At 31.5% G+C, this 59,961-nt stretch overlaps 3 protein-coding genes and 1 long non-coding RNA gene across 8 annotated transcripts; 2 read left to right on the forward strand and 2 right to left on the reverse strand.

Annotated features, from left to right (window-relative positions):
- Positions 1-589: 589 nt before the first annotated feature.
- LOC143066423 (uncharacterized) lies at positions 590-8,474 on the forward strand. Of its 2 annotated transcripts, XM_076239352.1 has the most exons (6): positions 590-721; positions 1,371-1,586; positions 2,201-2,254; positions 6,458-6,529; positions 6,704-6,829; positions 8,166-8,474. In XM_076239352.1, exons 1-6 carry the CDS (start codon positions 673-675, stop codon positions 8,327-8,329), a joined length of 681 nt encoding a protein of 226 aa, XP_076095467.1. In that variant the 5' UTR covers positions 590-672; the 3' UTR covers positions 8,330-8,474. The 2 variants fall into 2 exon arrangements, with proteins under 2 accessions (XP_076095467.1, XP_076095468.1); XM_076239353.1 differs by lacking the exon at positions 6,458-6,529.
- A 3,758-nt stretch (positions 8,475-12,232) lies between these two features.
- LOC143067983 (protein farnesyltransferase subunit beta-like) lies at positions 12,233-13,832 on the reverse strand. Its single transcript, XM_076241684.1, has one exon. The coding sequence runs from the start codon at positions 13,783-13,785 to the stop codon at positions 12,553-12,555; it is 1,233 nt and encodes a 410-aa protein (XP_076097799.1). The 5' UTR covers positions 13,786-13,832; the 3' UTR covers positions 12,233-12,552.
- Positions 13,833-16,074: 2,242 nt separating this feature from the next.
- On the forward strand, positions 16,075-42,456 carry LOC143067986 (protein phosphatase 1 regulatory subunit 36-like). 4 transcript variants are annotated; one of them, XM_076241691.1, is made up of 19 exons: positions 16,075-16,233; positions 17,903-17,991; positions 19,976-20,041; positions 20,351-20,481; positions 24,043-24,106; positions 24,462-24,566; positions 26,930-27,070; positions 27,507-27,549; positions 29,594-29,679; positions 30,078-30,133; positions 32,020-32,049; positions 32,366-32,480; positions 32,994-33,023; positions 33,554-33,643; positions 34,132-34,224; positions 37,287-37,391; positions 38,241-38,284; positions 38,782-38,800; positions 41,658-42,456. In XM_076241691.1, the coding sequence occupies exons 1-18, from the start codon at positions 16,168-16,170 to the stop codon at positions 38,790-38,792; spliced, it is 1,365 nt and encodes a 454-aa protein (XP_076097806.1). In that variant the 5' UTR covers positions 16,075-16,167; the 3' UTR covers positions 38,793-38,800; positions 41,658-42,456. The 4 variants fall into 4 exon arrangements, with proteins under 4 accessions (XP_076097806.1, XP_076097802.1, XP_076097804.1 ...); XM_076241687.1 differs by lacking the exon at positions 38,782-38,800 and adding an exon at positions 40,478-40,537; XM_076241689.1 differs by lacking the exon at positions 38,782-38,800 and adding an exon at positions 40,478-40,552 and having other exon boundaries at positions 41,658-41,779.
- Positions 42,457-56,709: 14,253 nt separating this feature from the next.
- LOC143067988 (uncharacterized) lies at positions 56,710-57,097 on the reverse strand. Its single transcript, XR_012976077.1, has 2 exons — positions 56,972-57,097; positions 56,710-56,925 (listed from the first exon to the last, which is right to left on the reverse strand). It is a non-coding gene; the product is annotated as an uncharacterized LOC143067988 (long non-coding RNA).
- Positions 57,098-59,961: the final 2,864 nt, after the last annotated feature.

Consider the following 59,961-nt stretch of genomic DNA (forward strand, 5'->3'; position numbering starts at 1 on the left):
CTATTTCTTCATTTTCGATACAAAATGTTAAATTATTGGATATTCTTCCTCTTGTAAAAACCATCACTTTGGTTTTGCTAACATTGCCAATGAGATAACTTTCCACCAGAAACGAAATGACTTAAAAGTAAGCAACTACATATTATATAGGTCCCCGCACGGCCTCCAACAATTAGCGAAACATACCGCATACCAAACTATAAAAGGCCACGACATGACAAATCTATCCATATCACGAAAGTCGCCTCCCAAAACATCAATATAATAATGAAATCTAACACAATTGAAACTAGAAAACTGACGACCTGATTTGTGTGTAAAACAATAGTAAAAAAAAAACAAATAAGATATGCAGCAACTACCCACCAAAGTTCAAATGGTAGTACTTAAGCAATTATATTGGTTTCACTTTGAACTGAAATACCATTTACATCATATTTATTACTTAGAAAAGAATAGTTTTGACTGTAGCCCTGCAAACACTTCACATCTTTACTGTTACTAGGAAAAGTATTTGTTCTATTGTTTTTCCATTTACATAAGGTTTAATTAAATAAAGGCAATTTCAATAAAGAAAATACGAGGTTAAACCAAACGGTTGTTAAATACTGCTGGGGAAACTGTAAAGTATCTAGATAAGACAGGGTATTGACATACTGTGCAGTTAGGAGGATGTGTGGATTCTACACAATTCTGTTATTCCTGGTTTATATCAATAATGGTAAGAGTAGAAATATTCTTTTCTGGATAATTAACAGTTATAACCTTTAATAAGAAAATCAGTAAGTGTGTTTGCAATAAATATTTGTGTTATGAGGACGTACATGAGAAAATGGTCTATGGATTAAAACAAAGTTGAGGTATTTAGTATATAAACGCAAATACGACATTAACTATACATCTGTGGAACGACTGCATGATTACCAAAGAAACAAATGTTCGCCATTAGGAAGCGGACGTTTGAACCCCTATGTCAAACTCGTCCATGTATCTAAGTTGTAGGATCTAAGTACTTAGGGCAAACAAGAAAATATTTATTTAAATTTTTTGATTTTTTTTCAGCCGGTAAACGCATTCAATACCAGCACATTATCATGGAAGAAATGATACGCGGTCTCAATATTTGAAGTAGCATTCACACTTCACCATTAATATAAAAAAGAAGATGTGGTATGATTGTCAATGAGACAACTGTCCACAAGAGACCAAAATGACACAGACATTATCAACTATAGGTCACCGTACGGCCTTCAACAATGAGCAAATCCCATACCGCATAGTCAGCTATAAAAGGCCCCGATAAGACAATGTAAAACAATTCAAACGAGAAAATTAACCTCATTTAAAAAAAATTACAACTTTTGTTTCAGGGAATATGCAGAACACGCTTGTAAGTCTTAAATCAAACGCTACAACTAAGATATCATGCCCAAATGGAAAGATAAAGCTTAAAATGGAAGCACAGAACATAAGCCAAGTCTGCAACAGTTATTTTGATGCATGGAAATCATTGTGCAATAACAAAACAACATGTAAAATAGAAAGTTCATGTAAACAAAACGTTCAATTGGAATTCTGTTGTGAAGGTATGTAATTTCTTTCTATCATTTGTTTCAAAGAAATTGCAAAATATTGTACCGTTCTGTATGCAATATTCAGTTTTTATTTGTTTCCAACTCTGTGTTGCTGCATCCCTTCAATTATTTTAAAACAACTCAGGAGAAAAACATGCACAAATAAAAACACACTCATAATTTTTCTATGCCAAACAGCTGATGCCAACCATTTTTTAACATAAAACTTCAAATATATTTTATCTAGCATTCTACTATTGGTATATGACATTAAAGATTTATTGAGGACATACTAACTTGATTAAAATACAAACGTCTCCATAAAATCATTATTGCTCGATTCTCAAAATAGAATAGAGAATGGAAACGAGGAATATTTCTGTGCTTGTTTTTTTCAACATTTAATATGTTAACCATCAAAACAGGGGATGACAATTCAATATCTGACTTCATCAGGCACGAAATGGTGAAGTGGGGCCGGGTAATAAAATAGAAAGTAATGGACATGATAAATGGGCTGAATTTAACACCCACTTAGCAATATACACTCTTGTGCTATGATGTTTTATTGTATACCACTTAGTACGGGTTTTAAACAATTAAAAAGGTCAAAAACTTGTTTTCAGACGGAGTGGTATTGTACGATGTGTTGATGAATGACCCTGGAGCCTCTGGTAAAAGTAAGTATTTGAAAGCATTCAGACGAACAGACTACCGGTAAATTATTAAGTCAGGGATTTTCGTTACCACACATTTCTTAAAACTTTTACTAAATTCTTCATTACTAGCTATAAATATTTGGTTTTGGAGTTCGACTGTACCTGTAGAAAACGTATTGATTTTGTTATCAGTAAATTAAAAGCAAACTAAATATTATTGTTATATACATATGCACTTTAGCGATCTACAATCTGTCGACTCCTGTATCTTGGCATTGTACAAGGTCATGTTTTTCTCTGACTGTTTATGAAGTCTTTACACTCAATCCATTGGATTTTGGATGTGTACTGATTGATAACAGTCTATGGAAGAAGCGAATCGATATAAACGTTTCTTATACCAACGAGCGATATTGTCTCATATCAACGAGCGATATTGTCTCATATCAACGAGTTGCATTGTGGGAAATTTCAGACGAATGTTAGCATTTCTACGAAGAAAGGCAGATTTCTCGGTATAAAGTAATGACTCTTTTTTAAAAACAGGGTGACATTTAACACGACATACGTCTGTGTATAATTTCCATGAATTATTTTGTATAATAACAGGCAAGGTGTATTTATACAAGAAAATTGAATTGTTGAATAAATGAAACATAAATGCACGATTTATCATTTGTAGGTGTGCACATTCAATAAATATCATGTAGCAAATCCAGTGGAATGCAATTGTGATGAATTCAATTGTTTGTTAAGCAAAAATCACATATAAGTCAAATATAAATGCTATATTTTATTATATCAATGCGATGTTTGTCTTATATAAAAGCGATGTGTTTTTAATATAAAAAATCTATGAATGCGATACTTTTCTAATATAACTGCTATAGTTTTCTAATATAAAATGAATACGATAACACGTCGCAATGTATGTTAAGAAAACCGGAAACATAATTCACAAACTTAGTTCATGTCCGGTTTAATGTTTGAGGATCAATATCACTAAAATTTAGTACCTGTTACAAATTTAACGCTTACATGAACTTATTATTTCGAAAATGTTATATTATATAAATTAATATATAACAACAAACCAGAGTATTCTGATTTATATCACTATACAATGTAATAGTTATTACGACGAGGTTGAATTGCCTGTCATTTATTCACCATTTACACTCGAACTTGTCTCAGAAAAAAATATATCTCGGTACAGTAACCTCACTTTCAGGTAATATATGGTTATTTTCTAAGACAAGTGCTTGTGACCATCCGCGAGAACTAACGGTCATCCGGTGTTCAGTACTCTAGTACTATTTTTCCATTTTCAATTTTATTAAATTTTGAGAGGCCTTGCAAATAAACTTCTTCCTTTAGGCCCGAGAACACAGTTATTTCGTAGTGCATTTCTTTCAAACAATAAATTAAAATTAAAAAAAGTCCCACATGCTCTATCTCAAAAAGATTTTTACAGTGTAGTGTACTACTGGTGGAACAAATAATATCAAAATTATAGAAACTTCTAACAGCTCTAACTTAAAATATTGACAATTCTGTGTTAAGTCTGACAGCTTCAGACGTAATATAATTTGACCTTTTTTGACTGGACCAAATCACTAACTTAAAGATTCAGCACCCAAATGACGTTTTTGGAGGACTGGAAAGCAGTTATTTATAAGGGGAAATTTTAAAGATTTATAGATATAATGAGTTGGTGTATGAGTTCGAATGAGACAACTTTCCATCAAAGTAATAATTTTTTTAATAAAAACCATTATAGATCCAAGTACGGCCTTAAACACGGAGCATTGGCTCACAGCGAACACCACACTATATAGAACCTCAAACATTACAAGTGTTAAACTAAACCATTCAAACAGGAAAACCAACGGTCTAATTTGTATAAAAAAAAAACGAGATTCAAAAGTACACTCCGGGTCAGATTTGGTCGAATCACTCTGAAGGAGGACAGTATGATTCATCTTTGGCAAAAGTTAGTTTTATTGTTACCAAAAAAGAAAGTTTTCCATGCGTACGTTGGGAGAATATCGGATATATATTATCTCGATGCGTTCATTATAAAATTTGCTAGATGTTATATATGTAAACAATAATTTTGATACTTAGCCATTTTATTACGAAATTGTTTATAAAACCCTTATTTGATTAGTTTTGCTTCTAAAACCAATTAAGAAATTTGAAAGGGTAAAATCAAATGATAAAACACACCAAACAAATTGACAACAACTGTCATATTTTAGACTTGGTACTGGCATTTTCAAATTTTGAAAATGGTGGGTTGAACCTGGTTTTATAGCGTTAAACCTCTCACGTGTATGACAGTTTCTTCATCAAATTCTGTTATATTTACAACGATGCGTGAACAAAACAGACATAATAGGTAAAATTGTCAAAAAATGGGTACAGCAGTCTAATATTAATACTAATAAGTACTAATATTGATATAACAAAAACACTGCTATGATATTTTAAAAGTATCGCATTGATATTAGAATTAATAGCATTTGTTTATTTATGTATATATAAGAAAAATACAGCACATCAAATTTTACACGGACATAGACTTTTGCTTTTAACTAATTTCTGAATACATATTTAGACTCAATTGTTGTTTATATATGGACAATAAGTTTTAAAGTTCGTATTTTCTTAATTTTTCGTTGCTGAAAACAACATTTTCCGCATGAAATGTCTGCATATTTACAATTGATATTAGACAATATCGCTATGTGATATAAGAAACGTTTTTATCGATTCCCTTCTTCCATAGACTGGATAATCTAGTCTTAGAACCATTACTTTTTTATTAGTGTGTCAGTAAATGTCCCGGGTTCATCGGACGGTATTTTCAAATGAAGAGTTTGCTTGTTTGTGAGTTAATATCTTAGTACATTATATAGAAATAAGAAGATGTGATATGAGTGCCAATAAGACAACTCTCAGTGTGTAAAAAGTTAAACAATTTTGGGTAAAAGTACGGCCATCAACAAGGAGCCATTGGCTCACACCGAACAGCAAGTTATAAAGACTCTGAAATGACTGGTGTAAAACAATTTAAACAGGAAAACCAACGGTCTAAAAGAGTTTTTTTTCCATGAATATACTCTTTTCATATATAATTATGTTGAATGAATGAAATGACTTATCTTTGAGGGTTATTTTGTATAAAATTACCTCAGCATCAAATCATCTTTCCTTTGTATGTCACAAAATACGATGTATTGGTCATTTCTGTTTCGAACTAAAACAATCATTTTAATAATAAACGACACATGAGTTACATAACTTATATCAACAACTCAACATGCAGACATCTTATACGTTCAGGTATTTCACATCCAATCTTTTTATGTTAATATTCTTTACAAAGCACAAAAATGTCAGTATTCACCTCAAAAGCTTACAAAACCTTTAAACAGACTTATTAAGAAGGGATATAGTTACGATAATGTTGTCAGATCATTAAAGATTGCATATTTTGGCTTTAATATTGATTCACTTATAGGGTCTTTGCATCGGAACTAAACACATTTAAAAAAACAAAAACAAAAAACACCAGTTGTTGGCATGACACGGGTTATGTTCTTCTCATATATTTTATGATAGTATGATACTAAACCCCTAATGGGAGGGATTGTGCCTGATATTCATATGATGAAGACATAATCTTTCAATCAGTTTAATTGAGGTCTGGAGCTGGCATGTCAGTTAACTTCTAGTAGTCTGTTGTTATGTATGTATTATTGTCATTTTATTTATTTTCTTTTGTTATATCTTCTTACATCGGACTCGGACTTCTCTTGAACTGAATTTTAATGTGCGTATTGTTATGCATTTACTTTTCTACATTGGATAGATGTATAGGGGGAGGGTTCAGATCTTATAAACATGTTTTATAATAACTCCGCCGCAATTTTGCGCCTGTCCCAAGTCAGGAGCCTCTGGCCTTTGTTAGTCTTGTATGATTTTTAATTTTTGTTTCTTGTGTATAATTCGGAGTTTAGTATGACGTCAATTATCACTGTACTAGTATATATATTTTTAAGGGGCCAGCTGAAGACCGCCTCCGGGTGCGGGAGTTTCTCGCTACATGGAAGACCCATTGGTGGCCTTCGGCTGTTGTCTGCTCTATGGTCGGGTTGTTGTCGCTTTGACCCATTCCCCATTTCCTTTCTCAATTTTATCATACAATTGACTTTACAGATTTCAAATGTTCGTGTAACTGCACAAAAAACAACAGAAGAGAGAATATCACAAACAATAGACAACTTACAGGTTAGTACATTTTTCTATAGTTACGAGGCCTAATAATGAGATACCAAACACTTTAGGCTTTTGGATATGTGGATTTTAAATAAATATGAAATATGCTTATTTGGGATTTTTTAACGACTCGAAACTAGAAATCATATATATAACCATGATAACTGGTCAAACATGTTTTTGTAGACATGTCATGTTCATGCAAGTGTGAAGATAGAAATGTTCCATATCTCCAGATCAATTCTAGAGAGTTGACAGAAAGGCTTGAAGAACTGAGAGAAAACTTAACCATACCCAAACACCAAACAAGCCGTAAGTTTGATTCAAATAATCATATAATATGGTTATAACGCACATAATCAAGTTAGAAAAAAACCCTGAGAAAATAAAACCATTAATAAAATTGAGAATGGAAATGGGGAATGTGTCAAAGAGACAACAACCCGACCAAATAAAAAACAACAGCAGAAGGTCACCAACAGGTCTTCAATGTAGCGAGAAATTCCCGCACCCGGAGGCGTCCTTCAGCTGGCCCCTAAACAAATATATACTAGTTCAGTGATAATGAACGCCATACTAATTTCCAAATTGTACACAAGAAACTAAAATTAAAATAATACAAGACTAACAAAGGCCAGAGGCTCCTGACTTGGGACAGGCGCAAAAATGCGGCGGGGTTAAACATGTTTGTGAGATCTCAACCCTCCCCCTATACCTCTAACCAATGTAGAAAAGTAAACGCATAACAATACGTACATTAAAATTCAGTTCAAGAGAAGTCCGAGTCTGATGTCAGAAGATGTAACCAAAGAAAATAAACAAAATGAATACAATAGATATTATACAAAATATATATTTGACCAATCTAAATATAATTGAACATGGCATACTTCCATGGACTGAAAGAATAAATTAAAAAAACAACCAAAAGATGAGTTTCAGTGAGCTGCAATATAAAACAAAGTTGCAAATACAATTTCAGAAAACACCCAACATGACGATGTTCATTATCTTTAAAAGACATTGCACTGGTAATTTCAGAAATCTTAATATTTGTAAAATTTCGTTGCGGATAATGAGAACCAGACGAGAATCTCGATTTCTTTAAAGTAAAGATGCGGGATGATTTGTTCATGATGTTGAAATAATAAAAAAGAAAGTGATTCAAAACAATAAAACTTTCAACACACTCACGGATCCCCTTGTGGTGATAGGTTCACATGTCCTCGGTATCCAAACTAATTTAAATATGACAAGAATATGTGTCCATAGGACAACATACCTCGCTCGTACTTTCACATTTGCATGACTATAGAACAGTGAAATTCTGCCAAAAACACTAATTTGAAATACTCTATAGTTTATAACAAACATTTCCCTTCATTGTAAACTAAGAATCAAGTTGATGTGACAACAAACTAGACTAAACCAAAAGTTTGACATGATACGAGACGGACGGACTACGGACGCACACATCAGTAACCATAACGACCCTCTACTTTCGTAGGCGGGGCATACAACTGCATTGTATTTTAATGTTAGGCATGAGCTTTTGGGCAAATAAACTCCATCAAAAAAATAATTGCGATAGACTATAAATGCTCTCTTCTGAAGATTCTGATTTCACATCACTGTTTTATTATTTCAGGTTACAAAAGAACGAAGACTAGTATGTCTGATCATCGGATGTCGTCTGCTACTATTGGAGTGTTCGGGGTCATCATCTTGACAGTAGTTTTCGGTAGCATTCTTATTATCGATATCCCGAGATTGCAAAGATTCATACAGACAATTTTACTTCGTGTATATTAAAATTTCTGTTAAGATAGCTCTTTCGTATGGGCAATGTGTTTATCGAAAACTCTTGTTGAAGAAATCATTTTTTACAGCAGTCACAGGAGTTTTGAAATATGTATTAATTACTAAACGAAAAGTTAATAAACTAATGAAACATTGACCTATGAATAATGAAAATGAGGTCAAGGTCAGAAGATATCTGCCAGACTGTTATTTTCGCCTTCTTACAATCCTCTGACCTCCCATACACCCGATATAATTGACCCATTACTTATAGTATTTGAAAATCAAGGCCAAAACACAAACACTTAGCATCGAAAAATGAATCATGAAAATGAGGTGAAGTTCAGATTAAACTTTCGAGATTGACACTCCTTACATGCATTCCACACACCCAAAAAAATTGACCTAATGCCCTTACAGTATCCGAGAAATGTACCTAATCACAAAACTTAAACCTTAATCACTGATCTATGAAATGAGGTCGAGGTCAGGTTTACCCTGTCTGGTGGACATGTAGATGTTGCAAGGTACTCATATACCAAATATTGTTATCCTATTACTCATCATTATAAGAGAGAAATTCACACAACAAAAAATAATGTTTTTGAAGCAGTTGTTGAACTATGATAATGAGGTCAGTGACAATGGATGTAAACCATTATGGAAACTTCCTAACATAAGGTATGATATCTGCATACAATTGCAACACATTAAGCTTCCTGGTCTTCAACTTCTGAAGTATAATGCTTTAAGCAAATAGTATACACTGCTGCTAGATAGTATTCTCTGTTTTTGTGAAGATGGACAATGGACTCAATATTGGATCATTTCTGTCTCCGTCAGAAATCTCTATAACTTTTTTCAATATAATGGACAAAATTAGCATTTTTCCAATATGTTCTATATTACCTGTCAGGTGTGTTGCTTGGTAGACTTGATCATCGGAAACATATTTTTTTTAGTAAGTGCATGATGAAAGTGGCAAAGTTTGGTTCCAATTAAAATTAGAAAATAGGATCTATAAATAATACAACATGATGAAATGTTGAATTATCCATCTGTTCAAGTTCCATTCCAAACAATAAAAGAACAATGAAGCATCAATCCAAACAAAGACCTGTTAACCCAGGATAAAAAGAAATATTTTCCTATACCTTCCATTGGTGTGAGTTTCAAAGTTCAGCAATGGAAACTCTTCAATGTGACCTTGAACTTTGACCGGCTGATATGCACGATCTGTTCAATTCAAGCAAGGGTAGCTCAGGTCACCATCATTAAACCATTTTTATTTTTATTTTTTGTAACAGTGTTACTTTTAAAAATGGAGAGAAATGTTGTTGTACAGTGACCTTTGACATGTAGACCTCAAATTCAATAGAAATTTATTACAAAGCAAAAACTTAGTACATGTACACTGTATATGCTCCATTTACTTTCAGGAAGCATAATACTGATATATGGTCACATAATTGTAGTGTATGAGATATAAACCTTGATAGAGTTTAAGAACTAGAGGTCATTTACGCTCACCTAGGTCTATGTGCATACTAAGCAAAGGACACAGAAGGATTCATGACAAAATTGTGTTTTGGTGTTGGTGATGCATTTGTAGATCTTACTTTACTGATTAATCTTGCTGCTTACAATTGTCTCCACCTATAATGAACTTGGCCCAGAAGTGACAGTGGAAATTTTTTTGTAAAAATTTACAAAAATTTACAAAATTTCTGAAAATTGTTAAAAATTTGACTATAAAGGGTAATAACTCCTTAAGGGGTCAATTGACCACTTTGATCATGAGACTTATTTGTAGCTCTTACTTTCCTTTACATTATTTCTGTTTACAGTTTATCTCTAGCTATAATAATATTCAAGATAATAACCAAAAGCTGCAAAATTTTCTTAAAATTACCAATTCAGGGGCAGCAACCTAACAACAAGTTGCCCGATTGGTCTGAAAATTTCAGAGCAGTTAGATATTGACCTAATGAAAATTTTTCATCACAGCAGATTTGCTCTAAATGCTTTGGTTTCAGAGATATGAGCCAAAAACTGCATTTTACCCTATGTACTATTTTTAGCCATGTCGGCCATCTTGGTTCACTAGCACTAAGCAGGGTCATCGAACACATTTACTAAACTAGATACCCTAATGATGATTGTCGACAAGTTTGGTTAAATTTGTCCTAGTAGTTTCAGAGAAGAAGATTTTTGTAAAAGATAACAAAAATTTACAAAAAATTGTTAAAAATTGACTATAAAGGGCAATAATTCCTTAAGGGGTCAACTGACAATTTTGGTATTGTTGACTAATTTGTAGATCTTACTTTGCTGAACATTATTGCTGTTTACAGTTTATCTTTATCTATAATAATATTCAAGATAATAACCAAAAACGGCAAAATTTCCTTTCAATTACCAATTTAGGAACAGCAACCCAACAACGATTCTCCAATCCATCTGAAAATTTCAGGGCAGATAGATCTTGACCTGATAAACAATTTTACCCCCCATGTCAGATTTGCTCTAAATGCTTTGGTTTCAGAGATATAAGCCAAAATCTACATTTTACCCCTATGTTCTATTTTTAGCCATGGTGGCCATCTTGGTTGGTTGGCCGGGTCACCGGACACATTTTTTAAACTAGATACCCCAATGAGGATTGTGGCCAAGTTTGCTTTAATTTGGCCCAGTAGTTTCAGAGGAGAAGATTTTGTAAAAGTTAAAGTCATAAGAAATGAGTGACCGGTGAAAAATAATGTTCTTCCAATTCTTGAACCAATGCATATAAACATCATTAACTCAGTCTTCTGAGCACAAATTTAAATTTTTTCTCGTGTAAATTTCGTATAATCGTCAATTTTTTTTTCAATCGGTCAGTGTTGTTGTGAAAATATGGCAGGTAATTAAAGTTCGTGTTTTGAAGCCGAAGTTTAACGATTGTCACCTGTTTGTCAACAATCAACAAAAAAATCAACAAAAAAGCATGGAAATTGAGTAAGTGTTTAACATGTAAATTCAGATAATAGCTTATTTTAAGGACATCCATGCGTATTGTGATCATCGGATTTTTACAAGATGGTTCACACTGAGGTCACTTTGCATACGGAAAATATGTCAGGGGAATTGCTTCCTGGAAGCAATTAAAATAAAGTAAACTTCATTTAAATATGAATAATTTAAAGAATTTTCTTCAGAAAAAAGAATATGTACACAAGTTTTTTAATGAAAACTATCCATTGAGTTATAAAAAAACATAATTATGCATTATTTTTTTTGATTTGAGGTTTCTTATGACTTTAAAGATGACAGACGACAAGTGATGAGAAAAGCTCACTTGGCCCTTTGGGCCAGGTGAGCTAAAAAGTACTCTCTCACAAGCATTAATATGCTGGACCAGTCAAATGACTAATAAGCTTTTGTTCATCAACAAGGAAGTAAAAATATTTTTGAAAACATTAAGAAGGAACTTTTATATTGTGATAATTCCCCTGTAAGCCAATGATAGAAAAGGTAATATACAACTTTATTTCTTAGTCCACCAGTACTCTGGCATTGTCATTTGGTTGGATAACTTTTTAAATTTTGAGATAAACTTAATGTGTACATTTACATGTTATACTTACATGACTTATAAGTTAATTTGTATTAAAAAAAGACTTTTTCACTTCATGATATGACACAGTGGAGGATCCAGAAATTTTCATAAGTGGGGGCCCATTGACTGACCTAAGAGGGGGCCCGCTCCAGTCACGCTTCAATGATTCCCTATATAAGCAACCAAATGTTTTTCCCAAAAAGGGGGGCCTGGGCCCCTGCCACCCCCCCCCCCCCTAAATCCGCCTCTGTGACATATATTGTAGTACAATATAGTATTGAACATGTATGTATACTGTTAAAGAAATCTAATGCGACTTATAAAACTACATTTATTATGCATATTACAACAAAAACTTCACAATACATATAGGATCATATAGATTTTGAACATATGAAGCATTTAATCAGTGATTTGCAAAATGTTAATAATTTGGTCACTGAGCTGGTCCTATTGTCTGAGTACTTTTATTTAGTAACATTTATAAACATAGAGTAATTTGTGTAGTAAAGGCATATATATTTTAAATATACATTACATCATGTACATGTATCATGAACAGAATGAAGCTATTAAAGCACTATATGTTAGGTGTGAACATAATGAAGCTAAGTACTACTTGTTATGTCTAGTGAATTCAAACTTTCGGAAGTTTGCTAAAATACAAACTAGAATGAACTACAGCTTCTACACAAATGTTAAACACAGGATGTGTAGGTCGCAACTGGTTCTCTTCATGTCCAACAACAGTCAGATGGCCAAGCTTTCCTCCTGCGAAATGTTGTGCTACTGACAGACCACTCAGGCAATAGCATGTATGATAAAAGTCTCTGTTCTTGCCTGGTTTGTCGATCAATCCACCTCCTGGATGCTGACAACATATCAAAATATACTCTTGCAAAGCTTTTTGATGGCACAACCAATTTTCTGCACTGAGAGACTTATTTTCTGATAAGGATAGAATCATGTGCATCAAAGGAAATGCTCCTCCTTGCCAAAATGAATAACAACCATCAACAAGTTTATTGGTTCTTCCTTGGAATCCACCTTCATATCTCATTTGACGATTAGCGGTCCATCTAAGCACTCTATCAATATCACAAAGTTTTGTGTGGCCTAATAAGGTTAGAGCTGCTAGACCACAAAATGAATATCCTCCATGAGCTTCCATACCTGGACACCCACCAAATCCTCCTTCATAAGTTTGACAACGTACAATCCATTCAGGAGTTCCATCAAACATTTCTTCAGTTATAATGTTCGTTAGTTTTGCAACACTTGCTGCACAGTAAGCTCCTCGTATATCAACTTCTCCACCTTCATGCATTTTAAATGCACCTTCAGCAGTACGCATTTTCATAAGGAATGATTTGAGGGTATTTCTATTTATAACCTTATATGCCTCCTCCGTTCCTAGAATACACAGGGCATTTATGGCTGCATAAGTAGGTGCTAAGTGTGCAGACTGACCAGGACCTCCAGCAAAGCCACCTGTATCACACTGACACTTGGATAAAAACACAGCAACCTGAGCAATAACATCATCAGACAGGGGATAGTCCAACAGCTCAAGACTATGTACTATCCAATAACAAAGCCAAGGTCTGCTGGCATCCAAACATTCGTATGACTCGGAGAGACTTCGTAAACCTTTCTTTAAGTATGATAAATGGAGATCTCTGTTTAATTTTGGGAGACTGTTAGCAGCTGGTTCTATTTCTTCCTTGGAACTTATTCGTGATTTGAAATTCTTGTAAAATTGTGAAATGGATTCTTCTACGGAACTTTGTTCTTCCGAAGTGTCGGTGGTAATGCTATTGTCATTGAATTTTTCAGAATCTATCGAAACGCATCTAAAAGACTGATCCATGCTTGGACTTTGAAGAGATTACTGGTAACGAATACCCTAACCGGAAACCAGTCATTTATTAGGACGGATGTAAAACAACTCGTACCTTTCCAAACTCGTACCCTATGATAAATAAATAAATAGGTTGATGATTTCTTACATTTCAGAGGAGCAAAACGTTAAACATTAAAAACGTTTACATTATAGATTAAACCAATAAAAAAAAAGTTCAAATAATCTATAGAGCGTCGAGATTCACGTTGATTGTAAACATTCATATTTAGTCAAAATATAGTATATTAATTAGCCTATATATCGTATATGTATGGTACAAATAAGTGATTATATATTGAAAAATATAATATTTATGATAATAAGGGGGCTCATAACAGAATCCTGTCTTCAAGCACCGATGAATCAAGTACGGACTCGGGCTTCGTGACTATATCGTCGCCTTTTAATGCGGTATCATATGGTGTAAATTTCTGTGACTTTATTTCATATATTTTTCAAGAATGTTTTATGTTATTACAATCTTTCTCAAATCCATATGTCGTAATCTGCTTGAGGTATAATTAGTCAAAAAACACTTAAAGATGAGATAACGGATTAAGCTAAATTAGTACTTGTGAATAGACCAAGTTTGTCAAATTTATATGAATTAGTGTCAATTTATTCAAGCAATTCAACATATATAAAAAGAGACATTGAGAAAATATAGTGCGTGACTGAAGATTTCCGAACGATAGAATACGAACCCCGTATCGACTACATTTAAGGACTTTCCAGCGGGCTGTGTCGTTGTTATTGTTTTATGGACTTCCATATCTAACTTTGTTTTATGTATTATTTTTTTATTAAGTTTGGATTCAACAATAGAACATTGAAAGTACAACCTGTGTATTTCTTATTTATTCAAATCTAGTCTACCGCTGGTTCTCCCGTGTTGTAAAATTACAATACGTCACAATTTCATATAATGTGATTTTCCTCACAATCATGCTAACTGCAGTCATAAAGGAGGGATGTGGACTGAGAAGGGTGAGCGTTATACTTTTGTTTAAGTTAGTATAAAACCAATCTAACATTGAAATCATAAAACCAATCTAACATTGAAATCATAAAACCAATCTAACTTATGAAATCATGAATTCCTCGGTATAAAACTTAGACATTTCGGTACTATATATATATAGCAATCAAGTTAAATCACTAAATAGAATTGTAACGTGCACCTTACTCAATAACTGATGTTTGAATAATATACAAGAAACAAATCTTTTAAACCGTCATTTATCTAACAATAAGATAAGATCTGTCTATTAGATAGTTAAAAAGATATCATTATTAACATTCAAAACTGCCCCAAATTCGTATAATAAGAGTTGTATAGAATGTATTCCGAATAGAAACAACTAGCAAGACGAGTTTAGATTCAAAAAATTTCGAAAAAAAGGTGAGGTTTATGTTCGTTTATACATGTAACTTTGTTTCATTTCATGTCATTTTTAGTGTGAATTTTCATTTAATGTATGCATGAAGGGTTTTGCCTGGTATACACATTTCGAATGATTTAGTCAGTTCCACTGCTTTATAAAGAGGGAGGGCAATAGGGGGTCCGTTAACATGTTAACGATATCTCGATTTTGTCCAAAACAGTTAACAACAAATGCAAAAATGCTGATAACAGTTAACACAGTGGGTTGCAGAAAGTAAACAGCTTGAAAAAGGCAAAAACAGGTCAACATAAAAAGATATTGCCCCTCTATAAACAATATACAGTAGGGAAAAAAATGTATGATAATTGGCTTGTTTCAACTTATTTTCAGATTCAATCGAAAAAAATGTATATTTATTTTAAAGTATACAATTTCTTGATCCGATTAACTTGGCCAATTTATCTTGTAATTTTCTTAAGAAGCTCAGAAATCTCGTGTACTGTCGCTTATGCAGAAGTAATTCTTCAAAATGAAAAAAAAAAATTATATGTATAATAATGTTAATCATAACTAATCCGAGATCGCACACTGAGAGCATGACTAGCGGGTAGCGACCAACACATCATTTCCATAAAGATATTAGTATTATCATATTTGTATTCTCAATATTTTTCTAAATCACTGGAAAAAACTGTGTGGTTTTAATTTTATGCCATAAAAATGGTCTTCAGTTTAATTTAGACTGAGAAACCGTGTCCCCATTCTGGGCCATAGATATACTCTATGGGACTTACTTTTTTTCGGTAAGTCGTTAGACCGTATGTTTATGCATAATTATTTCCCTTGTTTGAAAAATCCGCTAAATTACTTCCCTTGTGTTGTTGCCATTGGATAGCTTGAAAATGGAGGACAAGCCTTGATTTTTTACACCTGCCAGAGCTGTTTTAAAAACAATTACATAAATATGGCATCTGTTTCAATCAAAGGAAAGGCAACAAAGTCGATCTTTAAAACAGAAAGAGTCGATCCAGTAAGAATAACTGGCTGTATATTCAGTGTTCACATCGAAATGACTACTTCAAAACATATTCCCGAATTATTAACGAAAACTGCTTTACATTTGATTATATATTTTTTTTTTACATTTTTTTTTTAATATGTGAACTTACCCTCATCGATACATGAATCAGTTGTTTCCTGTGAAAGGAGTCAGTCTGAGGAAGGAGGGAGGGGTCAGAATACGCACCAAAGTCATGCGAAATATTCAGTTTGTTGATTGTGGTCATTATCTGGTAGAAGTAGTCTGACAGCAAACTATAAGAATACTTAAGATATCCCATTATAACTAACAGCAGATTTTATATATTAGTATTCTGTATTATATTATTATTATTGATACGATTTCGCACGCCTTTATGACGTCATTTACCAGATAGAAGTGCGCCTGTATCCCTGCTTTATTAAAAGATTCCAGCACTTTCATAATCGTCATTCTGTAGGGTAGTATAGACATAATTAATGTTCTGTAAGTACATAATCATGATTGCAGTATGACTGAGGGAATGTGACCATTAGACCTTTTAGATTTTAATTTCCCAAATATTTTGTGCAGTATAAAATAAAACTTTTTCACACGTTTTCTCAACATGTAATAAAATTTCTAGGCATACATTTTTGTCACATGGTGATGGAAGTCACATGACAGATTGGTCTGAAAACCGTATCCTGGAACTGGCCTATGTAACAATAAGATAAGATCTGTCTAGTAGATATTAATTGTTTTCGAAACAGCAAAAATTCTGGTGGAAAACTAACTGAAAAATCAAATACATCTGATGTTGCCTTGTTGGTTGCTTAATGCCCAGTGGCAAATATTTCATGCATGTTCAGGACAAGAGAACAAGTTAACAATAAATACAATAGCTGTAGGTTTTGTAGTAAAGGCCATCCAGGATGATGGTCGGGGAAATTTGGACTGCCACTAGAAAATGAGGGAATAATGAAAAGGGACAGAAATTTTGCCTTGCAACAGGCCACCTACAGACCCCTCAAAGAGTTGTTGCAAGGGTTCTCTTCACTAGAGGCATCAGATTAAACATCCCCATTCTGACCGGAGGTGGCTGCAAACTTGATACATCCTGCACAGCAAACGCACACCCCACTTTGGCAAGCATTTTACTGCCGGTCAGAAGAAGACCAAGTGACCATACTTCGCTTCCCCAGTCACCCTTGTTGGTGTTATTGTTACTGTTAGAGACTATATGTAACATTTGTTTTTATCTTTATATCCATTCTTTTATATGCACCTTTTTTTTTTAAATAAATGTAGCTATTTTGCAAGCACTAATTCTAAATAAAGTCCAGCTTACGATGCTAATATTTCTTAAGTTGACATACAGATGATTCCCTTTTGAAGATGTTTTTAATTTCAAAATAAGGACACCATTTTCCTTTTAAACTTTATTATCTATAGTGTTTTTCCAGTAAATTCTGATACAGTGTACTTTATTTACTTATTGATATAATTTCAACCTCTCAATATTGTAAGTAACAATTTACTATGTTTTTTATGACATATCTCTGTTTCAACAGTTTATTTTAATATAAATGTATCAATAATAACTTAGCATAATAAAAATGTTGATAATTGAAAGACAAATCTTGATATCAATTGTAATGCACATTTACTTTTTATACAGATGACTATGCCATCCATTCCATCTAGTGGTAGATTTGAGTTCAAAATATCAGAGCGTAAAGATGAAATTCCTGTATTAGAATTTGTCAGGTATTTGAGATACTTTAGTGAAAAATACATTACACTTGTAAATCATGTGCATGTATCAATAAGCAGATGTCTTTTTATGTTGGAATTATGATGATGTACATTAATTTTTTTGTACAGTTTTGTAATTTTGCTTAGGATACAAAACAAATTTTGCTTATTTTTTTGTTATTGTATTTTTTTCATTTTTGTCGAAAAAGCGAGACTAAGCGATCCTACATTCCGTCATTGTCGTCTCAGCGTCCAAAAATATTCACTCTGTGGTTAAAGTTTTTGAAGTTTTAATCACTTTCTCAAACTATCCTGGATTTTTACCAAACTTGGACAGAAGCTTGTTTATGATCAAAAGATAGTATCCAGAAGTAAATTTTGTAAAAATAAAATTCCATTTTTTCCGTATTTTACTTATAAATTAATGGACTTAGTTTTTCTGCCGGGAAATATTACATTCACTCTGTGGTTAAAGTTTTTAAAATTTTAATAACTTTCTTAAACTATCCTTGGTTGGTACCAAACTGTGACAGAAGCTTGTTTATGATCATATGATAGTATCCAGAAGTAAATTTTTTTTTAAATAAATCCATTTTTCCGTATTTTACTTTTAGATGGACTTAGATTTTCTGCCAGGAAACAACACATTCACTCTGTGGTTAAACTTTTTAAAATTTTAATAACTTTCTTATACTATTTTGGATTTGTACCAAACTTGGACAGAAGCTTGTTTATGATCAAAAGCTAGTATCTAGAAGGAAAATTTCTAAAAAAATAAATCTATTTTTTCATATTTTACTTTTAGATTGACTTAGATTTGCTGCGAAACAACATTCACTCTGTGGTTTAACTTTTTAAAATTTTAATAACTTTCTTATACTATTTTGGATTTGTACCAAACTTGGACAGAAGCTTGTTTATGATCAAAAGCTAGTATCTAGAAGGAAATTTTGTTTTCTTCCAGTTAACATTACATTCAGTCTGCAGTTAAAGTTTTAAAACTATCCTGGATTTTTACCAAACTTGGACAGAAGCCAGGCACGGATCCAGAGGGGGGTTCCGGGGGTTGGAACCCCCCCTTTTTTATGGACGATCAATGCATTTGAATGGGGACATGTAGTTGGAACCCCCCCTTTGTCCTGGGTTAGGACCCCCCCCTTTTTAAAATGGCTGGATCCGCCCCTGGAAGCTTCTTTCAATCAAAAGATAGTATCAACAGAAATATTTTATTGATTTATTTCCTCATTTTTGTTGAGCTTGCGATTAACGGAAAGAGTAGGCGAGACACTGGGTTCCGTGGAACCCTTACAAATTTTTTGTTCAGTTACATACTCTACAACTAAATGGGCAAAGGTAAAGTTTTTCTATATGACTGATTTAATTGTTTTTACCAAATTAATTAAAAAATATTACAGATTTATTTGTTTTTATACCAAATAAATAAAAAAAAAATATTTGTAAAATTTTGACAATATTTAAAAGCAGTATTTATTATTCACATCTGCTGCAAAGGAAAATGTAAAACATAAATGTTTGTGGAGTTGCTACAGACATTAACAATTTTTTCAAGACAATACTAATAAATTTCATCATTGTAAATAGTTGCATTAAAAATGACACCGATGCCTTCAAAGTGAATTTTATAACAGAATTTATTTTTCCACAATTGATATTTGATTTTTCTGTGCTATTGACTTGAATCTACTTTTTGCATTAAAAATCTTTGTGGCATAGCAAGAGCAGCCATCTTACTTTTATATTCACCTGCTCAAAATAGGATAGGAGTAAAAATATATTGAATATAGCTGAAGGACGCCTCCAGGTGTGGGAATTTCTCGCTGCATTGAAGACCTGTTGGTGACCTTCTGCTGTTGTCTTCTCTATGGTCGGGTTGTTGTCTCTTTGACACATTCCCTATTTCCATTCTCAATTTTATTAATTAAAATTTTTTTTTTTTTATGAAGTGCAGATTTACAATATGCTTATATTTTTTCAGTAATAACCCAAATGCAGATAAGAATAAAAACAGACGAGCTAAAGAAAGCAATAAAAGAAATGAAAGGTAGGCATATATCTTAATTTTTTTTTAACAATATGATACTGCTACTCATGCTTCTATTTTACTTTTTCAAAAGAAAATAATTTTCTATGAAACCTAGCAGTCATTTCTGACCAAACTAGGCCTGAATTATCTTTAAATGTTTGTTTTTCAAAGTAATATTTACCTATTCTACTTAACTGTTAAGAATTCATTTAAACTGAGTTGTAATGTAAAATAATCAATGCAAAAAAAAAATCTCTTTTGTGGCTATATTTTATGATTTGAATTAAAATTTTCAGTTATAATTTTTAATCATAATTGTTATTATAGAGTTACATCTAGTGTGGCCAAATCACATGGTCTTAGAGGGAAAAGTCAAAGAGGCAACCATCCTAAGTCACCACGTCCTCCTAAGAAAAGCTCCAGTGAACATGATGCTGTCACACTTGATGATGTAAAAGGTTTGTAGATTTCTGTGATGCTGACTGAGGCAACTGTATGTTATATTTGACCTTGACTACCAATGACAGTCTCAGTAAGACTATAAATCTACAGGTAGACTAAATAGAGACTTGAATTCAGTTTTTACAAAAAACACAATCCTGTAGTGTTTTTACTTTCATAGGCTAAAAAGTAAAAAAAAAAAACTAATAACTTTTTTGTTTCCATTTAATTTACTATTACTTCAAAAGCTTCCATAGCTACAGTTTAAGGGCTAAATATAAAGAAATTCTTCTTTTATTCAAAACCTATTCTTTAAAAATTCGTAAGGGTTCCTCGGAACCCAGTGTCTCGCCTACTTTTGCTGTTAATCGCAGACTCAACAAAAATGAGGAAAAACATCAATAAAAATTTCCCTCTCGATACTGTCTTTTGATTTAAAGAAGCTTCTAAGTTTGGTAAAAAATCCAGGATAGTTTATGAATCTACTAAATGTTTTATAAACTTTAACTTCAGACATTGTAATGTTAACTTGAAGAAAAACTAAGTCCATTTATAAGTAAAATACAGAAAAAGTGATTTTTTTTAACAAAATTTACTTCTGAATAATATCTTATGATTAGAAACAAGCTTTTGTCTAAGTTTGGTAGAAATCCAGGATAGTTTAAGAACATTATAAAAATTTTAAAAACTTTAACCACAGAGTGAATGTAATGTTTCCTCGCAGAAAAACTAAGTCCATTTATAAGTAAAATATGGAAAAGTGGAAATTTATTTTTACAAAATTTTCTTCTTGATACTATCTTATGATCATAAACAAGCTTCTGTCCAAGTTTGGTACAAATCAAGGATTGTTTATGAAAGTTAATAAAATTTTAAAAACTTTCACCACAGAGTGAATAATGTTTCCTCGCAGAAAAACTAAGTCCATTTATAAGTAAAATACGGAAAAAAAGGAATTTTATTTTTACAAAATTTACTTCTGGATACTTTCTTATGATCATAAACAAGCTTCTGTCCAAGTTTGGTAGAAATTCAGTATAGTTTGAGAAAGTTATTAAAATTTCAAAAACTTTAAACACAAAGTGAATATTTGTGGACACCACCGACGACGACGACGGAATGTAGGATGGCTTAGTCTCGCTTTTTCGACTAAAGTCGAAGGCTCGACAAAAAGGGAAGGCAATTCAGTCTTTGCAGTTATCTAATAAAAAATTGGTATCACCATTTTGACGGCAGGAATAAGTAATAATTACTTAACTTATCTCATAACACTTGTTCTGGTATGAGCTAACATAAATAAAAATTCGTAAGGGTTCCACGGAACCCAGTATCTCGCCTACTTTTGCTGTTAATCGCAGACTCAACAAAAATGAGGAAAAACATCAATAAAAATTTCCCTCTCGATACTGTCTTTTGATTGAAAGAAGCTTCCAAGTTTGGTAAAAAATCCAGGATAGTTTATGAATCTAATAACATACCTGCCAACTTTCACGATTTAGGCGTGTACTACACGATTTTGACCCTTTGTCACGATTGCACGATCGTGATCGTGAAAAACCCTCTAAAACACGATTTTGTGAAAATCTACACGAAAAATATGACTGTTCCCGATTTTGAACTGTGTACAATGGAATACAATTGTGTTCAGCCAATCAAATTCTATGTTTCTCATGATCAAATTAATCAGCCAATCAAAAAAGTTTTCTCTCAAGAATATTCTAACATCCTAGATTTTGAACTTGTGTTGTATTCCTCTGTTTGTTAAAATCGTGAACATGGCAAATGGTTTTTCACCTGCAAGGAGGTTCTTACACAGAATAAGAATAAAAGCATGACTGATTGACAAACTTCAATGATGCAGTACTACCATAATAAATAGTAGTTTATTCACTAATTTATTGATATTACACTTGCTGTAACAAATGTTATAAATTATTCAATTAAATTACCAAATTATTTAAGGTACAATGTACTGTTCTTTATTTTTCACATGGACAAAACAAAAAAACCCACATGAGGAATCTCTTAAATGAGGGACTTCCCTTAGTCAAGGGGTCATTTTACTCTTGTAAAAAATAAAATAGAAAAATCATTAAATGTAGAGTTTTTAACTTAAAAATGGGAAATTCTGACATTATATTTAGAACAACTTTTCTAAATGAAGGGTCCAATTATTTTGAAAAATATAGAAGATATAAGGCCAAGAACATATCAAAATTCTTGGACATGTGTTGACCATATAATACCAGATAGATCATAAGATGTATAGTTCTTTTGGAAAAGTTTCTTCAAATAATATGAATATGTGCTCATTTTACTTAAAAAGTGGTTTTTAATGTCCTTACATTGAGGGGTTACCCCTAGGTGTTGTTCCCAACCTGATAAAGGTCCTTCTTTGTGCATAATTTTAAATTGGAAAAGTCAACAATTATTTAATATCCTTACATATGAAATTAATTCCTGGTCTTGCAGCCACATGTTCATCTTTTCTACTGATATATAATAACTAGAATCATGCAAATAAACTTAAGAAAAAGGCATGTAAGCTCATCTCACAAATATGACACTTTTTCTAGACCACTAAACAGCACGCGCAAAATAGTCGTCGCAAAGTATTGTAACTTTTGAAATTGTTGTCGCGCACTAAAACCCCCATGGGCACTTTTGAAAGTTGGCAGGTATGTAATAAATGTTTTATAAACTTTAACTGCAGACTGTATGTAATGTTAACTGGAAGAAAAACTAAGTCCATTTATAAGTAAAATATAGAAAAAGTGATTTTTTTTTTAACAAAATTTACTTCTGAATAATATCTTATGATCAGAAACAAGCTTTTGTCTAAGTTTGGTAGAAATCCAGGATAGTTTAAGAACATTATAAAAATTTTAAAAACTTAAACCACAGAGTGAATGTTTTGTTTCTGGCAAAAAAACTAAGTCCATTTATAAGTAAAATACGGAAAAGTGGAAATTTATTTTAACAAAATTTTCTTCTTGATACTATCTTATGATCATAAACAAGCTTCTGTCCAAGTTTGGTACAAATCAAGGATAGTTTATGAAAGTTATTAAAATTTTAAAAACTTTAACCACAGAGTGAATGTAATGTTTCCTCGCAGAAAAACTAAGTCCATTTATAAGTAAAATACGGAAAAAATTGAATTTTATTTTTGCAAAATTTACTTCTGGATACTTTCTTATGATCCTAAACAAGCTTCTGTCCAAGTTTGGTAGAAATTCAGTATAGTTTAAGAAAGTTATTAAAATTTCAAAAACTTTAACCACAGAGTGAATATTTGTGGACGCCGCCGCCGCCGACGACGGAATGTAGGATCGCTTAGTCTCGCTTTTTCGACTAAAGTCGAAGGCTCGACAAAAATCCCACTAAATTATTTTATCTGAAAATTAAGTCATTATTGTTGATGTAAGCTGTACAGCAGTAAAGCTCATTTAATTGTATCATTATGCAAAAGAAAATGTCTACTCATACTCAGAATTGTACATATGAAGCTACTTAAATTTAGAAATGAACATTATAGTTGAGATATAATGATTATTATTGAGTTCTATGTTTTTCAGAGGTTGCACATGGATCTCTGTTGGAGGGAGAAAATGTTCCTGTCACATTTGATGGCATATTCCAGTAAGTAGTAGGATTTATACTTATACGGTACAAACATAATTTCTAGTTGTTCCCCTTTACATCATTACTAGTATCTATAAGTTGTTGGGAATGTAATTAAGTAAAACATAATGTAGATGTTACTATTTCAATAATGAGATTAAAGTTTCACCAACATTTTTCGGATTTAAAAAAAAGGTCCTAACTGTGTAATCAGTGTTGGGTAATTATTATAAACAAGCTGATTTTTAAGAATAACCTTATATAATTATATTTTAACAATCAAATTGAAACTTTTAGCTAATTACTAAAATTACTGGTTAGCTATGGTTTAATGATTTGATCTGTTAATATGAATTAATTTCTTTTATTGTAGTGCTGAAGAATTTGACAATTTTCTGATGCACCTTTTGATATACTTCCACTGCTTCATTGATAAACTTGAGAGAGAAGAAAAGATTAAAAACATAGCAGGATATATGTAAGTAGTTCCTTTACCAAAGATTTGTCATTTTATCACAACTCTGGAAATCACAAACATTACCAAATGACAATTGTATGACTTTATTACAATGTAGGTTAATTAAAGGGGCACTAGCTACGAGATATATAAAAAATCAAAAATATAATTTTTTTTTGTTCAACCATTAATGAAAGTGAAAAAGTGAAATAATAATTTGCTTTTATCAGCTAAAATGGTTCAATTTTGTCAAATTAAGCTAATAAACATTGATAATGAATTATTCACTTGCAAGTGAATACTTTGACCTTATTAAACCCGTATTCATGTAAACTCCAATTTAACCCTGTAGAAAGAGATAGAAAAACGCATGCAATGTCCGTGTACGGTTATTTAAATAAAAAGAATGTCAACATTGAAAGTGAAACAAAGGTAAATAATTTGATTAACTGATTGGATCCCCAAAAGTCATTCTTATAAAAGGTAAAAACAACGGTAAACATAAATTTTGAATCTACCGTAGATACTCGCCTAAAAGTCGATCCGACTATAAGTCGGATGCCCTTTTCAGCTCCAAATTCTGAGGATTTAGTCTTGACCCTCGTATAAGTCGGACAAAATTTTGACATTTTTTTGGCAGCTGACAGTTACTGAACGCCGGTAAAACCAATGCAAAAATATTCATTTTCTGCATGAATGTTTGTTTGGTTTGAATTTAGTTGATGTTGATTATGATAATTTATATAGCTGTTAATAATAAAGATGTATTTATTCCTGTTGTTTTGTTCACTGTTTGATTACAGATTAGCCATGTGTTGTTTACGTAATGCATCAATGATTTTTAACAACCTATTGTTTGAGAAAAGCGAACATAAACCAATATGAACCTGAAAAAATTTAAAGTCAATCAATATTTTTCACAGCACACATAACTCAGTGTTAAAAGAACATGTACACTTCATAATTCTTATTATATTGTGATGATAAAGGATTAAGAAAATAAGTGAAGCTAATCAACTTTATATTAATATAACTTCCAACTCATTAGTGTCATCTGTTCACCTATCACTGATATTTTTCACACCTTTAGTGAATACAACTCTTTGTCTCTTAATTAGGGGTTATCAATGGATTATATTGGCTTGCCAATCAATTTTGTAATCTTTGTGTTTACCTGAGACATTTTAATGAATAATATTTTGATCTTGGGAATGAATCTTAAAATTATTTTTGATTATTGTATGATTTATAAGTACTGAATTGATATCATGATATCACAATAATGACACAATAAATCCGCTGAATACAGCCTTTTACATAGTTGGTACATTGTTATCTCGTTTTCATTTTTGGTTCTTGGCTCTTTCTTTTGGGTTTATGCACAAACCATTTGACCATGACAATCAATAAACAAACCGGAAACAGTCGGAAATTCAACACAAATTGACAGAAAAAAAGTTAACAAAGTACAAATAAAACACAAAGACAGTATTGTAGTCATTTATTTTCAACAAAAACTTTTTATTCAAGGATTTATGTAGGTTTGGCAATCACCAACGTAGTTTTGACCAGGAAATTCACTCCTGACCACTTTTCTCGAGCTTGGATTTTTCCTCTGGTCTCGGGATCTCGCTTATAAGTCGGTACCCCTCTCTGGATTCTGAATTTTACTCCCAAACTTCCGACTTATAAGCGAGTATCTACGGTATAATACCAAATTTAACAGACTCATAAAAATTCAATTGCACGTGTTGCTTAATCTATTTATATCTATGTTTATGTTTACATTGCTTATATGGTCATAGAAGGTCAACTGGATAGTTAATTAGATGGCGTTTTGGCTAAAATTCTCACAAAACGAAGCTACATCTTTTTGAGACCATGTCTTGTAAATTGTTATTTATACTTTTGATAGTTTGGAAAAATGTTTTACACTGTTTTAAATAAAATATGAGAATTTGAGTCAAATCAGTGAACATGAATTTGGCAGCTAGTGCCCCTGTAAGTTAGAAAAATTAAAAATAACTTACTTTTTCAAATAGTAATTAAAAGGAAGATAACTCTTAATCACAAACATTACTACATGTATGACTTTATTACAATGTAGGTAAATTAAGTTTGAAATGAAAAGGTCGGATCATTAAATAACTTACTTTTTCAAATAGTAATTATAAGGGAGATAACTCTTAATCTTTAATTTCACCAAAATCTTATAACAACTTAATTTTAAACTTTGTTAGATGTGACTAGGGTAGATGTAACTCTTAATCACTCTCTACGAGAAGCATGTTGCATCACATGTATCAGGCAAACAATTTTAAACCTTCAAATTACTTTTACATAAATATACAAAACAGATGTCTATTTAACATCAACTTTTACAGAGAGCCGAGTATAAAGGAAAGAGAAGAATTTGAGGCTGCATGTGAGAAGCTTAACATTGCTCAGAAAATGCTTGGTCAGTCACATGGAATAATGGTGCTAGGATTAGGGATGGAATCTGAACATCACATGTCATGTGGAAAGTAGGTTCACACTTTGCAAACAATGGAAAAATTTGCCAGTATTCAGTTTGTAAATTTAACTTCTTTGGAAAATTCTTACACGTTTAATGGTAATTCATACTCTGGAACATTTCATTAATTTAGATATTTGAGTTAATAACAGAATAATATAGATCAAGCACTACTCCCACCTTAAAAAATATTTACTGAGAAAGTATATTATATGTTTTTCAGAATGCTGTGAAAATGACAGTTTTTATTACTGAACTTTGCCTATTATGCTTAAACACCCCAAAAATACCTTATGATATCACTTCTCAAATAATTTCAGAAAGCTATTCTGAAATTAAAATTATCATTAATAGTAATCTGTCTTTCTATTTAATTTGAAAGGAAAAACATGATTAGTGTTATCATGAAATTTTTTATTTTATGCATACTTTTGATTATTTTTCAGATCAAGGGTGTCAGCTACGTTACGGGATAGACATGTTTTTGAGGTAATAGAACAACTTATTTTGGTTACGTTATATGGTCTTTATTACATCCTATATCACCAAACCTGGTATTCTGCTAGTTCCAAATAGGTTTTTCAGAACTTATCACAGGCAAAATTTGCTCACATGATTTTCACCTGAATCTCACACGAAATTCACACGAAAAATTTCACTTGAGATTCACCTCAATTGAGCTTATACACGAAATTCACGTGAAAATTTTCATGTGAATTTCACATGAAAAAAATTTACGTGATTTTCATGTGATATTCACATGAGTTTCACATGAGATTCTCGTGAAACTCACATAAACTGATTTCACGTGAGTTTCACGTATAAGCTCGTTTGAGTTGAAATTCATGTGAATTTCACGTGAGATTCACATGAATTCAAATTCACGTGAAATTTGCCTGTGTATACTGTGTTTTGTTTCTTAAGAAACAGTTGTCACTGTTGCATATCAGTGTTTTTGAAAATGTAAACAATGAGTTAATTTGTTTAAATTGCATTGAGCATAAACTTTTCCAAAATGTTTATTTCTTAGGATAAAAATGCAATACTGTTTACCATCTTATTTTGTGGAGATAACTTTACCACAATTTACCCTTTCTAGCTGACTTCACAGCAAGTTACATTTATAACTTTGTTGGTGTAGTCGTTTGATAGAAGATCAAACTTTAACATATTGGTAATGATTAATATTTATGTTTTTTCTATTTCGAAAAGTTATGTAATAAGTTGCTCTTGAAAATTTGTTTGGTTCGCCAAATTTAGTAGCAATGTTTTAGATGTATTAAGTGATAACCAATAAATTGCAATACACACACATCTTCATGTGGTCAATGTTTTTATGCCCCACCTACGATAGTAGAGGGGCATTATGTTTTCTGGTCTGTGCGTCCGTTCGTCCGTTCGTTCGTCCGTTCGTTCGTCCGTTCGTTCGTCCGTCTGTCCCGCTTCAGGTTAAAGTTTTTGGTCGAGGTAGTTTTTGATGAAGTTGAAGTCCAATCGACTTCAAACTTGGTACACATGTTCCCTATGATATGATCTTTCTAATTTTAATGCCAAATTAGAGATTTTACCCCAATTTTACGGTTCACTGATAGAAAATGATAGTGCAAATTTCAGGTTAAAGTTTTTGGCTTCAGGTTAAAGTTTTTGGTCAAGGTAGTTTTTGATGAAGTTGAAGTCCAATCAACTTGAAACTTAGTATACATGTGCCCTATGATATGATCTTTCTAATTTAAATGCCAAATTAGAGTTTTGACCCCAATTTTACGGTTCACTGAACATAGAAAATGATAGTGCAAATTTCAGGTTAAAGTTTTTGGCTTCAGGTTAAAGTTTTTGGTCAAGGTAGTTTTTGATGAAGTTGAAGTCCAATCAACTTGAAACTTAGTATACATGTGCCCTATGATATGATCTTTCTAATTTAAATGCCAAATTAGAGTTTTGACCCCAATTTTACGGTTCACTGAACATAGAAAATGATAGTGCAAATTTCAGGTTAAAGTTTTTGGTCAAGGTAGTTTTTGATAAAGTAGAAGTCCAATCAACTTGAAACTTAGTATACATGTTCCCTTTGATAAGATCATTCTAATTTTAATGCCAAATTAGAGAATTTATTCCAATTTCACAGTCCTTTAAACATAGAAAATGATAGTGTGAGTGGGGCATCCGTGTACTGTGGACACATTCTTGTTCACTAACTTTTAATGATGAAAAAAGTTCATAGAAAAGATCAAAGATTGTAATTGAAGATATTTTTGTCATTTAAGCTTTATTTGGATTTGATTCATATTGCATTGACAATATCTTGGATGAATTTTTTTTTTTTTTTTTTGATAATGAAGGATTATAGTGAAAAGTGTAATACACCTACGAGATAAAGAAATGTTTGAAACACACACTAATGATCTATTATTATATCCAACAGAGAATGTTTCTTTTATTAAACATACTACTTATGTTTTACTTATGTAACAATGATAGAATATTATTTATATTGATATAATACAGAATATATGATATATGTTTTTATTTTTAGGTTTTATATAAATTTTGCCTGTTTGTTGTCTATATCACATTCAAAAGAAAACTACCTCAGGATGTGATTAGAAAGGAAATTGGAAGGTAAGTCTATTATAATTGCTTATTCAATTTAAGGACTTAGAAATAAAGTATCTGCAAAAATAAGTTGATTTTCAGCTTGGTTAGAATAAAAAAATGTAATAACGACCAAAACATTCCTTTATATATTAGATATTTGTTCCTCTGGATCAAAACTTTGTCTTTATGAGAAAAAGATATGCAGTTTATTTCAGCCTCCTTTCAATTTTAATGGTTTTGTAGATCAGATGTTTTCGTTAGAGATATTCCCTTTATTTTGCATTTCAGGATAATAAAAAAATTATACCTTTTGAATGGCTTGCTTGTTTCATACAATAAACCAGATATATAAGTAAAATCTTTTGAAGTTTGATGGTATATAGTGTCTATTTTTTAAAAGTATTTGTTTTTATATTTTACAGAATGTTGCGGTCAGATACTTTCAATCCAGCTATAAGAGTTAAACAGACACCAGATCGTAAGTATAAGCCAGTATGATAGAGTTAAACAGACACCAGATCGTAAGTATAAGCCAGGGGCCTGGTTTTCGAAAGTATCATAAGATATGTCATAAGATATATCTTAGGACATATTTTATGATGATCTTATGACTATCATATGATATGTCATAGGATGTAAATCAAAGCTGTCTTAAGAGAGTCATAGCTATGATGCTCTTATGACTGTCATAAGGGAACATTATTTTCTATTATTTTAAATAATGATTAAAAAGTGATGAATATAAAAATGAAAATGAAAAGTATGAGCATATTAATTGTTACAATTCTAAATATTTACGAATTATTTTTTTTTTCTTCATTATAATGAACATGAAATTTTATGCAAAAAGGAATTGAAATATGAGTTGATAATTTGTTTAAATTTAGTTTGTAATATATAATAAATCTTGAACTTCGCTTTCGTGTATTATCATACAGGCATTGTTATTTAACTGTGAATACTTTTTAGATTCGGTACATCGAGTACCCGCTTAACGAAATGCCTGTGCACCGTTAATAAAGTACAGTAACTGTCAAATATACTAGGAACGAAATAATATGTATATTCATTATACAAAACCAGGAGTTAAAAAAGAATTCCAAATTTTATGTCGCAGGAGATTCAAATTTTAATTCAAGTAGTTGAGAAAATAAAATCTTTACTATTTAGCATACTGAGAAACACAACAAATATTTGTATTGCAATTAACATGAAATTATACATGAAAAGTGATTAAAATTTTAGTTGACAATCATAAGACCATCATAAGTCATGTCGCAAGGGGTCTTAATTTTACGACAAAAGTTATGACAAATCGTAACTTGGGACACTTTCGAAAACATATCTTACGACTATGACATGTCACAAGACCATCATAAGACATGTCTTAGTCATAAGATACTTTCGAAAACCAGGCCCCAGTATGATAGAGTTAAACAGACACCAGATCGTAAGTATAAGCCAGTATGATAGAGTTAAACAGACACCAGATCGTAAGTATAAGCCAGTATGATATTGTGCTTTTAGTAATTCATTTGTAGCATATTTGTCAATAAAAATCTTATAAAATATGTGAGTCTTGATTTAGCTCTTTGGTTTCTTATTTTAACTTATTAAATTTATGTTTCATGCAGTGATTGATTTTAGGTATTTAACACCACTTGGCTCTACAGTGGAGGTCAGTCTTTATTGATTGAGGAATAGGGAGTACTTAGAGATAACCACCAACCTTGGTAGGAAATCTGGCTACCATAGACATTTAATATGTCATGCAGTGATATTAATTGACTAAAGTTCTTGACAACTAGATATAAAGGGATTTCTCTAATTCTTCATCAATTTATCCCTTTCTGCACCAATTGTATAAAAAAAATTTTAATCAATGTGTTGTTCGTTTGATCTCAGTTCTTCATTCTAAAATCCTATTATGACGTCGAATTGTCTTGTTTTCCTCTGAATTTCCTATTGTGATGACATGAAAAAAGGCGACCATGCCTGATCACGTCACAAAAAAAAACACATCTTTTTGCAGATCATTCGAAAAGAAGGAATATGTTTGCCTGGATATTGTTTGAAATTCATTAGAGAAACAGATTCTACCTCCAAATCTCGTGTAATACGATATTTATCCCCTCTTGACAGTTAAATTTTAAATATTTAAAACAATCAGCGAGCCTAATGTTTTAAATTTGAAAATTTAACTGTCTCAAGTGGATAAATATCGTATCACACTCGATGCAGTCGTAGAATCTATATTTATTCCATATTTTATATTGAATAATAGTTGATAATATTTTTTTAGGATAAGTAAGATTTTGTTTCAATTTACATACTTTGATAATAACACTTTGTTTTATTTTGCAGCAAAAGACCAGAGGTCAAGCATGTTAATAAGTAAGTGAAATAAGAATTTTCTTTTTACAGTAGGACTTCTTTTCCATTTTATTACTAGATTTCTATATATTGGTTGTATTGACTATATAGCTGATCCTGCTGAATGATTATACCAATGAATATAATAAGCTTTGACAGCCAAACACCATGTGATGAACAATAAGTCAACAACAACTACAAAGTATGATATTAATTTCAATATATCAAAAATCAGGATGTGATTGATATATGATACAAGCTAGTTTAAAAATGTGAAGAAGTAAAGGTAAATACCATATCTACCTTTAAGCTTCATATATTTATCTTATTTTTTAAGAAAAAGCTTTGAAGGAATTTAGAGAAATAGAAGTACCACTCCAAGAAAGGAAAGGAATCTCAGATTTACAAGAAGTGTTCAAATTCAATGCTGCTGAATACAGAAGGAATCACCCGTGAGTAATCCATTACTTTCAAAGAAAAATGTCCTTGTCTTTGAACTTTTCATTTTAGTTTGACCATGCAAATTGCTAATTTTGCTACAAATGTTTTTCATTACTAGACACTATGTGCATGTACCTTTACCAATATGGTTATGGTGCATTTTCCAAAGAAGAGAACCAAAATTAGACCCAAGATGTTCTGGAAAAGTGCTCTTTTTTTCAGCAATCATACTACATCTTACTATTTTTATATCAATGACTTACTCTTTGACCTGAAAATAGAATGACATGGGCAGTATACCTGTGAAATTTTATGATACAGCTGCCAATTATTGTTTCAGTGTGCAGTCGATGTAAATGTAATGTTCAATCCCAGAAATGATATATCCATAAGAAATGAGCTTCATTATGCTGGATAAAATAAAAAAAATAATGCAAACTTGAGACTACATTTTTACACATGAACAATTGTTTTAAATCCCACTAAATTATGATTTCCTGATCGTTTTTTTTGATATTTTTCAGGAGACGGCCAGCAATAAAGTCAATTATTCAGTAAGTATGAAGATAAACAGCAGGAATCTCATATATCTTTCTGCAGGAATATAACATTACTTTTCTTTCATGAATGCATCATGACTAATTTCTTGAATGGACTTATTTCATCATTTTAGTGTTGGGGGAAAAAAAGACATTTTTGGTACAGGTCGAAGTGTGATACTTCCTCATCTCTTCCTTTAAAGATGAACTATTTTTTGAAAGTATATAAGGCTCAGATGAAGTTTAAAAGAACAGTAGAACTTAACAGTTTTTAAATATAATTAGTTACAACACCATGGATTTAAAAAAAAAAAAAACTCACAGTTTGAGTTCCTGTACTCCTAACAAACTGTTGACTTGAGTATCTAGAATATGACAATTAACTAGAAACAATTTTCATGGTCCTTAAGTTCCATGTCATTTGTTAAATATTGTGCAGAGAACTAACTGTTAAAAACAAGCAGATGTGATTCAACTCATCAAGGTTATAGAAATCAATTACCATTTTTATAAATACTTATTTTGGTAAAATACCTTTTTTGCAGTCAAAGATCCCCAGCTTTAGTTGCAGTATTACCATCTGCAAGTGAGAATTCTGAGTGGTTGTTTAGACGATCAAGACCATTATCTCCAAAGTAAGTTTTTGTATTTTGGGCCCTGTTTTCCAATTGTTCTTCATTAAGGTCCAATAGGGATATTAGACTATAATATGTAAATTTAAAATTTTTAAGTTCTTAGACCACATTCATTCTGTGTCAGAAACCTATGCTGTGTCAAATATTTATTCTTAATCCAAATTCAGAGCTGTATCAAGCTTGAATGTTGTGTCCATACTTGCCCCAACTGTTCAGGGTTCCACATATGTGGTGGTATCAAGCTGTGCCCTGCAGAGCATTTTATTTATACTTTAGAAAATTCAAATTTAAATCAGATAAAATGTAATAAAAAAAATGGTTGATGTGTGGCTAAAGTTTCTTCAAATACTGTTGTTGATAGGATAGGCATAGCTTTCCTCATGTTCCACAATTTTTAATGCAGACTACAATGTTTTAGGAGCCTCTGTTACTGTATATTCAGTCACGTTTCATCATTAAAGAGTGATGATTAATTTGCATTATTTCAGTTCCTTATCAAAAATAGGAAGAGAGGAAGGTGAAGATGAAATGGACTCAGAAGACAATACTCTGGACCAAATCATTGAAAAGAAAACTTTTAAGTAAGTAGCACAATAATTTGGACTCAACAATATTCGTTGGATACCAATTTTTGTGGATTTCGTCGGTACAGGAGGACCACGAATTTAAATGTTCAACGAATGACAAATTTTCTAATGGAAGGTATGCAGACTTAGCCAAAACCAGGAAATCAAATATCCACAATATGCAAGTTTTCCTCAAACCACGAAAATTGGTACCCATGAAAATAAATAAATTCACAGTAATTTGTCTGATATATATATATGGTTTGGAATGATAGTTAAAATGACAATGTTAATTAGTTTAAGGAATATGAAACAGTTTTACATTTATTTATTTTATTTTATCTAACTCACCTGGCCCGAAGGGCCAAGTGAGCTTTGGCTCATCACTTTGCGTCCGTTGTTGTGGTCGTCCGTTGTTGTTAACTTTTACAAAAATCTTCTCCTCTGAAATGACTTGGCCAAATTGAACCAAAGTTGGCCACAATCATTATTGTGGTATCTAGTTTAAAAAATGTGTCCGGTGACCTGTCAACCAACCAAGATAGCCGCCATGGCTAAAAATAGAACATAGGGGTAAAATGTAGATTTTGGCTTATATCTCTGAAACCAAAGCATTTAGAGCAAATCTGACATGGGATATAACTGTTTATCAGGTCATGATCTATCTGCTCTGAAATTTGCAGATGAATCAGAGAACCTGTTGTTGGGTTGCTGCCCCTAAATTGGTAATTTTAAGGAAATTTTGCAGTTTTTGGTTATTATCTTAAATATTATTATAGATCAGGGCTTCCAAAAAATATTTGAGCCAGCCGGACATTTCATATCTGATTCCGATTTTAATTTCTTAAGACTTAGTCACAAAAGGCAATTATGGTAATCAGATGGCCGTTCCAATGATTGACATTGCATAAAAAAAACATGATTTTAAACTTTACTTTGATATGATATGAATTTGATGTTCAGATGTAACTGTTAAATTGGCAGTGCATCATTCAAAGTGTGCACATCAGCGTGGTCATATCTGCCTTAGACTTTTTATTTGTGCAAAATGACATTGTCAAATCTTTAGTTTCGTTTTCACATTGTTCTAACCGGATGTTCACTTGACAATGGTAAAACATGGACCATAAACGGATACGTAAAATCCGTGAATGTTTACAAAGCACGACTGAGTGAAGAAGCTCTTTCCACGTTATTTTTTCAACAAAATATTTGAAATGAACGTTAGATACAGGTATCAATGATAATTTTAGCATTTTTGAAGAAATGTAGGATGCATAATTAAATTTCCCACCTGTGCACATGCGCACACGTGTTCTAGTTCATACGACGTAGTTCTGACGATTTTTCATTTAAAAACCTTTTTAATTTTTTCATCAAATCATGTTGATAAACTAATTTCTAATAATTTTAATCTTTTGGACTAAATCAATAAGAAACAAACCGCTGAAAAGTAAGAAAAAAATTGTGAATAGACCGATCAATTTATACGATGTCTGGTACTGAACATAGTTCACCTGTCACTTGGACAGGTAGATTTCAGCTGTCCAACTACTAATTAGCCTTGATTAAAATTAGAAAGTATTGGATCAGGTGTTGTTTTGATAGTAATTAATCATCATGTCACATTTATGACCGGAAATGTGTTGATGTTTATGGCAAAAGGTTGGGTCAAAAAGATCGTGAATTATGTAAAAATGACCGAAAAAGCCTTGAAAACTAAAAAGTATATGACCGTTTCATGCTTTGCCCAGCTGGACTTTTACCGGACATTATACAAATGACCGGAATATATGACCGTTTTGGAAGCCCTGTTATAGATAGAGGTAAACTGTAAACAGCAATAATATTCAGCAAAGTAAGATCTACAAATAAGTCAACATTGTCAATTGACCCCTTAAGGAGTTAATGCTCTTTATAGTCAATTTTTAACAATTTTTTCGTAAATTTTTAAAATCTTTTACAAAAATCTTCTCCTTTGAAAGTAAGACAAAATGTAACCAAACTTGACCACAATCATCATAAGAGTATCTAGTTTAGAAAATGTGTCCGATGACCTTGCCCGTGAACCAAGATGGGAGACATGACTAAAAATAGTACATAAGGTAAAATGCAGTTTTTGGTTTATATCTCTGAAACTAAAGCATTTAGAGCAAATCTGACTGGTGGCAAAAATGTTCATCATATTTAGATATATCTGCCCTGAAATTTTCAGACAAATCTGACAACCAATTGTTGGATTGCTGCCCCTGAGTTAGTAATTTTATGGAATTTTGCAGTTTTTTGCTATTATCTGAGATATTATTATAGTATCTAATGATACCTTATACTATAAATTATAATTTTAACCTTATTTTACATGATTTCCAAAGCATCAGTAAATACAGGTTAGCGACACAGGCTCTTTAGAGCCTCTAGTTTTTAATTTATATGGATATACCTGAAGATCTGTGAAAGCAGTGAAAGTACTAGTAAAAGTGATGAATTGAAACTGTTATTATCTTTTAATAATTTTCTTATATATTTATAACTATGATTTCAAGATCATACAAATTAATTTATAGAAATTCATACAATTAATCGAACATCTATAAATGTGTTAAACTTTTATTCCAACTTCATGTAGTTGTAGCTACAAACATATTTTTTGCAACATCAGTCAATATGTTGCACTTTTCCTCAAATCTTGTATAGATTAAGCTGCAAAAATATTTTTTTGTCATGCATCCGATTTCACCTTGAGAGATGCACACGCCTGATGAAGCTAATTTGTTTAGCGAAATATTGCGTATTTCTATTTGAAATCTAATAGAACTTTTAATGTATTAATTAGCGTGTTTAAGTTATATTCTTAGACATTTATATAATTAGACATTATATATATATATATATATGATTTGGGCCAGAAACTTAAAGACATACAGATTTCCAATTATCAAGATGAACTTATGAATTTGTCTATGTCTATGAACAAATGTACACATTTCACAGGAAATGGATTGAATGGAGTTTTTGTATTTATCAATGATTCAAAACAAAAAAGAAAGTTTTTTTAATGAAGATATTTTGTGTTACAGAGTGGGTATTATAGGAGATCCAAAGAATTTATATAGTGCAGATAAACTGATGCCTGTTGGTGGGGAAAATGAAGATGAAGAAAATGAGGAGGACGGTTCTAAAAGGTTTGTATTGGCTATTTTTGTAATGGTTTCTTATTTCATAACATGCAGGAATTAGATTCCATTTCAATCAACAAAGAATATATTGACAATAAAAAAACAAGCTTCATATCAGCCCTTAACAATATTGAAAAGGGTGTGTTATGTTCTGTTTATAAAACATTTACACAAAACTAATGGTGTTTATAAAACATTTACACAAAACTAATAATAACACCATTTTTACCTAGAATCTATAAATAAGTTGATTGTAACTTTAGTTCTCTCTATGCTGAAAATTGAGAATGGAAATGGGGATGTGTCAAAGAGACAACAACCCGACCAAAGAGCAGAAAACAACTCTGAAACATTTAAACTTTTCTTAAGTGACTTAGTTATTTATAAAAAAGAATATGTGGTATGATTGCCAATGAGATAACTTTCCACAAGAGACCAAATGACACAGAAATTAATAGATCTCTGTGTGGCCTTTCACAATGACAAAGCCCACACCACATGGTCAGCGATAAAAGGCCAAAAATGACAATATAAAACAATTCAAATGAGAAAATTAATGGCCTTGTTTATGTACAAAAATTGAACGAAAAACAAATATGCAACACATAAACAAACAACAAACGAATTACAGGCTCCTGTCTTTGGATAGGCATATACATACAGAATGTGGTGGGGTTAAACATGTTAGCGAGATACCAACCCTCCCCTTACCTGGGACAGTGGTGTAACAGTACAAAATAAGAACAAACTATAAAAATCAGTTGAATAAAGTCATTGTTGCTGTGTCAATAAAAAAAAAGATAATATTGAGTGTTTTAAATAATGATATTTGGCATTTATTATTTTTCTTTTTAGAACCCAACCAGAAACTAAAGAAGCAGAGCCACAACCTCCACCAGGTTTGTTTTTTTCTGGAATTATTCTGTTCTCTTAAAATTAATGGGAATAATAGTGAAGTTTTTCTGGAATGCATAGTTTTAGACATTTTTACTTTTTTTATTTAAATAACTCCTTTTCTGTCAATTTTAATGGTGCATCAATGTTCTTTAAAACAAAGCATACAGTTGTGCTATCAAAAATTGAATAAAATAAATACAATAAAATGAACATTAAAGAATAAACTCAATTTCAGTGCTCGGGGATTTTCATTTCATATTACATGTGATACATCAAATCAATTTGAGTTATTTTAAATAGCAAGGGATAATATTCTCGCACATCACAATCATTATATTAAAATGGTAAAATGATATCAGTTAAATATCATGTAAAAAAATAAAAAGGGTGTTATGAATGATTTTTTAAAAAACTTTTGAATTAGTCTTGAGAATTTGTTTTGTACAGATGATTTTATAGTAAGAATAAATTGAAACTTAACAAATAAGTTTTATTGCAGAAAGTTCATAAGACATTCAGTAAGGTTTGAAAATTTGCATGGGTCAATAGCACTCAATTTAGTGTGTCTCAAAAATATCTGAATTTTGCATGTTCCATAGATGGTCAGCACCTATTCAAAAAGGATTTGGTGTGTTTCTATTTGTTTTTATCTGACATGAGAGATTTCCACTTGCACCATGAAGCACATTGAAACACGTTGGATGCTTATGATTTGTTAGTACTGCATGTGAATAATGCAATTCATATTTTGCATGCCATTGATTTATGAGAAGAAAAGAATTACAGTGACTTTACTGTTAGTGTTGCTCTCCACCAATTGCAACTCATTTAAAATTTTTACCAAATTGCAATTTGTTTTTTAAAATCAAATTGTTCAACTGGTCAGAAATTTGAACCAACTGCTGTAGAAAACCGCAGCCAAGTGATGAAAGTACAAGGTAATAAAATAAAACATACTTACAATCCTTTAAGACTTTAACTCCACTTTAATGATGTTGTGACAATACAACAAATGGAAGTTTTTAACGACCTTGACTGGCTATACTGCCCTTGCACTGTCGGTGTGACAATACTTGTTTATCAGTTTGTATAGGTATATTATAGTCATTATTATGCTAAAGGTGAACTTTTGTTATTTTGAATTGCTATAAAATTGTCCAAACCAAGCCTTCCTGTAGTTTTTCTTTCAAAAAGTATTCTAAATTCATAAGAATCAGACATCTTGTAAATTAAAAAATTTCTTATTCATTAAAAAATGTGTAAAGTTGCAATATGTTTGTAGGAAGTTTCCATGGGGAGATAATCATTTTTTCTTTCAAAAAGTCTTTATTCAAAAGAATAATGATTTAGGTTATCTCCCCATGGAAACTTATCAATAACGTATTGTTATTTCACACATATTTTACTGAATATATGATGTTTTATTTAAAATGATATCTGATTATTATGAATATAGAATACTTTTAAAAAATTTTAGAAAGAAAAACTATATGAAAGCTTAGGTTGGACATTTTTATAGCGATGCAAAATAATAACAGTTCACCTTCAGCATGGAAATGACTATAATATACCCATACAAACTAATAGATTATTTTGTCTCAACAACATTAAAGTGGACAAAAATCCTTTAGGATTGTAAGTATGTTTTATTTTATCACTTTGCACTTTCGCATTTTGTCTGAACAGTTTGTTCGAAATCCTGACCAGTTGAACAATTTGGTCAAAATTTTGAATTAGTTGCAATTGGTGGAAAGCATCACTAACAGTCAAGTCACTGTAAAAAGACTTTTTAAAAATCTCAAATCGTAATCAAAGGTTAAAAAAAGTTAAAACAGAAACCACCGAACTATACCATATAGACACTTTTTAATAGTGGACCTCTTGATGTCTTTTTGTTATTTATATAAATGTCTTTTGGTCATTGTCTCATTGGCATATATATTTATATAAATCTTGCAAAAAGTAAAATCATTTTATTTAAAAAAAAAAATAACAAAAATTTTACAACCAGTTTCCATGTATAAGTTATCATCCCAAAAATAATTATACCTGGTAAACAATTTCTTTTTTGGTTAATTTTGGCATTATCAATTAGTGTTATGTGAATAAAATATACTGGTAAGATACAATCTGGTTAGAAAAATGTATTTATTATTTGTAAAAAAGCTTCCATATATATGTATTGTGCTTCATAGGCCGTGTAGTAGCTCGGAAACAAACACTAAGTAGAATATCACAAAGGCCAGGCGGCCATTGTAAGTGAAGGGCAAGTATGGAACAACAATTAAACTAATAGTTTAAGTTATCTCCAAAATACACTAATTTTAAAATGATTCCAAAAGTAGTTAAACTGACTTTTCAAATATTAACTATAATAATTTGAATTTAAAACATAAATGTACTTGCTTTTTAACCATACATAGAAATTGTATTGCAAATAATATGCAATGAAATAAAACTTTTCTTAGGCTTATATGCAGACTTTGGTAAAACCACAAATTCAGAAATCCAGGAAAATATTTGTTTTTCATTTCATGTCAATAAATGAATCCACAGTATCTTGGATTTTTTAAATCTATCATTAAAGCCAATTTTAAGGAATGTACATTTAAAAAAAACGACTATGTCTTATTTCAATTAGTTCTTGGCAATACTTTTGTTTTACAAAATAACAATAACTTCTAAGTAAGGTAACTAATTTAATACATGTATAAGACAATATGCCAAACTTAAGCATGCATAGTTTTCTCTTCTTAAATAATTTATTTCTTACTTACATATTACTAAATAAACATTTAACCTAAACAATTTTTAACTTTTGTTATACTAAGCATTCATGCTTTATTTTACATTTGTTTAAGAAATGAAAATTCTTAATTTTTTCAAATGTAATGTACTTCTTTTATCAAAATCTGAACTGTAATCATGAGAATGTATTTTGAATTGTATGTAGTAACAATTCTTTTTGTAAAATTGCCATGGTTTCATTGCCAATGTACTTGTTTGCTCTTGATTTGGACTCGATCATGAAGTCATAACATTTTCAAATCATTATTTCTTCTGTCAAATATTAATAAGACATGTTTTGATAATACCTTATTATTTTGAAGGAAAAAATCTGACATTTGGAATGGTTTATATCTGTTGATTCAAAACAACTTTAAGAACTGTATGAATTTTATTGCAGCTATCTTACATTTTATGGCACATGCACTCTATTCTAAAGGTTTTAATGGGCTCTAAATTTGGTTAGTGTTATCATAAAGTTTTGAAAAGTATATATTTTTTCCAACTGTAAAGAAAACTGCTTTAAAATAAAATTTAAGAACACATATTTTTGAATGTTAAGCATTTCTTCTTTTTTTTTAATTATAGATCAGAGGGTCAGTAGACAACAGACAGCTATATCTACTGCCACAGCAGATGCTGAAGATTTTTAACCAATCACTAGTTTTATTGCACAGTTCTTCCAGCCAATCAGAATAGTTAATTCACAGTTGATATTTGAATTGGGAGACTCTTTCCATAGAAAAGCCCGTTAGCTAATCCAGTGACATATTCCTTTTATGTATTTTCGAAGTGTTAAGTAATTTTTGATATATTTTTGTCAATGTTAAAAAAAAAAAAAATTGATTACCTAAGAATTATTAAAAAAAAACAATTATATAGAAGGAAAAGTTTAAGTTATATTGATTTATGTTTGAGGTACTTTTTTACAATGTAGTCTCAGATGTTTTTAGAAATGATTTTCCCCCCATAAATATGGGGTATAACATTATAACTTGATTACTTTTTGAACAAGAAGTTATATTGTTTCAAACAAAGCATAGTTAAAATGTTTTTTTGAAAGAAATAAAATAATTATAGGCTAGAACAAACAATTGTAGCCAATAGAAATATATTTGATTGTAAGTTTTTAACAAGCATCTGTGATATAGCTTTTTCCTTGTTTTGGACAAGAAAGGGTTTCATTGTATAGAATGATTTTTTACCTATATAGACAGATCCTGTGATATACCATGACAGGGTTTGTGATAGAATGAGAGAGAACTTTATTTTACACATTTTTATTCATTGTGATATTGTTTTATAGTTTACCATCCATTATTATGTTCTATGTATGTATGTTTCTGTTATATGTAATGTTTTTAAAGAAATTACAAAAAGAAGTGTTTATGTGTTTATTTTATTCATCTGTGCATTGCTGTCCCAATTTTCACAATCAATGCCTATAAAAAAGAATAATGCCACTAGGAAATATTAATTATATAGAAAATTGCATTGTAAACACTGAAACATTTTGGTCCTCAATGCTCTACAACTTTGTACTTTATTTGGCCTTTTAACTCTTTTGGATTCGAGGGTCACTGATGAGTCTTTTGTAGATGAAACGCACGTCTGACTTAAATACAAAATTTAATCCTGGTATCTATGATGAGTTTATTCTGAAGCATACATTTCTTGTTGGATCGTTATGAAATTTGTATTGAAGTTTCATATCAGCAATGTCCAAGATAATCTTAAAAACAGTGCTGATATATTATTTTAGTTATGTCTCTTAGAAATGGTAATTCTATATAAAATTGCATTTTAAGTGTTCCCATGGGCACAATTCGTACTTGCATTTTTGGAAACTAATATCAATCAAAGGTTTATATTAGGAATTTCTAAGACAAGTTCGAAAATCACTATTTTAATAGAGCTTATGCTCATGGAAATAAAATTAGATAGACATTTCGATTGTAAGCACTCTCTTTAACTACATTATTTGTAGGATTCTTATAAAATTTATATTAAAGGACTTTTTCAGAAAGAGCTTGAAATAATTATCTATGATAAGTTATTGCTCTTGGACTGATAGAATATATGCAATGCAGAGTACATTGAAGCTCCATTGATTTCTGCCCAATGAAACAGACAGTTTAATTGTGTCCTGTTATAGGGGCCAAAGATACCAGAGGGACAGTCAAACTCATAGATAAAAACTAAACTGACAATGCCAGGGCTAAAAAATTAAAAAAGACAGACAATAATACTACAGAATACACAACTTAGAAAACTAAAGACTAAGCAACAGGAACCCCACCAAAAACTGGGGGTGATCTCAGGTGCTCTGGAAGGGTAAGCAGATCCTGCTCCACATGTAGCACCAGTTGTGTTGCTTATGTTATAACAAATCCGGTGAAGTCCAACTCGGTAGGTCACATTCGTGAAAAGGAAAGGGGGTTACGTTTTGCCCCTGGAGGGTGTATAAATGATAAGTTTGCTAAGGAGAAGACCAAATCTACAGATTTACTACCTACCATGACATAAAGTTCAAGCTTGAATTGCACAGTTGCCACTTTCGCCAAATCCAGACCTGATTTAAAACTCCTTGAATTTTCTCAGAATTTTGTTCCAGATACAACCTTTAGCTTGCTTTGGATTAGGACGTTCTTACGTTGCATTATAGCACAAACATGAAATGTAGTGGAAGTTTTACGAATACTGTTGAGGCTCAGTGTTGCCACAAAACATATTGAGAGCTTTTCCCATTAAACAGTAAAAGAAAGAAAAAAAAAAGTTTCAAGATTGATATGAAGGTATGCAAAATTTCTTTCTGGACAACTTTACATGTTACATTTTCTTCAGTTCTATTTTATCACATGGAAACTTGAAAACATATGATGGTTCATTTTGAAGCTGAAGAATTTTTACCACACTAATTGGATATCGGTGTACTACAGAGTGCGTTACATTTTTATCAGTTTGCAAATCTGAAATCCTGAGATATTTGCTTGGCGAATAGGTTGTTTGGTTTCTTAAATATGGACTGAGATAAGGTAGTAGTCAATGTAGTGTAAAATTTGAGTCTAGACTGATACTACTCAAAATGTATTCTGAAACGATGTTGCATGATTGTAGGTAAATTTGTTTTTAAGATCGATAAACTTAGTCAATCGAACTTAAAATATAGATAAGAATGACCAACTGAAGGCTGATTTATTAGTCGGGTACATCATTACCTCGTGTTACATGATTATAAGTAACTATATATATAAGTATCTGAGATCTATGATGTAACAACCTAGCATGCAAGTACTCTTCATCAAGCAGCAAGGATTTGGAATTAATTTCTCTCTTATTATCATATGAGTAAGAGAATAACCATATTTGGTATGCACACACCTTGCAAGGTCCTTATGCCTTCTGACAGTTTTTACTTGACCTAGACCTTATTTCATGGATCAGCAAACAAGGTTAAGTTTTCGTGATCAAGTCTGTATCTCAGATACAATAAGCAATAGTTCTATCATTTTTGGTGTATGGAATGATTGTAAGGCGTACATGTCCAACTGGCAGATGTCATCTGACATTGACCTGATTTTCATGGTTCAGTGGTTATAGTTTAGTTTTTGTCTGTTTTTCTAATACTGTTTGCAATATGTCTACTATATTTGGTGTATGCAATGATTGTTAGGTGTACATGTCTATCCGGGAGGTGTCATCTGACCTTGACCTCATTTTCATGGTTCAGTGGTTAAAGTTAAGCTTTTTTGTGTTTGGTCTGTTGATCTAATACGGTATGGAATAGGTCAACTTATACTATTTCGTGTTTACAAATATCTAAGGATGTACATTTCAGTCTGGCATATTTTATTTGACATTGACCTTATTTTACAGTTCATTACTCATGTTTTTTTTGTTGATCTGTTTTTCTAATACTTATAGCAATAGGCCATGCAACTATATTTGGTGTATGAAATGACTGTAAGGTGCTTATGTCTGTCTGACAATTATCATCTGAACATGACCTCAGTGCAAAAGGTCGACTATATTTAAAGTATGTAAGGTGTACATGTATGTCTTGCAGGGTTCATATCTGACCTTGGCCTCATATTTATAGTTCATTGATCAAAATTAAGTTTTCCTGGTTAGGTTTGTTTCTTCGATATGAAATAGGTCAACTATTATATTTAAATATCTAAAGCATATTTAGTGTATGGAATGAATGTAAGGTGAACATGTATTTCCTGTTTGGTTTATCTGACCTCAGTTTCTTGGATCACGTTAAATTGATATTATAGTTTATGTAAATGGTTAGTATTAAAAGAAGGCGAGACATTTCAGCGTGTGCACTTGTAACGTGTACACAGGGTAAGCGTGTCTGTTTCTATTTTAGAATGCGTTCGTTACCAGTTTGATACTGGATCCAAATTGTTCTATTTACAAAATATATAACAAGTAAACTTTATTCATATATTAACGTCAATAAACCAAAATATGTACAACTGCTCTTAGCAATCTCATAAAGTATCTACAATTATTCTACTTCAATATATACAACTGGTACAAATTAGTACTATTACAAATTTGTCCTTGGTCAGGAACAAACTTGTTCCCTGGCACAATTATGTACCTTGCAAGTTAGTCACACAGACTCACACTTGTCCTTGTTCTCTTGGAACTATTTTGCACCTTACAAATCGGTCACACTGATCCATACTTGTCCTACACATGTTGGTACCCTTCGAGCTACGACTTGTCTTAATGGTACATTGTGGTACCCTACAAGTTGGTCACACAGATCCATACTTGTCCTGTACGGTTAACTTCAAACTACAGTGTAACAAGTCTAAAGAACAGGATTCCAACCTTGTTCTTTGTTACATTCCAATCATGAATGCAGTTCTATATTAGAGAATATTAACATGCACTAACCTGTTCTTTATTACACTTAGTAATAGATTTATATAAGAGACAACTATCTCAAATATCTTTTCTCTAATCATCACCTACCGTACATATCATGGTCATCGTCTTCGTAGCATCAGCCGAATGACAAAGAGCTATGATTTGCTCCTCCCTATATACCCCGATGGAAACTTTACCATTCTTAAAGGAGGGGTGTTCTACCAAAGTGCCTTCTTACCAGTATCTGAGTTTCATTAGGAACACCCCTTTACATTTGACCTGACCCAAATTTTACCCGCGAAACATCTTACTCTTTTCTATGTTTATTAAAGTATTATACAAATATATAAAGTAAGGCTTCTGCCGAACTGTAACTTATGTAAACAATCTACCCGAAGATACAAAATGATCACACACTCTTGTATTTTATATTCATAATAGCTTGCTTCAAAACTTTCAATTGAAAGGTGCAGGTCTGAAGTGTTGGAAAGATTAATAAGTATTGCAATTTTCATCGTTATCAAATGTAATATCAGTATTTAGTACAAATATAATCTTAAATCTATCCTATTTCTATCTTATTTTTGATAGATAGTTTTATTCATTCAAATGTGACTTCCTTTTTTGTGTGTTGTTTTACAAATTCAAATGTGACGTCATTTCTTTTGTTCTTTTTTACAATTTCAAATTTGACGTCACTTTGCGTTATGCCTTGACTAATCCGGGTGTGTCTATTTTTTGTGTTGGATATTGTCGGTTTATGCAATGTATCCGGTTGTTTTCTGTAACAAGTTAATACTTCAGTTTTATCATGTATATCTTTTATATAGTCATTTTATAAAATTTACTGTTTGCAAAAGTATAAATTATTCTAAATAATAGGAATGTGCTTGTCCCAAACAGAAAACCCTGGCCGTTTTTGGCACAACTTTTTGAACTTTTGGTCCTCGATGCTGTTCAACTTTGTACTTGTTTAGGATTTAAACTTTTGTATCTGGGCGTCACTAGTGGGCTTCGTGTACGAAACGCACTTCTGGCGTATGAAATTTTAAACCTGGTGCCTTTTGTTAGCTATTTTTCGTGTGTTTCTTTGTCAAATATGTTCTCCTATTTATTTGTATTGTAGTCCTGTAATGTTGTGTTGTCATTTTAATGTTTATTTATCATGGCCATTAAAGCGGGAGGTTTGGCATGCCACAGTTCAACCCACCAGTTTTTTCTTTAGAAAATGTCCTGTACCAAGTCAGGAATTTTTATCATTGTTATATTATAGTTCGTTTCTGTGTGTGTTACATTTTAACGTTGTGTTTCTTTTGTGTCGTTTGTTTGCTCTTATATTTGAGTGTGCATTCACATTATTATAAGACGTGTCAGTGTACTTTTCTACCCCAAATTCATGTATTTAGTTATGTTATATTTGTTATTCTCATCGAATTTTGTCTAATGCTTAGTTCGTTTCTGTGTGTGTTACATTTTTAATTAATGTTGTGTCGTCATTCTCCTCTCATATTTAATGCGTTTCCCTTGGTTTTGGTTTGTGACCCGGATTTGTTTTTTTTTTCTATCGATTTATGAGTTTTTAACATTGGTATACTACTGTTGCCTTTATTGAGTCAATCGTTCAAGCATTATATGCTGGTCTTTATACTTGTTCAGTAGGACAAATCAAGCATTCAAACAGAATTTTAATATTTTCCAAAATGGGACAAATTTTAAACAACTGACCTACAAATGGGGTTGTTTAGAATTATATACAAATGACAAACATGTTATCCAGATGTAATAATAATACAAAATATCATGAAGAAATTAAAAAGTTGCAGAGAAAAACCTTCGTTTGTAAAAAGAATGTTCGCAATCCCAGTACACAGCAACATGTCCTAAGCTAAAGAAGACGTGTAAACAAAATATTGAAATAAATCATCATTATAGTTATGAAAAAAGGTTTGCCAGCTCTTTTAGATCAATATCACAACAACATCAATCTAAACTACTTCCATTTAAAATTTTACTCTTAATGGGGAACCATCTAAATAAGGATTAATTAACTTGCAGTTTCAAATGTACATAACCGTTTCTAATGAATTCTTCCAACTCTTCTAATATTTATCTCGCCTGCTATACTTAGAATAATTTTCACAACAGCGGGGACAACTGCAATACTTTAAATGTTGGTAATACTACTGAATCGTTTAACTTTAATTTGTTTGTCAGAGTCTGTCAGAGGCCTTATGGGGATTGCAATAGAATAAAAGAGTAAAGTACATACACGTGCACGAGAAAAAACAAAAGAACGTTTATGTATTCAATTCTGCATTTAAATCAACACAGTCACAAGGTTTAGTCATCTGCAAGTTATTCGTTTTATTTCATTTAGGCGTTTAAAACCTTTGGCGACCACACAGTTTAAATGTCTATAACACGTACGATACGATAAGTGGTCGTTACAGACGAACATTTACCCAATCTGAAAAAAATACACTTTAAAATTATTTATTCATACACCAAATATAGTGGTTCTATTGTTTAGATTACAAGACAGACAGCTAGTAAACCTCTTAAATCTTATAGTTGACCAATGAATTTGGAAATAAGGTTAAGGTTATACGAATCCTGTCGACAGACATGTACAATTCATCCACACATCATGTATAGTTGACCATTGCTTAAAGTATTTGATAATATTTGAAAACATAACGATGACTTATGAACTATGAAAATGAGGTCAAGGTCATGTGAAACATACCAGACCGACATGTACAATTTACAATTATCATACAAATGTATATCAAATAGTGGACCATTTCATCGCTAGATCGTAATCCGTTTGTCTCCCATTCTGCTACTTTCGTCGTAAGAGACAGACCATGAAAACAACAATTCACAAATGTCATGTGTCCAAAGCTCTTTCTGGCTAATCAAATCTCGGGGCATTATCAGATTATATTTAATGTTGGTGTGAATTCCATTATCATTTGAAGTCCCAATGTCGCTGTGCATACCTACACAGTTGATACTAATTCACAAGATAAGAAATACATGGAAAGTTCTAATTGTTTTAGTCTTGTGGGTAAGATTTGATTTCGATGAGTAGATGTTTTCCACAATAGGTCCAACATTTGAACATGGTTTTAGTCTACTATGATGTGTTTTGTGTACTGTTGTTGTTTTTTTTTTTGTTGTTGTTGTTTTTTGCCATGGCATCGTCAGTTTGTTTTCGATTTACGAGCTTTAATATCCCTTGGTATATTTTTCTTTTCGTTTGGTTAAAAGGAAGTATAGGTGTCTGACAAAATCGGAAAGTGCTTACACATAACAACTCATCACGCAAGATACTATCAAAATATCTATCCATTGCATTCAAAATTACCTGGAAAAAAAATGACAGAAATAACTGTAGGATTCACAGATGAGCGGATGGAATGCAGTATAGTCTTCACTCTTGTAACCCTAAATGAGTGGTGACTAAACTCGGATAGTTTTAAGGGTAGCATGTTTGAGATATCAGTTTCATTATCTTACAGAGGCGGATTTAGGGGGCCCAGGGGGCCCGCCCCCCCCTTTTTGGGAAAAAAATGGTTGCTTATATAGGGAATCAATGAAGTGTGACTGGAGCGGGCCCTCTTTAAGGTCAGCCAGTGGGCCCCCACTTATGAAAATTTGTGGATCAGCCACTGTCTTACAATAGGCTCCAAAAGGGCACCAGTCTAATAATTCCAACAAAAAATGAAAATGGAGATTGAGGTTTAATAATTGAGGTCAACTACAACTAATGACAATCAATCTTAGTTTGATAGCTTCAGAAGAAGTAAAAGAAAGGTGATCATAGTGCTCACAATATCTCATCATGCGAAGATAATATTCCTGTTAAAGTGTTTAAAGTAATGAAACCACCCAATACATTTTTGACAAATAAACTCATCATTGATACCAGGATTAAATTTTGTACTTTCGCCAGACGCGAGTTTCGTCTACATAAGACACATCAGTGACGCTCATATCAAAATAGGGATAAAGCCAAACAAATACAAAGTTGAAGAGCATTGAGGATCCAAAATTCCAAAACGTTGTGCCAAATACGACTAAGGTAATCTATGCCTGGGATAAGAAACTCCTTAGTTTTTCGAAAAATTCAAAGTTTTGTAAACAGAAAATTTATAAAAATGCCCACATAATTGATGTTCATGTCAACACCAAAGTGCTGACTACTGGGCTGGTGATACACAGAGATGAGGATGCATGGAATGGTTTTTTTTTCATAATGATGAGGTCAATGAAGTGTAAAATACAATACAATAAGTGTCCTAGTTTTGTTGGAGAATGTTTAACTCCCCGAAATCTATCATGAAACTAAGTTACATGATTGTAGCATGTGTAGGTAACAAACAGTTTGATGGAGTCGAAATTGAGTTTTGTTCAATTGTCCAAGCAACATGCATGTCATAACTTGGTTCAAATATACGCAATCAATTATTCAAATAGATTTCATATTTTCTTAGATTTTACCCAGAGGCCTGCTGATGGGAATGTTTGAAAAATATCTGCAAATGACAACCATTGTAGAGCTTAGCCAGGTGAAACAAAATACAAAATTCACAAGAAATTGTAAAGGTGGCATAACAAGACCATTCCTTTGTATCGTGAGTTTGAACTTTGAAGATGGGATAGGAAGTTTGACAATTGCAACCTGTAACATCATGTCTTAGTCAAAATAGCTGCAAACAAAAAAAAAAAAACATGACAAAACGTCAACATTATACTGATGAAAAAAGGTTTTCTAGCCGTTTAAGATCAATATCATAGCAATATCAAACTAAAATTATATCTATCAAAATCTTACTAGGCAACCATCTCAATCAGAATTACATTCCAGGAATATGGCAGTTGTAATGTAATAGTTCGTTTCGATGACTGTCGTTTGTTTTTGTTGCACTTCAGTGTTCTGTTGTATTGTTTTTTTTTTTCATCTTATAGTTGATGTGTTTCCTTCGGTTTAAGTTTGTTTTCTCTCAATCGAGTTATGACTTTTGAACAGCGGTATACTACTGTTGCCTTTATTAATCAACCTTAAATTGACTACATCAAAAACTTTGTACCAAAATTTTAATTGAGGAAACCTTGTGGTATTATATATCTGTCGAAATTTCATTTTGATGTATCAATAACTATTGATAGATCTACATTTAACATATATTTCCAGTAGAAATACTGCAGAACCTTTATAAAGTGTTGTCACAGATATGTCTCAACTGTAAGTTATTTAGATAGTGAAATCCAATTATTGAAATCAAACTAGTAATATTTTACTATTTATCCTTTGGTTTTCTAAGATCAAAACAACAAACTATTACTGAAGTTACAGGACAAAAGAATTGCTGTGGAAATAAGATTTGATAATGATTATACATTGGTCCCCTATTAAACTAACAGGACTACAAATTTTAATATGTGAACTATGTTAACGTTCCCATGTCAAGGAACCATAAGTGAGAGCTCTATGGGAAAGAAATGTGCTAATAGTTATAACTGCATACCAAATATCACTGGTTAAGCATAAGTGGTTCTTTTAATACGAACTTAAGCATATTAAATCTTTGCCACCACTGCCAACGCCTGAAACAACCGTGTAAAAGCAAGACAAACATGAAAAATAAAGTTATGTACCATGACATTGAGGTCAGTCATCTTTTGGATCTAAGTTTTGAACAGGTAAAATTTGGATTTTTAGTGCCAAATATAATTTTATTAAAGGATCGACTGTAGAGCAATATTGTACACTTTGTCGTTCGAAGTATTCACCAACTCAAAATTCGAGGTATCGGAAAATAGAAATGGTTGCCAGTCATATCTAAAATGCTAACACCTTACAACTGATAACATAAAAGCTACATACTTGATTTTCACTTTGACTTTTCAGTCATTCTGTTCACTAATACAGGTGTTGAGAGAATAGTGACAAAACTTTTAAAGTTCAATCAATAAAATTAAAAATGTGAAGTATAAATCAACAGGAAATATGTGGCCTATAGTTCCAAAACCCATTACAACCCATCACTGCCAGGCATATAACAAAATATAAAGTAATTCTATTCAATAGTACCCGAGAAGTGTCACTGAAATATCTGTTTGATTTACCGATGAACAGACGGAAAAGGTGAATGCAGTATATGTAGCCTTAAATATATATTTATAATGAATGGGGACCGAACATGGATAGCTTCAGGGTAAATGGAAATGCGGAAGGCATCGGTTTCATTATAATACAATATCCGAAAAAATTATAAAAAAAAACCAATAACTAAAAACACAAAAGTAAAAACATAAAAATACTGAACTCCGAGGTAAATTCAAAATGGAAAGTCCTAATCAAAAGTTCAAACGAATGGAAACCAACTGTCACATTACTGACTTGGTACAGGAAGTTTCTTATGTAGAAATGGCGGATTCAAACTGGTTTTATAGCCAGCTAAACCTTTTACTTATATGTCATTCGCATCAACGATGTGTGAAAAAAACAAACAGACATAATCGGTAAAAATGTCAAAAGGGGTACACAGTCAACATTGTGTTATAATCTTAATCACTTTAAACACAAACAAATATGTAACAAAGAAGCACAAAAAAGGACATACAGAAAAAGCACACCAGCAAAAATGAAAGACAAGAATACAACATTTAGAATGACGGGATGTATAAGTACGAAGCCACGTCATGTGGACAGTGGTAAATTGAAGTCAATTATAAATAATGACAACCAATCTTATCAAGTATAAAAGCCTTAGACATGGTATCCGAATTTGAGACACTACCCTTCTGAAAAACATCCAATAAACTGTTGACAGAGCTATTTCGGGCCTTTATGCAATTTTCTATTCCTCAGTATAAAGAAAACTTTAAATTTAATAATGTGTCCATGAGATGCAGATTTCCCAGCTGTTAAATATGCAAGCGTCAATGTTCTGACATTTGTTTCTGGGTGTCGTCATTATAGATCATGCTCAGTTATTTGGGCGGTCCCAACACTAAAAGATTTAAAGCGTCACCATCCAAAATATAATTTGGTTTGTATTTGTTGGTTATAAACATTGTAAACAAGTTTCAGGTCATTTTGTTGTAGTTAGTGTGAAAACTGCAAAATTCACACTTTTTCCCATTCATAACTCGATAATGTTGAAAATGATGCCACCTTAGGGATGACATCAAAAGTTCAATGTAGGATAAAAAAAAACTTAATTCATTGTTTTTTTGTCAAGGCAAATTAAAGAAAGAGAACAAAAACAAACCCTCTTCGTCCATAAAAATGGCAAGAATTCAATTATTAATATCTACTTCTAAAACTTTCAGTCAATAGACCATAACTGACGAGTGTTGGCCTAATACTCTCCATTTAAGGTAGCACAATACAAAGATTTTTTTACTCCCAATCAGACATCTTTAAACTGATGTAATTCATTTCCTCCTTCTTTATATTTTATAAATGAGGTACCAAAAGAAAGAAGAAAGATTTATCTTTCAAATTCTTGTACACGGTTTTGGAGGTCAAACTGTGTTGTGCAAGAATCTATAAAATATTTTGGGATGCTATGAAGAACAAAGAAGCTAAATTCATTCAAGTATGGACATCACAATATGGCAACTAATTACATAACAATTAATTATGTAATAATTATGTAATAATGAAATTATCACAATTTGAAAGATTAGTCCTTCTTTCTTTTGGTACCTCATTTATAAAATTTAAAGAAAGATGAGTGGAATTACATCAGTTTAAAGATGTCTGATTGGGGATGAAAAATCTTTGTATTGTGCTACCTTAAATGAAAGGTTGCAAGGTGGAAACGCATGTACAACTGCATACCATATATCATCGACTTGATATTAGTGGTTCCCTTTAAACCGGTCTCATCACAGATTTCTGCCGTATGAAACAGCATCCCTATGTCTAGCTTTCTAAACAAATAGAGCAACTCTATTGCAGCTAGAAAATTTTTTTTTTTAATCCAAATGACAGTACTGCATGGAATAATACACATGCAGACTTGCATTAGACCGTTGGTTTTCCCGTTTGAATGGTTTTACACTAGTAATTTTGGGGCCCTTTATAGCTTGTTGTTCGGTGTGAGCCAAGGCGTCATGTTGAAGGCCGTACATTTACCTATAATGGTTTTCTTTTATAAATTATTATTTGGATGGAGAGTTGTCTCATTGGCACTCACACCACATCTTCCTATATCTATTTACAATCTACCAAGTATGTAAGCTTTAGCCAGAATTTTCAACAAGTAGCTTTCACAATGTGTCATGCTACAACAGGCCAAAATTGTCAAACATTGTCAAGTCAGAATTCATTTCTAGTAGTCAACAGCAAATAATGGCAATCACTCCTTTAAAATAGACGAGCTCTCGATCATCAGTGTAGAAATTTCAGACTAAGCAGATGATATTGATATTAATATTTTCAAATAGAAAAGTGTGATTCAGTCTATGTCATGGTCTCATTTCATTAATTCATAGTGATTTGTTCCACTGTTGTGTTCTTTTTAACTGTTTTTTTCTCTCCATATTTCTTACCTTTTTACTTATTAATATCAAATGTACATCCTTTCAGAGTCGAGACAAACACTGCTTTCCATCAGATAACATTAGAAGAAAGCAAAGATGGGTCTGGTTGATAGTCAGAAACTGTGATTAAGTAGGGCTGATAGGTCTTCTAGGCTATTACCTTGTAAGCTAGCACTTCAAAACGTCCTAGTTTAGTTAAAGCAGGATTTAATCAACATGTTGTCCTGAATATGCATTTGACATTGTACGTTAAGCAGTATCCAACCAATCATTGAATCTGAATTTAGTCTTTTTAAAATTACTTTATAAACAAAAGAGTCCATGATATAGAAACTAACTAACCAAGATTGCAAGATCCAAATAAAGGCAACACAGTTAGAAGTTATCGGTATAGCGAATTCATTTTGTTAGATCCAAAAATGTAAAAGTAATATAAAAGTAAACAACTTTTGAAACCATTTCTTGTTTACACTGACAGAAAATGATACAAAATTTTTGAATTTTTATAAAGAAGATTCTTTATTATAAGCCTTACAGCTAGCCTTTGAATTCAAATTTGTTCTTGCTAAGTAAATCTAATATTGTGGTTGGCATCTTCAATGTCATTGCAAGTAAGTTCACAAAATAGAGGTCATTACAGAAGCCAAGACTGGAAGTCGATTTGAGCATATGAACTGGGACTTTTATTGATTTGGATTTAATTATGCAGTGAAATTAACTATAACAGACGCCAATCTTTGTCGACAGAACTGGCCAAAAGTGTCTTGAAATTTATACAATAAGTCCAACAACAGATGCTCACATTAGTCAGCCAAGATCTTTCACTATTAAAACAAGAGTTATCAAACTGCACAGAAGCTTGCGACAATGATATGTTCACGTTACTCCTTTTTGTGAAATATACCTGTTACCAAAAAAATCCATCTGAATTATTACATGAAGTCATGTGATGAAATCATAAAACAAAGTCTATTTTAAAATGAGTTTTTATTTTCTCATTAATGTCACATTATTCTGTAGGTTAATGATGGTCTCATGGTGAGATCTGTAGTGATTTATAAAGTGCAACAAAACATAGGCTCCACCAAACAATTATTTAATGCTTAGGTCATCATGCTGAAATTGTTACCAATGAAGTCATACATCCAGACTTTAAAAAAACATAAGAAAATGATTTTAAAGACATCAACAAAAGAGTAATTAATTTTCTACTTGATAAATACATAAAGCATCTGAGGTGCTGTTGCAATTAAAAAAAACAAAAGTAACAACTCCAGTATGACAATAAAATAAAAAAAAACAATTTTGCACATTCATTCTGTTCACCAAGACAACTGTCTACTTTTGAATATTTTCTAAAATAAAGTAAATATGAAATAATAAATAATGTTCTTTCGATTTTTAAATTAGTATATCAATCCTTTATAAAATAAATAAATATTCATGAATAAGATGAAATAATATATATATATATATATAAATTTTCCATTAGGAAAGATTAAACCTTTTTGAAGATGCTAATTTCCAATTAATTGTTTCCAGTTTTTAGGTGAACAAAACAGATGTCAAAATTCAACTTTTAACGCAAAACAATGACTGGCATAATTTGTATCACATCCTCTTTGTTGCCAACTGTGGCCTACCTTACTCAATCTTAACATTTAAACACACTGGTATACCTCACACGGAACCTTCATAGTCATTTTAACCCAAGCCAGTTATGGACCAAATAAAAAACCGAAATTAAAAAAAAAAGGTCTTTAAATAAAATGACAATTTTAGTGTTTTTAACAAAATTTTGGATTATACAGATTTGATTGCCTATATACAGACCACTAGAAAAATAATTCATCTGAAATCAATTTTGATAAGCTTATTGCATCTAATAAATATTCTTTTATCCATACTATATCTTTTCAGAACTTTTCAATTTAAATGTAACTAGTAAATTCCCCATTAAATATCAGTGCTGAATTTCATGATCTCCTTTATATAATGTGCTTGAAAAACAGAAGAGTCATTGAAAATTGAAACAATAAAATTGAAAGAAACTCTCTCTAAGAACAGAGAAGAGACTTGGCATTGTTTATTCAAATATAAGCACTTATCCCTTTCAACAATATTGACAATTTAAAATATGTTATACCACAGTTGACAATTTTATATTAAAACCCAATAATTTAAAAACAAATCTATCTTAGCACTTTATTGATATTTAAATGTGACAGACAGTTTCACAAATAAAATTTTAATACACATTTTAGAATGTTTTCCTACACTGATATCTAACAGGGAAATAAATGCATAACAAATTCAAATTTTTTTTTTTTTATCACCATGAATGAAAGAATGACATCATAGGAAGAATCTTAATGTTATGTAATATGATATTTAAATACTCATTGACCTAATTATCTTTCGAGTGGCCAAAAGATATTTAAATACTCACTGACCTAATTATCTTTCGAGTGGCCAAAAGGAATCAAAACAAAAATCAGAGTACTTAGGTTATGTTTTGTAATACAGTATATCTTTTAATCATTGGTCACTTAAAAAAAATAATTGATTCTGTTTCTTACCTAGAGAATTTTTAACAAGTTTTGTTTTCAGAAGTTACTGTAGAGCTGTTCAAGAAAAAAATACATAAAGGAGTGTTTGAAGTCACTATTTATGATGCCCTACTGTACGACGAATTTTTCAATACTTAATGCTAAAATATGGTCTACAGCTAACCATTGTTGATAATAAAATATGTAAGTGCTTCAAAAGCCCACAGGAAGATTTTTCTGGAACAGCCCAAATTAGATAACAGTTAATAATAATTTTAGAATACACGTTGAATTGAATATTGTTGTTTTCCCCTTAGCCCAATTATTTTCCAGAATTGAACGTGCAATGATAAGAGAAAGGTCAGGAAGCCTATCTACATTATTGTATGACAGAAAAATAGGCATTCCCTCTTTAAACTTAAAAAATTGATCTTTCTTTATTGGAAGTATTTTTCAATAACTTATATATTCAATTTATGCATATGATTTATTTGTTTTTTTATTTAATGTCAAAATTCTGAACAAAAGCTAATTACAAGTCAAATTGAACTGTTCGGCAAAAAACAAAATATTTTGTCCATTGGAGAAAAAGTTTGCAAGTCATTGTATCCCCCCATACCCTCAACCCAAAACAGAATGAACTTAATTAAAAACATTTGCCACCTGTGCTGATAAAATAGTACAAAAGATTTAAAACTTTTCACAAAAACTAAACTATAAATATTTTATTAATGAAGATTAAAAAAAGAACTGCTTGTTCAGATAAATAATAAATTATGCTTAACATTGTGGCTTGCACAAGAGCCACACTGGTGCAGCTGATTCATACATTGCATATAATATTCACTATTTGATTTTCCCACCATGAGGTGATATTCCAAGTTTTGTTTTCCCATCTTACAGACAACACAAAACCCTGACTTTTAAAAAATGTCTCCTACACTCATACTCTCATCTCATTCATAACCATCTTTTGTAAATAAATCTTTAAACATGTACACAATCTTTTTTTAAATATAACTATCTGAGAAATATACAATATTTATACAATTGGAAACACAAATGTGGATATTTACAATAGTAAAGATAGGATACAAAGAGACAGTACAAAAATTTAATATGTCCACTTATTATGAAAGACTGTAATCAATCAACAATGCCTTATACAGTCCAAGTTATTCCGGTTATGGACTCACTATATGCTATTGGTAGCCAAAATATAACAAAGGACAAACTCTTAGTGTTTGTAAATGAACTTTTTCAAGTTTTCTTGCCCGAGTAACCATAAACATTCAGGCAGAAACAAGTTTTAATGGTCATTTTTAAAACCATTAAAAATATCTCAGTTATTTCCCTCAACAGCGCCAAAATGTATCACAAAGATTATACACCATTATTTCTTTATATAAAGACAACATAGTTATCATTTCAATTCTTCACTCAGATTTAATAAGGACTCTTACAAAAAAATCCTTCACTTTATGATAGTATTCCTTATTAATTTTCATATCATGATTTTTCAAATAAAAAAAATAAATATAATAATACTATAATACTTTGCATCTTGTGGAACAATTAAACAAACTCCTCTTATCTCACCATTTAATATAATATAATGTTTCTTTATCTATCAAAGCCTTATGTGTTTCTACATTTAATAGTTGTTTCCTTCTGATGAAATCTAGTTTATTATCTACATGTAAAGAAATCTTTTGTAATGCTTCTAGATTGGTGAAGATCAGCCCTAAATTAAACTTTTCTATAAAGCACCAAACACACCATGTGATCCGCTCTATAAAAATAAAATTCTGAAATGTACACAGCACCTTATACTGGAACACTACTTTCGAAAAAATTATGTAACGAAAATCCACAAGATTCAAATGTGCTTACACAATTTATTTGGAGAAAAGAAGCTGTGAATTCAGATATTTTGGATGTTCTCTTACTCTTAACAAAGAATTCCTGGAAAACTTTTAAAGGCCCATAAATTTTTGTGTCACTTTTATGACAAATTTGTAAATACAATGAAAACATAAAAAATATGTGAAGTAATCTGCATTCTTTTATTGTCATTAACGCTTGTTCAATGTTTGAAACCGATCAAGTCAAAAGTGATTCAAAGTTTCTTCCTTCAATACAGAGCCATCTTAAGCAAGACCACAAACAATAGACTGATAAATGTGATCATTTTTAACTGTTTACAACATGAAATCACAGCCTTCATAAAATCACTACTTCCATTTTGTTTTGAGTATTATGTTGATCTTTCCATAGTAAAATCATTCACTAATTACTTTGATCTATTTTTGCCTTATAAACCGAGATGCATAACAATTGACTCACATTGTGATAAATTGTCCTGAACTAAATAATGATAGTTGAAGCAAGATTTCTAATAAACTTATACATCACTGATCATACACATAATCATTCACCACATCAAAGAAAGATGTTCTAAACACAAAAACTTCTTAGTATAGTACATTATCTATATATAAAGTACATTTGTACATTTGATTACCCTTGAGAAACTAAGTCTCTAGAGGGCAATACATAACTATTTTACAATTTGTACATGTATAAAAAATGTGATACAATAGTTTAATGTTAAATGATATATGTTTTGAACCCTTAGATCACAGTTAAATATAGCACAGTATTTCATATTGCTGCTCAAAAGAATATCCTCTAATGATAATTGTAGAATTATCCACCTCTGTATTGCCTAAATCAGATTAATAAGGATTATTTTCTTGTGTAAATTAAAATTGTGATTATTGACCAACATCAAAAGGGATTCAAGGTACCAATTTTACATTGATTAAAAACATTCTTCCCAACCCTATAAAAAAACCTGTAAAATTTAATAAATAAAAACCTATTCGTTTAAC

The sequence above is a fragment of the Mytilus galloprovincialis genome, chromosome 3 (assembly GCF_965363235.1).
Source record: "Mytilus galloprovincialis chromosome 3, xbMytGall1.hap1.1, whole genome shotgun sequence".
NCBI lineage: Eukaryota > Metazoa > Mollusca > Bivalvia > Mytilida > Mytilidae > Mytilus > Mytilus galloprovincialis.

Coding starts and splice junctions, on each gene's coding strand:
- LOC143066423 (XM_076239352.1), top strand. CDS start 673: ATGTGTGGATTCTACACAATTCTGTTATTCCTGGTTTATATCAATAAT. Junction 1,587..2,200: donor ATTGGAATTCTGTTGTGAAG/GTATGTAATTTC, acceptor ACTTGTTTTCAG/ACGGAGTGGTATTGTACGAT. Junction 6,830..8,165: donor ACCCAAACACCAAACAAGCC/GTAAGTTTGATT, acceptor TTATTATTTCAG/GTTACAAAAGAACGAAGACT.
- LOC143067983 (XM_076241684.1), bottom strand. CDS start 13,785: ATGGATCAGTCTTTTAGATGCGTTTCGATAGATTCTGAAAAATTCAAT.
- LOC143067986 (XM_076241687.1), top strand. CDS start 16,168: ATGGCATCTGTTTCAATCAAAGGAAAGGCAACAAAGTCGATCTTTAAA. Junction 27,550..29,593: donor GGGATAGACATGTTTTTGAG/GTAATAGAACAA, acceptor TTTTATTTTTAG/GTTTTATATAAATTTTGCCT. Junction 33,644..34,131: donor TCAAGACCATTATCTCCAAA/GTAAGTTTTTGT, acceptor GCATTATTTCAG/TTCCTTATCAAAAATAGGAA.